The sequence below is a fragment of the Nelumbo nucifera genome, chromosome 1 (assembly GCF_055504915.1).
Source record: "Nelumbo nucifera cultivar China Antique chromosome 1, China Antique-T2T, whole genome shotgun sequence".
Lineage (NCBI taxonomy): Eukaryota > Viridiplantae > Streptophyta > Magnoliopsida > Proteales > Nelumbonaceae > Nelumbo > Nelumbo nucifera.
This window is the reverse complement of record NC_142649.1, coordinates 25,195,010-25,267,098: the sequence shown is the minus strand read 5'-3', so window position 1 is coordinate 25,267,098 and position 72,089 is coordinate 25,195,010. Positions and strand designations below refer to the sequence as shown.

At 42.0% G+C, this 72,089-nt stretch overlaps 3 protein-coding genes and 2 non-coding genes across 7 annotated transcripts; 3 read left to right on the top strand and 2 right to left on the bottom strand.

Moving 5' to 3' along the window:
* Window positions 1-25,601: 25,601 nt before the first annotated feature.
* On the top strand, window positions 25,602-44,715 carry LOC104587819 (filament-like plant protein). Of its 3 annotated transcripts, XM_010245555.3 has the most exons (6): window positions 25,602-25,962; window positions 26,113-26,144; window positions 26,956-27,074; window positions 42,351-42,546; window positions 42,656-43,989; window positions 44,196-44,715. In XM_010245555.3, the coding sequence occupies exons 3-6, from the start codon at window positions 26,964-26,966 to the stop codon at window positions 44,580-44,582; spliced, it is 2,028 nt and encodes a 675-aa protein (XP_010243857.1). In that variant the 5' UTR covers window positions 25,602-25,962; window positions 26,113-26,144; window positions 26,956-26,963; the 3' UTR covers window positions 44,583-44,715. The 3 variants fall into 3 exon arrangements, with proteins under 3 accessions (XP_010243857.1, XP_010243856.1, XP_088752384.1); XM_010245554.3 differs by lacking the exon at window positions 26,113-26,144 and having other exon boundaries at window positions 25,604-25,962; XM_088896258.1 differs by lacking the exons at window positions 25,602-25,962; window positions 26,113-26,144 and adding an exon at window positions 26,247-26,313.
* Window positions 44,716-45,242: 527 nt separating this feature from the next.
* On the bottom strand, window positions 45,243-45,331 carry TRNAM-CAU (transfer RNA methionine (anticodon CAU)). Its single transcript is given in 2 exon segments — window positions 45,243-45,278; window positions 45,293-45,331. It is a non-coding gene; the product is annotated as a tRNA-Met (tRNA).
* Window positions 45,332-45,729: 398 nt separating this feature from the next.
* Window positions 45,730-45,801, top strand: TRNAQ-UUG (transfer RNA glutamine (anticodon UUG)). Its single transcript has one exon. It is a non-coding gene; the product is annotated as a tRNA-Gln (tRNA).
* A 2,122-nt stretch (window positions 45,802-47,923) lies between these two features.
* LOC104587833 (self-incompatibility protein S1-like) lies at window positions 47,924-48,337 on the bottom strand. The gene has a single exon (XM_010245573.1). It carries the CDS (start codon window positions 48,335-48,337, stop codon window positions 47,924-47,926), a length of 414 nt encoding a protein of 137 aa, XP_010243875.1.
* A 4,967-nt stretch (window positions 48,338-53,304) lies between these two features.
* Window positions 53,305-54,042, top strand: LOC148803015 (uncharacterized). Its single transcript, XM_088888735.1, has one exon. It carries the CDS (start codon window positions 53,305-53,307, stop codon window positions 54,040-54,042), a length of 738 nt encoding a protein of 245 aa, XP_088744861.1.
* The last annotated feature ends 18,047 nt before the right edge of the window (window positions 54,043-72,089 follow it).

Here is a 72,089-nt window from a genome sequence, read left to right as displayed (position 1 = left end):
GAGCATTTGGTTAAAAAATTCTTGCCATGGGTCTCATTCGTTTTAAAATAAAAAATGAATTCATGTCATAAAAGTTGAACTGATTTGCAACATGAAAAATAATGGTGTCTCATATTGCTTATTTTCATTCTTCAAAGAATCTATATGTTAGCAATCTTAAGGCTCAATTGGTATTTTAGCTGGTTCACTCCAACATAAACATGGGCTCGATTCTCTCAACCACCTACTTTGGGGAGGGGGTTATTAGTGGTGCATATCACCAAATACCAAAAAAATAAAAAAAAAATAAAAGAAAAAACACTAACCTTGGTCTGAAAAACTGTCAGCATAATTTTTACTAGCGGATGGCCAACAATGTGTCGTGAAAACTTATGCCAACAGACTTTCACAATTGGTTATCCACCAGTGAAGATCTATGCTCACAGTATATAACCGCTAGCATAGAGCTTTTTTGAAGAATGAAAATAAGCAATACGAGGTACGATGTTAGGATGTTTTTTCTATATTTTATGACTTTCTTAATATATTATCTTTGTTGAATATATTATTATCAATTTGATGAAATTGTAAGATATTTTGTACTATACATTTATTAATTTTATTTTCAATTTTACAAGTTTTAAATTCCATTTCTATTATGAAGTTCCAAGCTCTTCATTTGCACAACTTCCTAATCTATTCGACAAATTAATTTCCTTTTAATTAGTTTCAAACAGGTATATTCCTTTAGATTCTTTTTGTATTTTCCATGGTTTTCAAATTCAGACCGGACCGGAAAAATTGGGAACCGGTCACCTGACCGGTATCATTTTTCCCCAAACCCGCTTTTTTTCCCCAAAACCATTGATTTTGGTCAGCAAACTGCTGAACTGGCCGATTAACTGTTCGAACGATATTGACCGTTTTTCAAAATTTTTAATTTTTTTGTCAGAACAGGCCGACCATTCGGGTCGAATGATCGGACCATTCGAACCGGTAACCAGACCTCTGACTGGTTGGGTTTTAAAAACCATGGTATTTTCTCTATGCAACCAAAGTAAAAGCATTTCTAGTTTCTTATATATATCCTTTCTTTCTTTTTTATGTTATCAATGTGGAGCCCACATGGTTAATTTGTGTTTTGTTGATGTGAATCTTGCATGTTTCCATTATATACCGCTAATGAGTATTATATGTAATGTAACTATGTATACCTATTTTGTTATTTTGGTTGATGAGAAAAATTAATAAAAATGAAATTTGTACCCAAATAGATTCAAAATTTATTCTCATTTTTGCCACAAAAATAATTCTTTTTCTTTTTGAGAAAAGTGTTTTGTTTGTAGCAACATTTTGTCATTTTCTCATTCTGTTCATTTACACCGATTTTTGTCCATTCTAGAATTTTATTACCGGAAAAAATGAACAAAAATGAGAGTTGAACCAAAAATGGCATATCACTCCATTTGGGAAGAGTGCAAATGCAAATATGTTCAGTGTAAAACTTTGTAAACGGTATTTCTAAACCTTGTATTTGCATTGTACACATTTTCACTCTTCTCAACTAAACTTAATAAAAGTATCAGCATTCTCCAATGCCATCATAACATCTAATTTAAGCTTCATTTTCTGAGCTTTCATGTTGTCTAAATAGGATTTCTGACCATATATCTAACTATTTACTTCGAAAGGGCATTTTAACGGCAAAAAGGAGATAAGTCCTTAAAATAAAGAATGTCAAATACAACCTTAGGTAAGATATCTTAAGTTGAAGTTTAACCCATTTGGTTTCAAGGCCAGGAACATTTAAAGGTGGAGCTTGGAAAAAGGGTCGAGGAGGTGAAGGACTTAGCAATACAAATTAAGGAATTGTTGAGGCACACACTAGGGCCATCTCCTTAGCCCTAGATTATAGGAGTGTAAAGTTGGATACCCGGTTTGAAGATTTTATATTGCATTAGACTCAAGGTGGGGCCATTGAAATATAAACAAAATCCCAACCTAAGCCGGCCCAAGTTGCACCACTACCCTAGATTTATAAAAAGGTGTACGCCAAAGCTCAAGCTTTTGTAATTTTGTCTATAAAATACAAAATTTTGTAGGTTGCTTTTTAAGGATTCACCAACTGATGGTCTCTCAGTTGATATGTTCTCTGACTGATTGTAGCAGAGATTTGGGATTGTTGCCACTTGGGTTGCGGGGTTTATGGGGATGGGAATGAGCTACCCCGACCAATTGTGTAGCCCCATGAAGCAGAGAGAGTGATTCATTTGATTTACTCTTACTATTCAGCTTTGAAAAAATGAGGCAAGAAAAACACAGGGACAGCAAAATTTTAACCACAATCTGTTAGTTTAATGGAAAATGGTATGACTTTGGGGTCTAGTCATTCTCATTCACCATTAAAACATGGAATTCATGCTACTTTTCCACTTTATCCACAATTGAATTGCAATTTGCGAACTTAACTCTGTCAAGACGCAGGTGATTGAAGGAAAATGAGTGATTTCCATGCATGGTAATCCTTTTTTACAGTGTTTGGTTGTAGGAAAATGATATTGATTCTAATTTTCCTTGAGCTATCAGTCCTTTTGAATTAATCTTGAGATATCCAATATGTTTATCGAACTTTCAGATTTATTTTTCAAGTTAAGACAAATACTAGGAGTAATAGATTTCCTGGAGAACAAAATGAGTTAAAAATAATTTCTATTAGAATTGAATTTAAAACTATTTAGGGGTATTTTTTTAGGGGTTTTTATCATTCAGTCCACCCATAGGTGGAGCTAGGATTTATAGGGGTGGACTGTGTAGGTATATACCACTCACTCAAACCCTCAAAGAACACTCAAACATCAGGATTAACACCATAGAAGCATATGCAAGCATCTTGCAATTGCCCCCCATGCTGCAATGAAATTGCAACACATGTCACCTCTGCGAAAAATTCGCAATACAAGAAGCAAAACCGTGATAAACCTGCGGTCCACCGAACCCAGTTAGTACCTGAACCTAAAGAAACCCTACAGGGACCCGTCCAAAGGACCCAAGCCCACCTGAGTGTGCGATGAAGCTATGCCCGCCACAACATAAGATGAACTCATAGCCCACGAGCCCACTCTTGACGATGGGTTAGAAGGGACGGCAGTTCGAGCCCAGGGCGAGGCCTACGTGTGCCCGGATGCACACAGACCCACGACAGCAAAGAACCTTGCGAGCCACCATGTGGAATCGGCGAAGTACCAAACACCAAATAGTGATGTCACCATTGCCACATAAGATTAGTTATAATGCGCGGAAAGGTAGTAACACACGTGAGTAATGAGGGATCTCGATGATAAGAAAAGTCAATCCCTGAGAAAATCCTCATTAAACACGTGGCGATATCCCAGTAGCACATCTAATAATTGATAGTGAATCAAATATTCCCTTCCCCGATACAGAACGAATATCTTCATCACCTACCTTTTAGGATCTTGGGATCCCATCCATAAATAGGGATCCTCCTTGTATCAGAGAGGAGGTCGATCCCAAGCAATCGGTCACCTAGTATCCCCGAGTTTTCCCCATTTCCTACATCCTCAACCCAAAGACCCCCCACTTTCCTGTCCATGAGACCCTTCTTTGTCCTTCAAAGAGACCGCTCCTCACCTCAGCCTTACCCCGCCTATATTAGAATCTTAGGTTCCGTCTTTGATCATAGAGAATGGCCTCAAGAAGAATCAATCCTACCACCACCCCTGAGGAGTAGAGCAACACTTAGGAGAACACCAACCTTGGAGCTGAAAACTAGCCCGATATGCAAATACCCATCCAAGCTGATATTGAGATATTGTTAAACAAGATTTATGGGTTTGAGGCACTCTTTGAAGAACGGTTCAGGAAACTCGAACAGAGCCAGGAGGAGACAAGGAGTGCTCTCCAGATTCTGCTCAACCGTTTGGCCCAAGTTGAACAGACTCTTGCCGCCACTATCCCCGGCATCCCAAATTCCAACCCTAACCCCAGCCACCATGCCTCTAACCCTACACCCACCATCCCAAAACAGACCAACAGGGCCAACCCGACCCCAACTCAAACAGGTCACCAGACCGCCCACCAATTTCACACCTTCCCTTGCACCGACCCGATAACAGAGACCCTTCTCAGTTGGGATGAGCTGAGGGAATATGTCCAGGGACTAGTAGTTGAAAGCCTCAATAGGGCCCAGAATTCAGCCGTCTTGCAAAAGCCCTATTCTAACCGTATTTTGTACAAATCTTACCCCTTCAGGTATACCCCTCATCAACAGTGGCCGCAATATGATAGACAGAGAGGTAACCCACAGGAGCATATAACAAGTTTGAGGACATCCTCAGCTCCTTCACCCTCGACGGAGACCTCAAAGTACAAGAGCTTTTGAAGTTGTTGACTAGCTCAGCATATACATGGTGTGTAAGCCTCACCCTTGGGAGCATTGGTTCATGGGGCGAACTAGCAAAGAAATTCCTATCAAAATGGTTCACCTTAGAAAGAAAGCTGATGATAGTCGATCTACGGAACGTAGAGCAAGGACCAGGAGAGGATCTTCTGGCATACGTCATGAGATTCCAGAAACTTACACACTCTGTCTTTGATGAACATGCCACTGAGAAAAGTTTTGTCGAGTAGTGCGTTCAAGGCATGCGCCCTACCTACAGAATCAATATCGAAAATATTAAAGTCGAAACCTTCAACCAACTTTGGAGGTGCGTGAAGAGAACGACATGAAGAGTCAAAGACATCTCCGCATATAATAGAAATGAGGCGTATGTAGTTGACAGGAGACCCAGGAACAACGGAGGAGCCAGATAAGGACCATATTAGCGAGGATTCAACCAAGGGAAGAGAACCACACCGCCACTTCCCCCTTTCTCCTGCACAAAGGTGGAGGTGATCATGATCATGAACAAGCTTGTAGAAGACAAGGTCACCAGCTTGACACCACCACCGCCATCAAACACCACACCATGACTTGATGGACTACTTCACCTTGAGAAGGTTATTCATGCAAAAGGTGAAATTAGACGAGTTCGTGAAGAAAGACCCAGCTTGCGTGGAAACCAACCCCCTCCTAGCCCATACCCAAGGAGGTAACATCAGCATAGTCGGGGCATCCAACCAATACCAGGTTGACGCTCTGATAGAGAAACTAGAATAGAGCGAAGAACTACGACAATTCTTCACCAAACACGGGGCCAATAGAACCACATAGAAGTTGGCCATCAGAGCATTGGCAGAGGTATTCCAGCACCCTTTACAATCTTATAGTTGTAACTGCAGTAGCATAGAGTTCACAGCGGGCGACATGTTGGCTGCTGATCTTCATCACAATAGACCCCTATACATCATGGCAAAAATAGGGGGCTTTGACATGAGAAGATCGATGGTCGATCCAAGAAGTTCTGTTAATGTTATCTCCGCCTGCACGCTAGAGTTTATGAGCATCCGAAAGGAGGACATCAATGGACTACCTTTAGAGGTAACAGACTTCAATGGAAACTTGTCCGTCACCAAAGGGTCCATCGAGATGTAGGTGGCAATCGGGCCATTCAGCATAATGCAAGAGTTCTAGGTAATCCCGGGAAAGGACATGCTACCATGTTCTCTTGGGGTGTCCACTGATTCATGACCTAGCCCTCGTCCCCTTGACATACCACCAATGCATCAAAGCCAGATATCGAGCGATATCGATAAGGATCCCAACCACCAAAGCCCCGTTCGACAAATCCAAGACACATTTACAAAACGCCATTTACTTCATGGAATTGGCAGAGGACGGCAAATGAGGATAGCCAAGGTCGAGGGAACAAAGCTGCCCCACCCACCCAAGATCAAATCTACAGGAACCTCAAAATGGTGGAAGAGAAGCATATGCATCCAAGTAACAGGGGGCAATGGGAAAGACTACTATACCATCGTCGAGGACGATGAGCCACCTATAGCTAAGAAGGTCATTTCTAAGGTATGATTTTATTACAATATATCGTGTTTAGCGTAGTCTTATCATAGCATGTACTAGTAGTAAAATTCTTTTTTTTTCAAAAAAAAGAGAGTTTACCTTAATCTATTATCAATATTTTCCAAATCAAATACATATTTATCTACCACTAAGTCACTACAATTCTCTAACAGGAGACTCTAAGTAATGTCTCAACCAGTACCATTTCACCGTATCGCAAATCGATGTCGCTACGGTAACACCAACGAGCAATTATGCAACCGTTGAACATGGAATAGAGGTATCACTTTCAACCACAGACCTGTATAGACATAAAACCCTCAAAATCTGAGACAAATAATAACATGAACAACTTCAGGAGTCGAAAGAAGACGCATTGGAATACTGCGATGAGGTCAGAATACCTCCGAGGTGCATGATGGATTCCATCAACACGGTTGAGGAACCATTAGAGGAGATCAACCTAGTAACTGATGAAACAGACAAAAGACCTTTATACATATCCTCTAAGCTAGCAGCCGAGGTCCAAGGAAAACTCATCGCACTTTTACAAGGTAAGGAAGTGCCCTTATTGAAGAAACTTCGGAACCCGAAACCGATCAAACCCGTGTTTCTCTTGCAGAATTTCAGAATGTATTTGCCAGGTCAAACGACTAGATGCCAGGGTTAGACTTAGAACTTGCCGCCACTCCTTGTGCATAGATCCAAAATTTTGGCCAGTGAAGCAGCCACAAAGGATTTTTAAGCTGAAAATAACTCTAAAGATCAAAGAGTAAATAGAGCGACTTTTGAAAGTAGGTTTCATCAAACCTATAGCACACCCTCAGTGGCTCGCCAATGTAGTTCCAATAAAGAAGAAGAATAGGCAGCTGAGGTTAGTACCTTCCCATCTAGTTCTTTAACAATAGAACAACACCCAACGCAGCTGAGGTTAGTACCAACGCAGGTGTTGCGTTGATTTTAGGGACCTAAACAAGGCTTCCCCAAAAGACGAGTTCCCTCTTCCCAACATGGAAGTGTTGATAGACTCAACCGCGGGACATGAGCTATTCTCATCCCTAGATGCCTATAGTGGATACAATCAGATCTTCTTGAACCCCGCAGATGCGCCTCACACAACCTTCAGGATGTCCATAGGGAACTTCAATTACAAGATGATGCCCTTCAGCTTGAAGAATGCCGGGGCCACATACCAAGGGCGATGACTAGTGTATTCCACGACATGATCCACAAGGAGATCGAGTGTTGTGTAGATGACATAGTAGTCAAAGCAAGAAAAAGAGAAGACCACTTAGAATTTTTGAGGAAAGTATTCACCAGATGTAGAGAGTTCAAGCTGAGATTGAACCCACTAAAATGCGCATTCGAGGTACAGTCGGGAAAGTTCCTGGGCTACTGGGTAGATCAAAGCGGTATACACCCTAACGAAAGCAAGGTCAAAGCCATCCTAGACCTCCCGCTGCCAACGAACGAGTCCCAGTTAAAAACGTTCCTAGGAAAAGTCTCATATTTAAGAAGGTTCATCCTCAGCTTCGCACACGCAGCTCTGCCATTGATGAAGTTAGTCAAGAGATCCGTCAAATTCAGATGGACTCAGGAGCATCAAAATTGGTGATCAGATTGCTCGATGGAAACTAGCGCAAAGAAGATAAAGGTGATCGGTGACGTCAAATTGGTGATCGGACAGCTCGATGGAAACACGACAGTGAAAGAAATAACCATTCTGCCATATAGGACCCTGATCTGCAACCTAGACATAGACTTCAAACACTAGAATAAAGCCAAAAATAGGTGTGTTGACGCATTAGCTACCTTAGGATCCAAGATGCAAGCCAGTCCAGAGCCAAAAGAAATTACTATCCAATCAATCGACAAACAATCAACTTTCACCCAGTGGGACCGGGTGGAGGAGGAGTATAAAATAGCAACAAATGATTGGAGATATGAAGTAATACAAAAGCTAAAGAGTCAGGTCATAGGGACACAAGACATCAAGTTAATCACAAAGTTCCAACTGGTGAACGGGGTGGTATACCATGGAGAATCAGGCGGTGTAAGGACAAGGTGCCTAGGCAAATCAGAGGCCAAATCGATGCTGAACAAAGTGAATAAGGTCAGTTGCGGCGATGTCACAAGCACCCTATTCCGTAAATTGCAGAGGCTAGGATATTACTAACCTACAATGAAGTGGGATTTTACCAAGGTTTTGAGAGAGTGCACAAATGCTTCCCACAGATGGATGACAGAGAATGGTAGAGAATGTCTAGGAGTCTGTGAAGAGGATTGGAAAACCCCCGTGATGCTTAACTGGTGAAAAGATCAATGATGTATTAGAGGCAGCCCATAGCTCTGAACCTACAGCCCACCAAGGCCAACTCGCTCTACACAACCACATCCGACACTTGGGCTTCTACTGGCTAACTATGATGGAAGACAAGCAACGACACGTGCATCGATGTCACAAATGCCAAATCCATGGCAAAAGGATCCACAAACCTGCCACCCTTCACCTAATTATCACACCCTGGCCCTTCCACACTTAGGGGGTATACCTCATAGGCAAGATACACCCACCCTCAAGGGGTTACTGTTTCATCATCGTAGCCATAGATTACTTCACTAAATGGGCTGAACATAGTCTGTGATGGATCTGTGCAGCTAACATAGCAAATTTTCTTAGACAAAACATAGTCCACAGATTCAGAGTACCAATGCGGATATTGATCGACAACGGCCTGTCCATCAAAAATCAAGAAGTTTGTGACCTCCTAAGGTAGTATGGGGCAAGATTAGGAACATCTACAGCATATTACCCCAAAGGAAATGATCAAGCAAAGGCCACAAACAAGATTTTGCTAAGGATGCTAAGAAAAACAGTGACTGACAATCAAAAGGATGGGGCAGATAAGCTATCAGAAACACTTTGGGCTTATCGCACATCTATCAGAAAAAGTACACAGGCAACACCCTATTCCTTAGTCTACAGTTAAGAGGTAGTGCTCCCAACAGAGATAAAGGTTGTATCTGCCAGGGTGGCTTTCGCAATGGGTAAGAAGATTCGACTAGAAGATTTAGATGCACTACTCGCAGACAGACACGAGATGGTTGATGAGGTTAGAGACACATCCTCACAAAAGCAGGAGAAATACAAACAAGCCCTGGATAACAACTTCAATAGACACTTAAGGCCCAAAAACATCAAAGAGGGAGATAAAGTTTTGAAGATAGCTCTCAACGTTCGACAGCAAGCCTGCGAGAAAATTCGCACCAACATGGGAAGGGCCATACTTAATAAAAGAAGCCCATAGTACAGGCTACTAAGTATTAAAAACTGTAGACACAGGCGAGGATGATGAGATTATAAATGGTTACTTGTTGAAACCTTACCTTGATTAGCCATGTGTTTCTGTAGTCACACAAATAGCTGTACATGTTTTATGAATACGTTTATGATGTTTTATATGACTTTTTTCTTCAATCACTCTTTGTCTTGGGGTGAAGTCTAGCATTATAATTGTGATAAAGTTGTTCTACCCTTCTATTAAAGAGCACATGCATCAAAGACAAAATGAACAATACACCACAATCTGTTTTTTATATGCGCCACATACTTACTCACATACATATCTTGTCTATAACCATACAATTTGTTTTGTTATACTTTCAAAGCCCCGACAACCCCGGGTACTCTATGCCACATGCTCCATGCGAAGGCCCTGGCAAACCCAGGCGTGATACTAAGCCCGGGCACCCCGGGCACACAACTAAGCCCCGAACACCCCAGGCACACTACTAAGCCTCGGACACGCCAGACACACTACTAAGCCCTGGCACCCAGAGCACACTACTAAGCCCTGGCACCCCGGGCACACTACTAAGCCCTGGACACCCCAGGCACACTACTAAGCCCCGGACACCCCAGGCACACGACTAAGCCTTGGCACCCCAGCACACTACTAAGCCTCAGACACCCCAGGCACACTATTAAGCCCTGGCACCCCGGGTACACTACTAAGCCCTAGACACCCCAGACACATTACTAAGCCCTGGCACCTTGGCCACACCACTAAGCCCCAGACACCCCAGGCACACTACTAAGCCCTAGCACCCCGGACACACTACTAAGCCCAGGACACCCCAGGCATACCACTAATCGCCAAGCACCCCTGGCATAGAGAAGCCTTGGCAACCCCAGGCACAGGCAATCCCTAGCAACCCCAGGCACAAACAAGCCCTGACAACCCCAAGAACAAATAAAGCCCCATCAACCAAGGCACATACAAACCTTGACAACCCCAAGCACCGCCAAAGCCCTAGCAACCCCAGGTACATTCACACCTCCATGTAACCATTGGGGGAATACATTGATAACAGGTACGATTCCCATGGAATTCATAAATTCAAATACTCTGCCTTACCATGATGAACCAAGAGAGAACAAACTTCAACCGCCAAATATCAACAATAACACTTTGCCTATGAACAACACCCCGCCTTCCAAAAACATGGTTGTGATGAACTAAGTATCAACTGTACATCTCGCGAAGGGCCTCATCTCTCTAAGGTATGGCAACACAAGGTCCTAGAAGGGATAACAAAGCTACATTTCCCCACAAAAGCATAAGATCATTCCTGCAAATATAGACATCAATGCGCGTCTCACATCTCGGCTCTTCTACTTAGTACTCTTTCACACTTGGTAGTGTTTCAATACATGCATAACCCCTTAATTAGCTACTTATTTGCATAGAGGTTATTTGGGTCAACTCCTAATAGTGTCTTAGAAGATAAATTCACACTGTTCATCTCCTTTAACGATTTGCAATAAAGTAGCATTATGCTTGCACTCGATCATGCTAAAATCCAATGAGGAACTCATTGACCAACACTTACCAATGCAACCCTTTCATGCGATGATCACATGCACAAAAGTAGCATGCCGTGGATAAGCATTCTTTACAATCACAGTATGACCAAACTCCAACTATACCGCTCGTAGAGGTCCGTCGGAGACCTCAGTCACAACAAACGTCACACTAAATGACTCCTATATGCACATTAGACATTATATTAGCATGGTAACCTACTCTTATTTGACAATATCTCAACGCAGCATAGTAACATTACTCAACTACCCTAATGCACTATGATAAAGCCTACTACACCCGTACCACGATGAGGACAAATGCACATTGCGATTAATAATCAGGAGACCCCAGAATCTAAAAAAATTGTCACACATTATATGTTAAAACTAGAATTGCAAATACATTATCAAACCCATCACTATATATCAAAGCTAAAATTATAAAATTGTTACACATTCACATTGCAAAAGGACCCTGGAATGGTCCATTACAATTTAGTTTTTTTTTCCCAACTTGGTACATGCAACGGTCACTTGGCCCACTCTTCCCGAATTGCAGATATGGTCTCTAACACCTGGCTAGTCTCTTCAAATTTCTTCAGACTATCCAACTCTGCCTCATAGTCCGCTAGGATCTACTTTTGCCGTGCACACTCCTCCACAAGACTCTTGAGTTTATTTGCGACCCTAGTAACGCTTTCCTCGACTACCTTCCAATGCTGACGGACATCCTTCATCGAACGAAACAAATCATATTACAGTATGTCCCAGCCAGCCTTCCAGAAGGTATGGGCTAACATCATGACACATTCCTCAATCTGTGTCATGAAGAAACCCATCGATGAAAAACCTCGGCAAGCTTCTAGCCAGCAAGTGAAGTCAGACCATGATAACTCCTCCGTTGGGCGTGTCATCACATAGCTCATCAGCGTAGCGATGGTGTTCAATGCAGGACCCATGACCTCGGGATGCAGCTTCCCCTCTAGTAGCCACCCATTCAAATAGATTTATACTGAAACCAAACACAGTTTGGAAGGAGTGCAAATACAAAACTTACAGTGTAAAGCTTTGTAGTTTGTATTTCTAAACATGTATTTGCAGTGTACAAATTTATATTTATACTCTTCTCAAATTGAACCTTATATAATCAGTAGGGCTGCAAAATTTCAACTGTATCATGCTTAGGTTACTTACCGACACACTATCTATGGGACCCCACTTTGGGCGAGGGGGAGCCTTCCTCTTCATTCGCCTGCTTGAGAACTAGACGATGGCACCCAAAGGAGAGGGCACCGCGATGGGCAGACCGTGACGGCGCAGTCTTCTCCACAAGAGCTGGTGCCGCAGAATGCTAGCCACTTTCACGCACATGCGATGAGGTCACAACGGAAGGCTCAACGGATTGAATAGAGCGGGGCACTCTCGCAGACCTCGCCCTCTTCACAGGAGGGAGATGGTTACTTCCCCCCTCATCAACAGTTGGTCATTTCCCGTCAAATTTCGACGGTGCTTTCCTCGGAGATCTGGAACGATGAAGAGTTATGTTTCCCCCCAATTGGCAGAGTGACCCTTGGGAGGAGCCGATGCATGACGGAGATGGGGACTTGTCCACAACTCCTGAAATCCCCCAAACAATGCATGAAGATATGAAAGGTACAGGGATTTACAACCTTGCACCTTCCCATAACTAGCTACTGGGAATCATGCACACCAAGAGCACGTCCTCGCCATCAGACCTCAGAAATTGGGTGCCTAAGTCGTCATACCCAAACTATCGCAACACTTGGTATGGGTGGTATACAAAGTGTTGCGCTTCACTTGAGCGATCAAGATAGGCAATAACGCTAGGCTAGGTAACTAGTCGAGCCATGCCTGCAGTGGCACTCTTCACATCAACAGCGCACTGATTGTCACCACCCTCTAGAACGGGCACACCAATGCAGAACGGAATGGCATGGTGCACAACCCGGCGTACAACCTCCACACAAATCCATCGAGGGAAGACAACTTCACACTGATCTCGTCCATCTTCAAATGCTTGTCTCTTAGCCTAGAGACAATGCTTCCCCTACACACCTCGAAGACTCTCTCCTCTGACCTGTCACCATCAAGAGTTGCAACTCGGACACGAAACGGCTGCAGATAGCAAGGCGTTACACTAAGCTCAAACCGCTCACACAGAAACATCCAAAGGAATGGGGCAAAGACATAGCTCACGCGCCTCCTGCAACTGGGATCATTAAGTTGTTGAACTGTGTTGTCTAGTTGCTCGTACAAATAGCCAAGAAACATTGACGCCAACGGGAGCTGATGTCCACTGGTAGCAAGGACAGCCAGAGGAATCAATACGGTGCAGACACCATAATCGGGAATTCCTAGGAATAAGAAACATGATGCATAGAGAATATAGGCCAAGGTGACACGTCGACACCTCACACCATGACATCCCTCCCGCCACGAGACTCAAACCAGTATTCTAACCACTGGTCCAACAACATTTTCCCCTGAGAGGTGGTCTGATCCACTAGTGCCTTATAGGGAGGAACCTCCCTAAGAAGTTGCTCGCATAACTCCCTCAAATCTGCAGGGATGGATTCAAGATGTTGTAAATGCTGCGCAGACACGAACCCTCCAACCGGTAGTGACAATAAGGCCGCCACATCCTCGACCGTGATGGTAAATTCCCCAAATGCTCCCACGAAGGTGTGGGTGCGGCAACACCACTGACCCAGAAGATGACCAATGTTCTTTACCCCCTCCCGGCCCGCGAGGTTTGTGAAACAATCTACAAACCTGAGAAGCCCGGAATCCTGCAACATACGACAGTAGATAGGGTTCTCAAGAATGTATTGCGTCTAGGCAGTATAACTGCTAGGGGAATTCGAACTATTAGTTCGGGGTTCCTGACACTTTTATGAAATAGACACTTCGGCACGGTCACAGAGACACATTAACTCTGTGCCAGTGATAACATCAAAGGAACCACCCTCGCCCCTAGACACAGGCATAGGAGGCCAAAAACCCCGCCCCCCATCAGCTACTAGGGCCGCCTCTTTCTCCACTAGCAACTCCGCAGTATCGACTTCTCTCATGAAGTCAACAAAAAGGGAGATTGGTTTTCCCTGAGGAGCAACAATGAGGATGAAAAAATAGACATAATAGAGAAATGAGAGGCAAGAGAAAAGAATAGACAAATGCTTCGCAAAGCAACTTAGGGCTTAGTGGCCTCTACGGAGACAATAGTAGTAGGTAAAGCAAAACCCTATGCAGTTCCCCTCCCCTGTCTTATAGTAACTCTCTTTCCCCCACGCGTGCGGAATGCCAAACGACACCGAAGAAGATGAGGGGACGCTTGTACAATGCCCGAAATAATGCTTAGCAAGAAAGCAACCGTAGTAAATTACTCGCATACCCCCAGATAGGCAGGGTTGCAAAGACGCATTAATTCAAAAATGATGCCACGTTAGTAACTGTCATCGCATGTGCATCAAATATCGAATCACGAGTTATAGGACCTCTAGCAGACTTTCTCATCCATCACTAGTTATAGGACCACATAAGACCCAAAGTCACCCGAATCGACAAGAAATAGACATTGGGAACATGATCCAATGATCACAGAGAAAGGGACTCTACCCCTTCCATCCCCAGTAGGACAGCAGTTCGAGAGGGTCACATAGAGATACTAATGCCCGAAACAAGTAGAGCAACTGGCACTCGGCATAAACCCCCAACACCCACTTCTAGAGAAGGACAACCACATCAACACGTCTACCCGCTGGAGAAAATGTTGCTCAACACACAATAAGGGGGGGGGGGGGGGTAACGCACAAACAGATATCACACAGATATAACTGAATTCAAAAGCTTAATGTTGCTTGCATTCACGTTTAAAATATATGTACCAAATAACATAAGAACACTAAGATCAACACAAAACATTAGTAAAGGTATAACATTTCATTCGAATCAGCTACAATAATTACAACAAATACATGCTCGCGCCTCATGGAGCGGCCCACTCATCCCTCATTGCATCTATATTTTCAAGCAGAGGTCTCTGAGCCTCGAACACCATCAGCTTGCCCACCTTTGCTTCGTACTCCACCACCAGTTGGCGCTAGTGACTGCATTCATCCTCAAGGTCCTCTAGTCTCTTAGCAGCTTCAACCAGCTTTGTTTCAGCTGCCTCAATACGACGGCGCACATCTCTCAAAGACCACTCATAAATGAACGATGACTCTCCAAGACCGGCCTTACAGAATACATGTGCCAGTAGAACGATGCATTCTTCAATATACTTGATGTGAAAGCCAATGGTAGAAAAACTTTCAAAAGTTTTCAACCACTACACGAGGCCCGACCAAGACATCTGGTCGAAAGGGAGATTCATAATCTCGCACATCACTGTCACAAGCGTATTCAACGTCGAACCGACGATGATGGAGGGGAGTTTGAAAGGAGGCAACCAATCACCTCGAATAATCGTCTCAGCAAATTTCACCACTAACTCTGTCACCATAAACCTGTCACTTGAACGAGTGCCTTGGACAGGAAGGTCATCCATGGCCTTGTACCCCAAAGGGGCTATGGAGTTCTCCACACAATGCTGTGTGAGCATCCGACAGACCAAGGCGAGTTCCAAAACATCACCTACCCTATTAGGTGCCGACCCTATTGGAGACAATGGAGTGGAGCCAACGGATTCGCTAATTTCCATTATGTGTAGGGCATCAAGATCCATCACTAAACGCAAAATGCAGGGGAAAGCAGGACAAGAAAAAAAGAAGGTTGGATCAAATGGAGATGATGACAAACAATAAGACACGTTGCACCCTTTTATACATAACCCATGGCTTGGTAACAGGGGAGCCGAAGAGGCACACCCAGATGAATCACCGCGAGGAGCAGTTTCATGACTTACAGATTTATACGATGATGCATGCATTCGAGCATATCGATGCATATAACATTCATTACATCAGGACACAAAGAGAAATAATGATTATGCCGTCATATTTGAATGCCCATTAATAACAAACAAAGACAACTGCCGAGTCATCAGTCATCAACCAATACCATGTGGAGAAAACAAACACTTATTCAAACAATTATATTCAGGGTTGTCTTTTGTTGATTTCCTTCCTATCAACGGTTAGGGGGGTTGGAATACAATTAGTGTGCAACACTAATTGCATCTAGCAAGCAAATCACTAAAGGATAGGGGGCTAAGTCATAGATTGTAATTAACCATCAAACGCGAACACAAGGTACATGTGATCTACACAAAACTACAAAGCAGACAAAAACTCCAGACCCAATGCACATAGGCGAACCTATCGCAAAACCCGAAGGCGAAAAAGCAATATGCTTATCGATAAGCTCCCACTTACTGATAAGTAGGGGGCTAATGTAGGTATATACCACTCACTTAGACCCTTAAAGAACACTCAGACATCAGGATTAACACTACAAAAGCATATGCGAGCAGCTTGCAATCGCCCCTATGCTGCAATGAACTTGCGACACAATGTCACCTCTACAATAAACTCACAATACATGAAGAAAAACCATGATAAACCCATGGTCCATCGAGCCCAATCAGCGCCCGAACCTAAAGAAACGCATAGGGACCCAAGACCACCTGAGCGTGTGATGAACTCACAGCCCGCGAGCCCACTCTTGACAATGGGTTAGAAGGGACAGAAGGCCGAGCCCATGGCGAGGCCCACGTGTGCCCGAACGCACACGGACCCATGACAGCAAAGAACCCTGCGAGCTGCCATGTGGAATCGGTTAAGTACCAACCTCCGATGGTGACATCACCATTGCCACATAAGATTACTTATAACATGCGGAAAGGTAGTAGCACATGTGAGTAATGAGGGATCTTGAAGATAAGGAAAGCCAATCCCTGAGATGATCCTCATGAAACACGTGGCGATACCCCAGTAGCGCATCCAATAATTGACAGCAAATCAAATATTCCCTTCCCTGATACAAAACGAATAACTTCATCTCCTACCTTTTATGATCTTGGGATCCCATCCATAAATAGGGATCCTCCTCGTATCAGAGACGAGGTCAATCCCAAGCAATCTATCACCTAGTATCCTCGAGTTCTCCCCATTTCCTGCATCCTCAATGTAAAGATCCCCCACTTTCCTGTCCACGAGACCCTTCTCTATCTTTCAAAGAGATCGTTTCTCACCCCATCCTTACCCCACCTACAGATTGAATCCTACCCGTGGATTGATGCCAAATTCACGGGCATGATGTGGTTTATAGGGGGGCTACTAATAGACTAGGAAGGGGCTGCAAAAAGGATTTCTGAGGGGGATTGCAATCCAAAAATCCCATTTTTTTAATATGTATGGTTTTGCTTTTCAAAACAAAAATAATTACCACATCAGCAAAAATATATTGATTTCACTAATGCAGCAGTGTTTTTTTTTTTTTTTGAGAAAAAAACAATCATGTTGCAGATCACCCCGTATTTAACATGAAGAATTCAAACAACTGATACAAAATGTAAATATGATTAAATAAAAAACAGGGATCATAATTTGATTCAATTTATATATGAATCCAAATGCAGATCATCCTTAATCCAATTGGTTTCAAATTAAAGTTCAGACAAATAGATACCATTTACATTCCTACATTAAGGCTACATATGGCATTCCTTATTTTAAAGACTTATCTCCTTTTTGTAGTTAAAATGCTCAGATGAACATTGAGTTTTTAACATAAAAAAGGAGATAAGTCCTTAAAATAAGAAATGTCAAATGCAGCCTAAAACCCGTGAAAAAAGCTCTAAAATCAATTCATAAAATGAAAAGGTTGAAGCGTTGAAGATAATGAAAGGTGATCAGGCTATGCTGATTTTAGGTTCAAGCCTCAACAGAGAGGTTGATCCTTTTCTTGACTTCATGACTAAACTAATCCTTCTATATTATTCATGTTTAACATATTCAGTTCTTTTGGAGGGAGATGGATTAGACAGATTGTGCTCTTGCTGGTTGATGGGCCCATGGAGGGAGTCCTCAATTGAAAAGATAATATTTTTTTCTTTCATCAATAATTTGGTGTAGTAAGTGTCTTGACTCTTAGAAGACAGGACTCGTAGATAACCATAGGTCCCTCCAACTTTCCAGTTGTCATTCATTTCAGAAGGACTCTAATCTAATCTGCTAGACAAGATGTGGAAACCAAACTACACACTCGTTGTTTGTTTCTATTTGGTGTTTGTAACTTGCTTTTCACGCTCCATTTCTAGCAAATCTGGATTCTATATAGGATTGACATCCACCATTGAATTGGTCACATCTGAAAGATTGGCTATACAGCAAGACTAGCAGTCTAGCACCACTTTATTTCTACTGCAATCAAAGAAAAATAAGGCTCAGTTTGGAAAGAGTATAAATACAAAAATGTACATTGAAAATACATGCAAAATAATATAGAAAACAAGGTTTTGCATTCTACATATTTGTATATATACTCCTTCAAACAGAGCCTAAGGCTGTGTTTGTTTACAGTGCAATTTTATTTGCTTTAGTATAAATGCATTGGAGTGCAAATGAAAAGAATGCAAATTTTGTCTTAATTTTATTTTGGGTTTTACTTTATTCTGTTTCAGGTCTTATTTTACTTCATTTTTACTGTAATAAAAAAAAGGTAAGTTTTGAAATAAAAATAAATCATAATTTGCACCAAAACCATTTGCACTATCATAATTTTGCATCAGTGCAAATAAATTTGCATTGCAACCAAACACAGCCAAAAGTACATTTTGAAACAAAAATAAATCAGAATTTACATCCACATCATTTGCACTACCATAATTTTGCATCAGTACAAATTTATTTGCACTGCAACCAAATACAACCATAATATTGTAGTTACTGTGACAATTACCTATTAGCATATAAAGCAAATGTCTCACTTAGGGAGAGTATTCACAGAAAATATATAAAATTTCTTTTTAGGTATTTCCTATTATCAAAGTTCAAAGTATGAATTACACAACCTATCATTTTTCAAGGTCATTATTGATATGTTAAAAAGGGTTAATATGCAAGGTGGGGTTTGAGGAAACTATAGTTTTAGATATTATTTACAACCTTTCAAACATAAAACATAAAACATAAAGAACAAAAGTATCCCTAACTGTTCATTAAATTTTCAAAACATACCTGATGATGCGCAATCCAGCCGGTCTTAGCTGTCAACGACCTTGCCTCTGAGCTGAGTAGCAGGGAACCAGAAATGGAGGAGATGAGGAAGCTCCGGGGAGAATCCGGTGTAAAGGCTCCGAAGCTTAAGTTAGAATCCTTCAAAGGCAAGATAAAACCGGATAGCGCAAAGTTTGCATACCACCTCGCGCACTCACTCCTAGACTTCTGTCAGGTTGGGAATGATTACTTCCGTGCTTCTGCCAGTTCGAGCGTCAATGCCTCTGCTGGGGCAGAACCGTCACTGCTCTTTTTGTCGGAGCCGTCTCTGTAACTGGAGATGGCGGTGGCAGGTGACGGTGGCAGGTGGCCGTTAAAGTGCGGCCATCAAGCGTCAGATCCCAAGTCAGTCAGGTGCGCCGCCCCTAGATACGGACTCCTTCGGTATCAGGTACGGTGTGGTTGGTCCAGTTCAATGCTCTGGAGGCGAAGTGCCTGGAGCGGTGCGTGAGGCGAAGTCTTGAGTTTGGATAGAGGGGGGTGTCCCGAACTGTCATGAGACGGGCCAGTTCGGGCCTCTGCTTTGTGGGACTCGGGGCCAAAGGGAGAGTTCGGGCTCCTCGTAGGGAGTTCGAGCTCTAAGTAGGGAGTTCGGGCCCTTTGTAGGGAGTTCGGGCTCCTCGTAGGGAGTTCGGGCCCCTCGTAGGGAGTTCGAGCTTCTAAGTAGGGAGTTCGGGCCCCTTGTAGGGAGTTTGGGCTCCTCGTGGGGAGTTCGGACCGCTGGTTTCTCCCCTTTGGTGTTTTGTACCCTCGGGATGCTGTTTTAAGTGTCGAGCTGCTTGTTTTTTGCCACGTGGCGTGATTTGCGAGGTCAGGCCAAATCTTCCTTCATCAATTGCCCCCCACTCCTCGTGCTAAGGGTCTTGCCCTGGCACGGGGAGTTCGCAAGGTGTCAGGTAGATTTGCCCTGCACTTTGAATCTTGGTTCTGCCAGCGCGAGGTGCGTTGTCAGGGTTCCTTGGGCTTCTTCGGGCGTCCATTAGGCGGGAAGCGCGTCGGCCTGCCTAAACACTAATAGATGTGGCGGTGCGCGCTTTATTTTGAAATTTCAAAAAAGCGCGCCACTTGGGGGGCGCGATAGCGGGCGTCTTTTCAAATTTGAAAAAGACATGCTGTTGCCGTTTTTACTAAGGAGACGTGCGCTGGCGTTCCGTCAGTTTCGAAAAGATGTGCGCTGGTGCTCTGTCAGTTTCAGAAAGACGTGCGCCAATCACGTCTCGGTCTCGGGGGACGTGCGGTCAGTGCGGCTGTAGGACATCGGATTGGCTTTGATCTAAGCTGTTGCCTTTCGGTCACTATGAGTATAAATAGCGGGGGGGACCCCAGTTGTTGTCACTTCTGTATTTCTCTCGAGCTTGCGTCTGAGTTTCAGTTCGCATCCAGTTCGCGTCCAGGTTTTTTCAGTTCGCGCTCAAGGTCCCGCTCGTCCTAGCTCCTGTGGTCTACAGCCTTTGTCCGGGTGAGTACTTTCCTGGATCCCATCTCACTCCCCGATGTCTAGCTTGGATGGCACAGATAGTCCTTTCAGCGGGTCTAATGCAGGTTCTACGAACCGAGTTGCATCCCCCGATAGCCCTAGCGAGCCAGAGGTAGAGCTCGAGGAAGAGTTCGAGCTCGTAGGCCGAGGCGCTTCGGATAGTTTGGCGTCCACCTCTCGTCGGGGTCAGATGTTAAACAAGTTCGGTCCTTCAACCATGACGCCCGAGGGGCTCCAATCCCTCATTACCTACTATAACTTGCCCGGGGAGTACGCTTATTTCATACTTTCGGGTAGCTTTCCTTGGGAACACGATCTTGATGAGATCGTGATATTCCGGGAGCAGCTCGCCGTGGGGCTGCGATTGCCTTTCCATCCCCTCTTTGTCAAAGTCTTGAGCCACTTCGGCGTGACGGTCGGCCAGCTTCACCCGAATTCCATTCGAAACTTGGTGGGGACAATCTCCTTATTTTGCGAAGAGAGCTTGCCGTTAGACTTGGAGATTTTTTCTTCAATCTTGATGCTTAAGAAGCAAGCGGGTCCCCTCCCCGGGCGTAGGCGGGCTTACTACCTGTCTCCTCGCCTGGGTTTTAAGCATTTACATGAGCTCCCCAACAAGGTCCCAGCATGGAAGCGGGACTATTTCGGGGTGCGAAGTGTGCTGGGGTGGCTGTTTCAGACCGGGTGGGGGATGGCCGCTCCTGACTCCGGGGTCACGCTTGACAAAGAGACGGCGAAGGGCCTCCGGCAATGGGCGCGGCTTGGGCTGAAGTGTCAACAATATCTGACGGAGGCCAAGCTCATTGCGGCCGGCCTGAGTTCGGGTAGGTTCTTCACTTAAAGATTCTTATCTTGCTGTCTTTCTTGCTTTTTACTGATGGCGAACTTCTTTTCGTAGGTGTGATGGATTCTCGAGGGACCCGGGGTGGGCACTTGTTTCAAGGCATGAAGAGGAGAAAGCGGGTTGCCAAGCGAAGTCGCGTCAAGATGCCCCGGGATGCGGAGCCCGAGGTACTGGACTATCAGCCAGAAGATCTGCCCAGGGAGCCCGAGATGGTCCCTCCGATGCAAGAGCCGGCAGGAGGCCCTTATGCTGAGACTACCTACACAGGGGCTCCTACATACTCCGGTGCTCCAGCTTACTCAGGGTCTGCTCATACGCGAGCTGGGCCCTCGGGCTCGGGGGCCTCGGGGGATTTCAGGAGTGTGTTGTCGCTGACCCATGCTCTTCAAAAGAGTAAGGAGGCTATCTTCCCCGAGGAGGTCGCGGCATGGACTGATCTCCCTCTGCATCAAGTGGCCTGTCGTGCCGTTACCCATGCCATGGTGGTAAGTGTTCTCCCTTTTTTAGAGCTCTTTGGCTTTCGTTTTGTTGGTTCTTTTGATCACTCGGTCCCTTTTGGTAGGTGAATTCTTCTATTCGAACCATGAAAAGGAACAATACGATTGATTTCGAACCATTCCCCATGCCGGAAGCCTTAAGATACGGTACATATCTGTTGATATGGGCCAATACATGACAAAATTTTAAACCTTGGGTTGTCCCCCTCCCTATGGCCCATCCATAAGTTTTGGCCCCCTTTATAAAAAATTCCTGACTCCGCCCTTCAATATCACATAATCATTATAAATTCATAAACCAACTTCTTACACATTTGACAGTTTAGTCAAATGCAATCCCAATGCAAATACAATTTACAATCAACCCAAACAATACAATATAAACTCTAAAACCCTACAACTAGCACAAGCGGCGGTCAATTCTTAAAATTTGGAGCCAACGCCTACCGAAAAACTGGTTGGAACCGGCCTTACCAAGGATAGTTTGATGCCGATTTTCAATCAACTCTAAGTAGAACTGATCCATTTGCTCATTCCTAATCTTTAATTTACTCTGCTTTAAAACCTCTTATTTCTAAGATAATTAAAGATAAACTTAATTTTACATTTAATCATTTACTAATTTTATCAAAATTTATAAAACAAAAATATAAAAGACCTTCTAAAAATATGAAAACTTATTGATATTATCAAATTTTGAGTTTGAAACTCAGACCATATTCCATATATGCATTTTGTTGAGATTGAGGTGTGAAAGTTGAATCCAAATTGCAACTGATGGACGGTGTATCTGAGAACTTTTGAGCACCCTTGATTTGGTCTCATGGTGGGTCCTACAATGGGTTGGTAGTCCATACACATCGTCATCAATTGAAAGGTAAAAATAACAAAAGTAGGGACCCGGACAACAACCACCAATTATGCTTAAAAAACAATCAAACCACGTTTAACGAAAACGAGAGCGAACCTTTTTGTTGCTTCCTACAAATATGCCCCTCGGAGTCTTTAGAATTAACAAAAAGGACAACCCTTTTAATAGCTGGATGACCCAGAATTCCATATAAAAGGACGACCGACCCATCCTTCCGAGGATCAAAATGAGGATCAAGGACTCAAAGTGGGAGACTGGGAGAGAATAGATTAACCCAAAATTTTCTCTCTCCACTCTCAACTCTCAGCTCTCAAGTGGGATTTTTTTAGGATTGGAAACAAGGAGGGATATGGACGTTCGTGTAGCCAATCACGGGTTGATAGCTACTTGGGCAAGACGAATGTCGTTTAATGTAATTATGAATTGTGATCCTTCCTAGTTGCGTAGGAGGTTGATAAGTGATAACGTGGGTTGGACCCGATTTGATTGATGAGCTTACAATTCAATGATGGTCACGTTTAACCATTGATTGGTACCGAATGTGATTAATCCTGAGATGGAGTCGGATATGGGTACGGTACGGTGGTAGTGGATACCCATTTACCCGGATGCCCGACTAGTATGATATTGGTTCCATAAAATTTACATCCAGTATACTTGGTTCCAACTTGGACTACACATTGTCGTGTATTTGGAATGATAGGATTTGGAGAACCCAAATTTCTTATTAACTTTCTCTACCCGTATCCTATCCATACTACACTACAGTTCTATATCTCATAATACAAGATGGAGAATCCAAGACATCTGTGCTCTATAGTACATCCAAACCGTGCATTGGGAATATCTCCCAATGACAAATACGGGAGATGATCCCAATGCTCGCTGAGATGTGCATATCGGACACTTTGGGGCGCATATGTGAATTTATAGTTTGTTTTGAAACAGAGAATTTAAAATATAAATATTTTTTTGTCAAAATATACTAAAATCAATATTTATTGAACATCTCAAAGTGTAATGTGTTTTAAAACATCAGATATTAATGTGTTGCAAAACTTGTGATATTAAGAACCCATAACCTAATTAATGAATAGGGAAAATCTATGATGTAAAAAAGATATAGTAAGAAAAGAGTTTTGACCAATCAAAACCCACCCATGAATTTTGATAAATAACACCTGATTGGCTATCATGCTAATGATTCCAGTAGATTGGTAAGAAGTTTTTTAGATATCATATATTTTCCATATCATAGTCAAACCCGAATGAACATGGGGCACTTCTTTTATTTTGTATGTATGCAATGGAATTTAGTTTTATTATCATTCAATATTAAGTCAAAGCCAATAATAAACCTAAGGCTGTGTTTGATTACAATGTAAATAAATCTGTACTGATGTAAAATTATGACAGTGCAAATGATTTGAATATAAATTCTAACATATTTTTATTTCAAATTTTAGCTCATTTCGTTTATTGCAGCACAAATGAAAAAAAATTAAGACAAAATAAAACCTAAAACAAAATTAAACAAAAATTTACATTTTTTGTTTTCATTTACACTTCCATGGAAGTATTTGTATAATGCAAATAAAATTGCAGCCTAAGGATAGAGACGTAGAGTTGCAAATGCGTCAGTTTCAGTTAGGAAATATCAAGATCGAAATTTGATTTGTAGAGATTTGGATTTAAATTAAATCTTATCCATTGGATTCAAAATGGACTGCGATGGGATTGGCAGATTTAGATATTATACTCCATTGTTAAAATTAAATTAAAATGAGTCAAAAACCTTATATCATTAATATAATAGACTATAAATAACTTTAATATTACATTTCTTTTTCAAAGACATATTGGATTCACTTTCGATGGATTGATATCAAATCTAATTATAAACGGATCAACTTTGGATTTGTTTCATTGGATCAAATCCGAATTCAAAATCAGACAATACATGACTGACGATTATAGTCATAGTCAAGGTCAGGGTACAAATGGATCTTCACGAACCCAACTTGTTGGCAACCCTTGATATGTTAATTTGACTTTTTGACATGGCTACCTTGATCAACGGTCTTGATGATATTTCAGATGGACCCACTTGTTGGGCCAATGCCATGGTCCAAAGTCTACACTAATTGCAATAGTTCAATTATGCTGAACATAAAAACGATCCAACAGTTCTTATTGCAGGCTGCAGAGAATCATGTAGGTCCCAGTCTTGTAGCAAGCATCAGCCATCGAAATATTAAATGTACCTACATTGATTGCATCGGTTACGCAGAGAATCAGCAAGTACAAATAAGTCTGAAATGGGCCTATCTGTAAACCGTGAACTGTGATGCATTTAAAACATTCCAGCGGCCGGGAGAACTGGGTACACGTCGGATATACCATAAGAAGAGTCTTCCATCGATCCATCAAGTCAATTGTACACGTGGAGGCATGCAATGGAGCATGGACCCACATCAAATGGATGGTTGAAAATGCTTTCTTGATCGTCCTCCTCACAGCTGTGATTGAGTTGGGGTCATCTTACCAGTTACAAACCCTGACAGTTAGCATGAATTTCTATAATAAGAAACAAAAGAAAAGGACAAAAGTGTAATAACAACTGAGATGGAGGGCAAACGAATTACTCCAAATAAATATTTGGGTAACCCAGATCAAAATTTTATAGCCCCAAAGTACAGGAAAAATGCATCTAACCGTAAATTAATGTCAAATTTATGGGCAGAATGTAGTTTATAGAAAGAAGGAAAGAGATAGTAATAAGAGGCTGGGATTCAGAATTCTGCATCGGATGTATCCGTACTTCTCCGTAAATATTTTCGTTCTTTTATTATCTCTCCGTTTTCTCCCTCTAACTGCATTAACTATCTACACAAACTAGCAACAGTAAAAAAGCTGAGGCATGGAGGGAGAGAGAGAGAGGGAGGACTTGAGTTGAGTGAGGAGCTTCCCGAAGAGAGAGGACGGAAAAGGGGGAGAGAGAGAGCTTCACTGAAATATATAGAAATTTATAAAATAAAAGTACTAAATTATTAAGGGCAGTAGAGCAGCCCCTCCTCCATGGGCGGGAATAAGCCAATAAGGGAAGCTGCGTTTGAAAAAGAGAAAAAAAAAGTCTGAAAAGTTTTGATTAAGAGCTTCTTGAGTCATCCTAAGTCACATGCTCTTCCCTCTTTGCATTTGAAAACAAAGGTAAAATTAATTGAAAATATGCCATTTTCGTTCCTCCTTCATCTTCGTCTTTACTGACATTCCACAGATTTTTGCAGAGTTTTAATGGTTTTTATATTCTGCAACAATCTTCTATTCTGAATTATTTTAGTTGGTTTCCTTCGATCGTAGGTTTGGGTTGGTCCCCAGTCAAAGCCTCCAAGGTATTTGATTTAAGTCTGGTTTCTTACTGATTTGTTACCTTTTTCTTATCCACTTTTTTTAGCCTCTTATTTTTTTTTTATTTATTATTATTTTTTTATGGGTAGTCCAGTTTTTGGAGTTTCTGAACTCGGTATTCATGATTTCTGAGAGTTTCTTCGAGCATCCGAGGTGTGTCTACTTGGTTGACAATCGATACTTTCTTAATTTCAATTTTATTTCTTTATCAATTTTTTGTTTTTGAGATTTGGTAGGTTGGTTTGGATGATAAATTCTCATTTTTCTTTTTCGACTAATGGGTTGTCAATGATTTACGATGTAAACGGTTTTGAGCCACCATTCCGGGTGTTTGGTTTCATATTTATCTCTCCCTTTTTTTATCTTCGTCTTGATATTTTTTTTGTTTTATTTTCTTTTTGGAAACTTTTTTGGGTTTAGAAAGATTATATTGCTGTTGGAGGTTGTTACTAGGGTGGATTTGAAGCAAAGCTGAGAGAATGATGAGCAGCAGCTCCTTTTTGATTGAATAGTTGAGGTTGTGGATGAGGGAACGGATTTCTTAGTTTTAGGGTTTGATTGACGTTGCTTGGAGTTCTATTAAGTGGATATTTTTGCTTTTCTTCAACTGGGTTTTTGTTGATGATTACATTTTCCGGTTCTAGTATTCTTCAGTTTTGATTCCTTTGAAGAATATATATTGGCATTTCGTTGCTTTCGATTTGATGGTGTTTGCTAGTTATCTTTCGAAGAATGGTAGGAATGTATGCTCAAATGATGTCTTTGTGAAGTTCTAAAGTGGCTCTGCATCATTAGATTGGGGGATGGATCGCCGGAGCTGGTTATGGAGGAGGAAGTCTTCTGAGAAGAGTCCAGGTGAAACGGAAAGTTCGGGATCAATATCTTCTCATTCTGAAAGATATTCTGATGACCAGGTAGGTCTTATTTTTGATTCCTGGAGTTCTAATTCTCTCTTGTTTTCTATTTCCTTCTTTTTTCTCTCCTGTTTTTTTCTTCCCCTCCCCCCCTCCCCTCATTTTTAGCTGTACAATTGTACATTATAAGATCTTGGGTTGTCTGGAATGTGAATTATCTGTGAGGCGCTCCTCCCGACTCTCATCTGATAACCCAACAACAACATGAACTAGTAATCCTCTTCTTATCTCTCATTAAATCACCGTGACATGGTTTGCTTGTTATCTGATTCTAAAAAGAAATATCGACTGTGCTTAAGTTCAATTAAAACACAGTAAAAACTATACGTAGGTTTAGAAATTGTGGTCTTGCTGAAGTTTCTATTAATATAAAGGAGTTCCTGCCGATTCTTGGATGCAATTTATCATCAAAATGAAGAGAAAATCAATTAGAGACCACTCTCTGAGAAGGGCATTTGACTTTACATATTTACTAAAAATTACTGGGAAACTATTGATGTTGTTAAGATTCAATGTTAAGGCTACTTGAATTTTTATGATCTAATACAGAAACTATGAGAAAGAGGATAAACTGATATCAGTTTGCTGATTTCCTGGATTGTCTGTGTAATTGTTGACTTTTTGGATCATACAGAAACTATGAGAAAGAGGATAAATTTCTGATTGCATTGCCCAACTCTAGATGAACATAGGATACTTTTTGGATCAATAGCGAATATGGGATAGCACCCTTATGCAATGTTCGCCCCAGCTATCTGGAAGTTTGGGAGCAGAGGACTGGATATGGTGGACCTAATCTATGGTGTTTTCTCACAAAGTAGCTTCTCTCAGACTTGAACCCACATTCTCATGCTTGTCAGCCTGAGACTTTCCTATTGCACCATGTATTGATCCCTTTTTGGTAATCTTTTTTTTGGATTGGTAACAAAGCTTTATTGTTATTTAAGAAAAATAATGTGTTACCAGTAAAAATAATGTATCTACATGGTTTATAGTTTCCCACTGGTAGGTTGAATCATGATGCCTATCCCCTTAATAAATAATTACATCTAAGGATGAGACATAGCATCCCTTTTGTGATAATCTTAGATAAGGAGTAAAAGCATCTTCAAGGCTCAAGCAACAATTTAAAATGTATGTACTATGTAGTTGTCAATCCTCAATGATTCTATTATTGAACTATGTGATATTTTCTGTCTAAGAATAAGCTCACAAGCACTTTTATTTGATATTGTTTTCATAATGAAAGGAATGAATCAAGAATGGTGGGAACATGAATAGTTACTGATAATCTTCCCCAAATCAGTTTAAAATTCATATCAATACATAGAAAATCAACATATTCATGTAAAGAAAATAAAACTCAGAAAATATAGGGGCCGAGTCCTTCTATTATCCTTGAATAAGAAGAAAATAAGAGAACATAAGAAAAGAATAAAAAGATAACAATACTTTTTTCTTCAGGGATTCAACATGGTGTCTACTTTCTTTATTGTTGATAAAATAACAAATATGAAAATAATAAAAAGAAACTAGTATATTGTTGTTGGATTGAAGTGTTTTATTTTTTTGTTAGATTGCTGTCAGCCTAGAGTTTTCTCACAAGCATAGTGAGAGAGAAGAGAGGAGAAGAGAAGGGGAAGAAAGATGTGTGAGAGTCAAAAAGTTGGACTGGTGGCGCCTAACTTCTCTTTTATAATAATATGATGTAACAAATAAAAAAGGAAATTACAAGTAGGTCCCTGGTGGCCCACCCTAAAAATATAACTTAAATAAAAGAAAAGAACATGCTGACAACAATCTAACAGCAGAAATAAAACACTTCAATCCAACAACACTCCCCCTCAAGTTGGGTTGAATGTATCTAATTATCTATCATGCCCAACTTGTTACATAGTTTATTGTGCCGCAAGTATGGAAGCCCTTTTGTGAGAACATCAGCAAGTTGCTCATTGGATTTGACATAAGGAGTACAAATTTTTCCCTTTTCCAATTTTTCTCTTATGAAGTGTTTGTCCACTTCAATGTGCTTGGTCCTATCATGTAGGACAAGATTGCTAGCAATGTTGATACCTGTCTTATTGTCACAGTAGAGGGACATTGGATTGTGAACAGTAACCCCAAGTTCCCCTAAAAGGTTCTTCAACCAAAGAACTTTAGCCACCCCATGTGCCATAGCCCTATACTCCGCTTCAGCACTTGACCTTGCAACTACGTTACTACACTTTGTTTCGTACTTATCCAGGTCACTAGATTTCCTCCTACAAAAGTACAATACCCACTTGTGGACTTTCTATCATCCACAACACCTGCCCAGTCAACATCTGTATAGACTTCCACTCCTAGATGATTATGTTTGCTGAATAGCAACTCTGTTCTTGGATACTTCTTCAAATACCAAAGAATCCTCTTTGCTACCTCTATGTGTGGTCTCTTAGGGGAATGCATGAATTGGCTCAGGACCCCAAGTGAATAAGCAATGTCTGGACGTGTCATGGACAAATAAAACAACCTTTCCACTAACCTTTGGAACTGTTTCACATCTTCTAGTGGTTCACCATCACAATCTCCCTGTTTATGATCAACATCCATAGGGGTTGTTGGTTTTGCACCTAACTTGCTTGTGTCCCAGTGTTTTAAAAGCGCAAGGTCCAATTTGCGTCTGAGGCACAAGGCGCAAGGCGAGGCACACGCCTTTTTAAGCAAGGTGCAAAATTACAAAAAAAAGCTAAAAAATAAAAAAAGTCGGAAAATTCAAAAAAATGCCAACAAATTTAATTAATTGAAAAAATAAAAAATATTAAACATAATGTTAATAAAAAATATGAACTTAAATTTTAAAATAAATGTTTTAAAAAACCTATTATCTAAAATTAAAATACATAAACATAACATGTAAAGCGTATTCAAATGAAAATTTAAAAATAAAAGCAAACATATAAAGCATTTTCAAGCATGTAAAACCCACAATCTCTAATTGCATTGCTTCAAGTAGCTAATGTGATGTAAAACATATTTCATTCTTGATTCTATGAGTTGCCTTTGTACCATGCCTGGGCTGAGGTGCAAGGCACATGCCTAGGCACACCAGGCGTGCGCCTTTTGAAAGGGGTGCGCCTACGACCTGGGCGAGGCGCATACCCCAAAATGCGCCTCATTGTGCACCTAGGTGTGCTTTTTAACAGGTCTAGGATATACTTCTAAGAAATGAAGATGCCCCTTTTTGAGCGGGTAACTTCAATTCCTAGAAAGTACTTTAGGGGTCCCAGATCTTTCACTTCAAATTGAGAGGCAAGGAATTCTTTCAACTTTTGTATTTCTGTTCTCCAGTTTCCTGTAATGATGATATCATCTACGTACACTATCAACACAACCACTTGTTCCTGACATCTCTTCACAAAGAGAGTGTGATTAGACATCAGACTGACATTATTTGAACCCTACTTGCTGAATCGCCATATGAAATTTAGTGAACCATGCTCTAGGAGATTGTTTTAAGCCATAGAGGGACTTTCTTAGCTTGCACACCTTATTTTCACTTCCTTTGGCACAAAAACCTGGGGGTTGAACCATATACACCACCTCCTCCAGATCACCATTTTAAAAGGCATTCTTTATATCCGGTTGATGCAATTCCTAGTCAAGGTTTGCAACTAATGATAAAAGAACTCGAGTTGAGTTCATCTTAGCTATTAGAGCAAACGTCTTATCATAGTCAACACCATAGACTTGAGTGTAATCCTTTAGCTACCAGCCTTGCTTTGTACCTTTCAACTATCCCGTTTGCCTTGTGTTTCACTGTAAACACCCACTTACACTTCACTTGGTCTTTCCCTTTTGGAAGATCCACCAACTCCCATGTTTGATTCTTATGGAGGGCATTAATCTCCTCCTTCATAGCATTTGTCTATTCATGATATTTTAAAGCCTTTGCCACATTTCTAGGTATGGGGATGCTATCAACTGCAGATAGGAAGGCACAATGAGAGGGGGAAATATGGTCATAGGAAACATACCTATGTGTCTCATGAATATGCAGCCGAGCTAGTAGGCGGGCTCTCTGAGGAGGGGGAGAGGGGAAGGAAGGATTGTGGGAAGGTGCGGGAAGAAAGGTATAGAAGTGGACAAGTGTGGGAAATCATTGAAAGAGTGTTTAAGGATGTGGAAGGGCAGCTGATATGGAGGAGGGAAGGGGAGGAAGGAAGAGAGGAGGGGTTAATGGAGAGGAGGGACAGGAATGAGGGTAGAGATGGAGAGGTTTACCGGGAGAAAGCAAGGAAGGAGGGAGGTAACAGTAAGGGGAGGAAGGTTGGAGAGGAAAGAACTGAGGTGGGAATAGAGGAGAGGAAGGAAAGGCAGGTGGACAGAGATGAAGGGGATTCTGTAGGAAGGGTAGGGGTGGTGGAATCGGTGAGAGAAGACACGATAGCAGAATTTGTAGGGAAGTTGGGCTATAGGCTAGAGGATTTGAACGAGTTGAAAGAAAGTTTACAGAAGAGGAAGATGCAGATCATAACAAAGAAGAGGAGGTTGAATGAAGTAGAGAGACTAAAGAGAGATGTAGAAGGAGACAAGAAGCTCGAGGTAAAAGGAGATAGAAGGAAAGGGGGAAAGTAGCGGGTAGGTGGCAAGGGGTTTGTAAAAAGAAGCGGAATGAAGATTCTTAGTTGGAATGTGAGGGGAATTGGGAGTGCAAAGAAGAGAGCAACAATAAAAGAGGTAATAAGACGGTATGACCCAGACATTGTGCTGTTGCAAGAGTCTAAGAGAATGGAGTTTAGTGACAAATGGGCAAGGAGTGTATGGAAAGCCAGGGGGATTAGCTGGGTGGCGGCTCCATCGTGGGGTGCTTCCGGGGGGTTTGTAACAATGTGGAAGAGGGATGTGGTTGAAGGGATGGAGGAGTTGATCGGAAAGTACTCGGTTTCCATGAAGTTTAAGCAGCAAGAGGATGATTATATGTGGGTGCTCACAAATGTTTACGGACCGAATGATTACAGAGAGAGAAAGGAGCTGTGGGAGGAACTGGCTGATGTTAGAGGGTTGTGGGATGGGCCTTGGTGCATGGGTGGGGACTTCAATGTGATAAGGTTCTCGGAAGAGTCCAATAAGATTAACCAGAGGGTGACAAAAAGCATGAGGAAGTTTAACAGTTTTGTGGATGCCTTTGAGCCTAAAGAGATTCCCCTAGCGCATAAGGCATTTACATGGTCAAATCTCCAATCTAGACCCATTTGCTCTAAGCTGGATAGATTCCTGTTCTCTTTGGATTGGGAAGAACATTGGGGAACCTTGGATGCTAGAGCTCTCCCAAGGGTGACCTCGGATCACTGGCCCATAGTGTTATGCAAGGAGGAAAGAAGGTGTGGAGGTCCTACCCCCTTTAGATTTGAAAATATGTGGTTACTGCATCCAGGGTTTACTAACAAAGTGAGGGAGTGGTGGTATGAGTGTAACCCATCGGTAGAGTGGGAGGGGATAAAATTCCATAAGAAACTACAATTCTTGAAAGCAAGAATTAAGGAGTGGAACTTGATGGAGTTCGGGAGGACAGAAGAAAGAAAGGGAGACTTGATGAAGAAGATTGAAAGCCTTGATTTTAAAGAGGAAAGGGGAGAATTTGGAGAGGAAAACAATGACCTCAGGAGAGAATTGAGAAGACAGTTAGAGGATTGCCTGCATAAGGAGGAAATTAGCTGGAGGCAAAAATCTCGGTGTAAATGGTTGCAAGAGGGAGATAGAAACACTAGGTATTTCCACTCTCTAGCAGATGGCAGGAGAAGGAAGAACTTTATCTCCAAATTGGTAGTAGATGGAGTTGAGTTAGTACAGCAAGAGGAGATTGCCAGGGCCTGTGTGGAGCATTTCAAATCTATTCTAAGAAGGCCTGTGAGTAGAAGGGTGTGGGTAGAAGGTTTGGATTGGCCAGATGTAGGGGTGGAGAACAGGAGAAGGATGGAAATAAGCTTTAATATAGAAGAGATCAAGGAGGCTGTGTTTTCTATGGATAGAACAAAAGCTCCAGGACTGGATGGGTTTACAATGGCTTTTTATCAGGATTGTTGGGATATTTTGAAAGATAATCTCTTGCGGGTGTTTGAGGAGTTTTTCAGGAGAGGAATTGTCAATCCGGGTGTGAACTCTACATTTATAGCCTTAATTCCCAAAAAGAAAGATGCATCCCACTCGAAGGATTTTAGGCCATTAAGTTTGGTGAATAGTTTGTACAAGATCATTGCAAAAGTGTTGTCTTTGAGGCTGAAGAAGGTAATTCCGGATATCATTGAACACTATCAAGGAGCTTTTGTGAGTGGAAGACAAATTACATACCAGATTTTAACTGCTAATGAGAGTGTGGAGAACTTTAAGAGGGATAAGAAGGGAGTGGTTTGTAAGCTGGACTTGGAAAAGGCTTATGACTTGGTGGACTGGGAGTTCTTGAGGAAAGTTTTAACCAAATTCGGGTTTGGGGCTAGATGGTGTAAGTGGATCATGGGCTGTGTCCGGAATTGTCATTATTCAGTGCTAGTGAATGGGACAGTGGTAGATTTCTTTCCAGCCAGTAGGGGTATAAGACAAGGAGGCCCCCTTTCTCCTTTTTTGTTCATTTTAATTGTGGAGGTTTTGGGGAAATTGATTCACAGAGCAGATTCTAGGGGGCTCATTAGAGGCTGGAGGGTTGGGAGGATGGAAACCCCCCTCACACATTTACAGTTTGCTGATGACACAATTCTGTTTTGTGAAGGTGGTAATGTGAGGTTTATCAGGAATTTAAAGTCGGTGATACAACTGTTTGAGCAACTGTCCAACTTGAAGGTTAACCTTGGGAAAAGCTGTGTAGTGGGGGTGAATTTGGAGGAGGGAGAGATCAGGGAGAGTGCTGAAGTGCTGGGGTGTAAAGTCACGGGGTGGCCTCTGAACTATTTAGGATTACCATTAGGTGATAATCCCAAGAGAGAGAGCTTCTGGAACCCGGTGATGGAAAGGTTTGAAAAAAGATTGGTATCCTTGAAAAAGAATTACCTCTCTCTTGGCGGGAGAATTACATTAATTAAGGCCACGCTTGCTAACTTACCCATCTTCATGTCGGTGTTTAAAATCCTAGTGAAGATTGCTAACAGATTAGAGAAGTTAATGAGAGATTTCCTGTGGGAGTCGGGAGAAGAGAAGAGGGATCATAGAGTTAGCTGGGAAATAGTGTGCAGGAGTAAGTCGTGTGGTGGTTTGGGGCTTGGGAGTATTAGGAGAAGGAATGTGACTCTGCTGGGGAAGTGGCTGTGGAGGTTTCCTATGGAGAAGGAGAAGCTATGGGCTAGAATAGTGGCAAGTTTTCATGGGCTGGAGCACAACGGATGGGATGCTGGAATCAGAGCTAGGATCATAAGCAATTCTCCTTGGAAAGCCATTCATGACCTGCTACCAGTTTTCATTCCTAATATCATGTATGACTTGAATTCCGGTAATTCCATAAAATTTTGGGAACAAACATGGGTGGGGAGCGCCCCTCTAAAGGATCAGTTTCCGTCTTTGTACGCTCTTTCTGATTTGAAAAATGAGCCGATCTCGTCTTTCACCACCCCGTCCTCTTCCACTTCTGGGATTGGGTGGAACTTGGGTCTAAGAAGGGATTTGAGGGATTCAGACTTCGACTGTATTTCGAGCTTTCTTGCAATTCTTGATAACGTTGTCTTAGACCCCACTAGGGCGGATTCTAGAATTTGGACACCTAACCCCAATGGCATTTTCTCTTGTGCTTCTTTCTTCAAAGTCTTAAGTCAGTCCACCAGTCCTACCCTGTCCCCTTTTCCTGTTGGTGAGGTTTGGTGCAGAGCTATACCTCCTAGGGTTGGTAGTTTTTGTTGGGAAGCCTATTTGGAAAGAATCAACACTGGTGATCTACTCCAAAAGAAGAGACCCAATACTTGCTTGTCTCCTTAGTGGTGTGTTCTATGCAAAGCAGATGGGGAGACTGGTTTTCACCTAATGGTGTCGTGCCACTTCGCGAGGTCATTGTGGGATTGGGCTTTCTCCTTGTTTGGATGTTGCTGGAATCCCCCATCAGACATGCAGGGCCTTTTCGCCCCCTCCTTCTTCAGGTGGCGGTTAAAAAGGGGAAGGACAATGTGGAGAGGACTAAGGGCTGCAGTATGTTGGACACTGTGGGAAGAAAGGAACTCCAGGATATTCTCAGAAACTCAGAGAGGGACAGCAAATTTGAGGACTATCATACAGTTTAGGGCGGTACAGTGGCTGAAATCTCTGGAAATATTCACAGATTACACTGTGGATGACATGTTGAGGAAGTGGGGTGAAATTGCAAGTTGCATGCAGACCAAGTCAGTAATGAGTGTGGCTTGGACCCCCCCACCTAGTGGATTCTTGAAATTAAACTTTGATGGATGCAATAGGGGAAACCCGGGACAATCAGGGATCGGGGGTGTTTTTAGAGATGAAAATGGGGTCATCTCTGCTATGTTCTCAGGCCCAATTGGAGTGGGTGACTCCCTTAGAGCTGAGATATGTGCAGTTATGGAAGGAGCCCGGAAAGCTAAGGAATTGAACATCAAGAAACTTATAATTGAAGGGGATTCAGAGGTGGTGATAGGGTGGCTGACCAAAGAACAAAATGATCTTTGGAAGTATAACAATGAGAAGAGGAAATTCAAATGGCTGGTGCAGGAAATGGAAGTTAAGACATGTTGGATTAAGAGATCAGCTAATTCCCTAGCTGACGGTTTAGCAAAACAAGGGGCAGAAAGGGATTCCTTGTTTTGGGCTAAGTTGTAATGTTAGTGTCCTTGTATCTTTGTATTTTCTTCTTTCCTTTCTTGAAGTTCTTTGTGACTCTTGGAAGATAAGTGTGTTTGTCTTCCACTTGTAAATTTTCTACTGATGAATTAATGAAAGTGTTATTGATCAAAAAAAAAATGGGGTGTTTGGTAGTGCATGACCTGACTCCCTTTCTGTGAGCAATAGGAATGTCAAGGTCATCCACAACCGAAATGGGAGCCACGGTATCAACAGGTGAAATAAAAGGTGTTGGACTTACCTCCTGGGAATTTGACGGTGTTGGTTGCTGAGTGTTTGGTGGCTCCACATCTTTGTCACATTGCTGATCTCTAAGGTGTTTACGTTGGAAGGCACAAAAAGGAGTAGGATTTGAAATAGAAGGCATAGAGACTTGACGGACCTGGACACGGACCTGCTTGTCCTCTTCCACATTTCTCTCCCCCTGAGGAGAAGCTGGGAAGGTTCAGACTCAAAGAACGAGACAGCCATGGAGACAAAGAACTTATGACCCACAGGATCAAAGCATCAGTAACCCTTTTGTGAGGTACCCCAAAAAGATACAAGGAATAGACCGATGATCCAACTTACCACAGGACGGAGATAAATCATGGACAAAAGCACGACAACCAAACACCCTCATGGGAATGGAAAATAAAGGAGATTGAGGGAACAATAACTAATGAGGGGCCTTATAGTTTAATATATTGGATGGCATGCGGTTTATGACATAAACAACAACAAGTACAACCTCAACCCAAAAACATTTGGGAACATTCAAATGTAGCATCTTCCCTCAGGCTACCTCAAGGAGGTGTATGTTCTTTCTTTATGTAACATTGTTTTGTTGCGGTGTTCTGGCACACAAGCTCCTATGAATGGATCCATGAGAAGCAAAGAACTTGTTGAGCTCTCCATGGAAATATTCCTTCGCATTGTCTGATTGAAAGATTTGAATTTCAACATGAAACTGTATAAACACTATCCTTTGGAAATCTCTCACGATCTTTGGGACTTCGTCTTTGCTACGCATGGGAAATACCCATGTATAATGGGAGAAATCATCAATCAATGTGATACAATATTTATACCTACCCTCCGAAGTTATTGTGGTAGGCCCCCACACATTAGAATACACAATATGGAAAGGAAAACTGTATCTTTTATTACTTGAATGAAATATTGTTCTACATTGCTTACTCAACTAACACGTTTGACAATGGAAATTTGACACTAAATAGGACTTAAATAAAATAGGAAACATAGACTTCACTATTTCAAAAGACACATGACCTAATTGATTATGCCACAAAAAAATTAACTCTTATTTGACTGACTATGCGACTTTGAGGATGACACCAAGAAACCAACCTTCTTGTTGAGAGTATAGAGACCTTCCACTAAGCTTCCTCTACCAATCGTCCTCTCAGAAGTTAGATCCTAGAAAACACAAGAATTAGGAAAAAGGGTTACATTGCAGTTTAATGAGTTTGTGATGCTACTAATAGAAAGAAGATTGATGGGAAGTTGAGGAACACACAAAACATTATTTAAGTTAAGTCCATGAGGGAGGGATATTGATCCTTGGCCTACAATGGAGGAGAATGATCCATCTGCAAGTCTCACCTTATCCCTTCCTGACAAAAGGTTATAAGACTGGAATAAGTTTTGCTTACCGATCATGTGATTAGATGCCCCTGAGTCAATGATCCAGGGGGAGTCAATGGCAGTGGAGATATGAAAGGCAGAGGTTGCATTATCTGATGTAGACACAAATGAAGTAGAAGGGTTACTAGTAGCTAAACTGCCCATTTGGCGCAAGGCCCTACCATATGATTCCAAATGACTATGGATGGAGTTCATGATATCTTCCTTGGGGTTAGAACTAGTGAAGTGCTCCCGAGTAGTATCTGTTGACACCCTACCAGACTGAGTGGGTTGCCACATTTGCTGTATTGTGTGCTATATTAGGCTTCTTTTGACCCTGTGTCTTACCCTGTTCTTGGTTCTTTACAACCCACTTTGGCCTCCCATGGATCTCCCAACATGTGTCACGTGTATGTCTAGAACGCTGACAGTGGGTACACATTAACTTGTCCTTATCATCAACTTTCTTAGAGTCATTTTTCTTTCCCATATTATTACCACTCATTGCAGTTAATGCTACCTGTTTCTCCCCCTCACTTGTAACCATCACACTCTGCCTACTTACCTCGGATTGAACAAGGGCATACACCTCTTGGACTGAAGGCAACTCTTTACTTCCTAAGATCTGAACTCTAAGTGGTTCATATACGGGGTTTAGTCCCAACAAGAAGGCAAAAACCCGTTGTTGAGAAGCCAACTTTTTATAGGCTCTAGCATCATCATCATGTTTCCATTCTATAGCCTGATAGTGGTCCAATTCCTTCCATACTGAGGTAAGTGCTGAATAATAGGCTAACAATCCACGGTTCCCCTGTTTACAAGTTGAGGATTCAGCTTGTAATTGGTAGATCTTGGCATAGTGCCTTTGCTCAAAATAGGTGGTTTTGGCCTGTTCCCATATTTCACTCGTAATGTCTGCCCACATAAAATTCTTCATATTATATTCCATGGCTGCAAGAAGCCAGGCATCACCATACTGTTTTCTTGGTCCCAAGGATCATGTTCAGCAGTCCCATTCTTGGTTTCTTTCACTCTTCCATTTATGTAACTAGCTTTTCCCCTTGCTGTTACATAAAGTTTTACACCTTTAGCCCACTCCAGGTGGTTCAGGCCATTTAAAGGAGTAATTGGCATAGGAAACATCATACTTTCAGCCCCCATACCAGCTGTACTACGGGTTGATGGAACCCCAAATGAGGCAGAATCATCATTTGCCATTGGCAAAAGCAGGTCTACAAGTCAACCAAAGGCTGCAGGTGTACAGGACCAGTCATTACACAAATACTACCTCTCACAGTCACACTTAGGGCACAAAACCCCACAAATTACTTCTGAAATAAAGTGCACACTGCTGAGGTCTACTGGCAGCAAGTAAACAGTCCAGAACCAGTTCATATATAAGGAGAACACTGCTGCAATCTACTAACAGTCCAGAAAAATTGAAAAATAGTCATCATTGGACTACACACTTCACACACCAATTAATCACAGCACGTACCTGTGATAAAGGGGATCACACACCCCTGCACAGCACCTGTATGAAGATGCAAAACCATGACTAAGCCTTCGCAGCATCAACCAAAAAAGGAGAAAAGAAGCTTCACAGCATCGTCCTTCTCCTACTAGGGTTACCTTGGTGCTATGACCAAGGAAGAACCCAGAAAAAAATGACAAGTAGTTCTGATAAGACGATTAGGGTTTCTTGTCCTTTCTGTTCAGGAAATCAGAAATCTGGGTTGAATGGATATGATTTAGAAGAAAAAACGACTCCTATTGCCCAGATTTGTGCTCTGAGAGAAGAGAGAGAAGAGATGGGGAAGAAAGATGTGTGAGAGTCAAAAAGTTGGGCTGGTGGCGCCCAGCTTCTCTTTTATAATAATATGATGTAACAAATAAAAAAAGAAATTACAAGGTCCCTGGCTGCCCACCCTAAAAATAAAACTTAAATAAAAGAAAAAAACATGCTGACAGCAATTTAGGCTGACAGTATTCTAACAGCAGAAATAAAATACTTCAATCCAACAACATATATGAACTATGAAAATATATTAACCCACAAAACGAATATAGTGTAATAATGCCCATTTAATATTTAAATCTCAGAGAATAAAAATATAGTAAATTTATATGATGCTTTGTACAAAAACAACTAGTCTCTTGGCAAGGTAACCTTCCATGGGCACCTTGTTGCCTTGATAACTGTGAAAAAGAGCATGTGAGAAATGCAAGAATACTAGAATAAACAACATGAGTATGTTCTGCTTGAAAATAAACTTCAGTTATTTTTGTTTAGGTCTTCCAATTCTTTCCTAAGCTTTCTGAAAGGACTCTCAAATTTTTGGAGCAAGGATTTGAAGATGCCAAAATTATTATTTGTAATGTTTCCTGATCCATCAAAGCTGTCGCTTTGATCCCCTTATTATCTCATTTCCCATGTCAGTAGCTAATGTCAATGGGCAAGATTGTTATCCAAGGGTAAAATGGAAACATGTTTTCCGACTTAGAATGGGGGGCCAAACATAACTTGTTTTTGGAGTAGGTGGGCTAAAATGCAAATGGATATCTCATATATGATGAGGTTAAAGAAATCTTGGTAATAAATTAGTGCCTTTGAAACTTTATCATCAAAAGTTGATCCCAAATCCACCACATGCCTGTGGTGGGCTGAAGATAGTGAATCCTATATTTTCTACCTTCGTCAAAATTTAATGTCAATTTCAATTTCCCTTCCAATCACTAGACAGACACACCTGTTTTGAAGCCCAACTGCCCAAGTTCATGCTAGCTGATGAGTGAGCTTAATTTCTTTTGTTGTTTCCACAATGACAATCCCTTTCCTTTTGATCATTAATAAAATTGTGATATTGATTAAAAGAAAAAATTGGTAGCTTCTGTTCTCATCATTGAGCTCTGTGTTGCATCCTTTGTCTATTTGTAGTTCTCTTTCATTCTCTCTCCTAGGGTTCTATATATTTTTTCCAATGAAGTCCCTTCAAGGCTATTTTTTAGGCAATTGATAGAGAACTTCCCAGAGAAAGGAAATGTCTTATCATATTATTTATACGAGGCATAAACTAGGGTTCCTAGAGGAATTTGTGTCAACAAAGGATTCTTGAGCTTAGTCGATGCCATGGTCAAGGACATGTGTTGATATAGTAGTTAATAATGCATATTAACAATGGAGTAAGACAATAAAGTAGTTATATGCATATTATTTTTGTTTGATGAATGCAAGGAGAGTGATTTTAGCTGATGACTTTGGTTGGGTCGGGACTGGGTCTACCCTGCCCAACTGGATTTGGCCATTTGACAGTTGTATATCCATCCTCTTTGTCTAATTCCATGGTGGGTGCAATCCAACTTGAACCCGTATGCAAGTACTCTAGTTCCTAGCCCTGCCTGTTTAACTTTTCCCCCTTTAGGGTATTGCCCTTGTTCTTGGTCTTGGATCAACTAATGCCATGTGTTCCATTTTCCATTGTTATGTCTTACCACATGTCTGGTGTGCCAGACCAGTAATGCTTAGACTATGGTGTGAAACCAATCTATTGATTTCTGTTTCTGAAGTGGTGCACCAAGGTCAAACTAATGATCTAATCCATTCAAGTACTATACCAAGATCAATCTGGTAATGGCTGAAATTTATGGCAAGATTAAACCGATGTTTGGTCCATTTGAGCTATATGCTAAGATCAGTCCAATGGTTTGACCTGTCTTAAGTTGTGTTTCAGGAGCAGACTAATGATCTAACCATGCAAGTGGTTTTCCATGATTAATCCAATATTTAGCTACCAAATTGCCTGGCAATATCAAAACAATGATTAATCCAATATTAATCCAGTGGTTTGGATAATCCAAGTTGTGTGTCAAGATTGAGCCACTGGTCTTGTTGTTGATCAGTTACCGAAGGAAAAAAATAAAAGATCTGGTTATTGATCAAGAAACTAATGATCTGGTACATCCAAGAGCTGGGCCATAGAAATTCCAGTGGTCTAGATTGTCCAACTGTAGCCTGTCCTCTTTGTTGGGCCTGGTTCCTCTCTTGGCTTGTTGTTCGTTCCCCTTATTTAATACATCTACCTTACCTTCTTCTTCATCACAAAAAAAAAGGGTTAGTGTGCTGGGCAATCAAGAAACATGTTCAAAAATTGAGTGTAGCGAATATGGATGACTGACTGAACTATGAAGGACAGAACTGGAAATGAGAGTTTTTAAGAGCAACTCCAAATGGTTTGTAGGCTTATCCTAGAAAAAAAGGGTGGAAAAAGGTTTGTATATATGGTAAATATATGGTTGGTTGTCTGGGTTGAAGTTTGAATCAAGTGGCTTAATTTCCAATATTTCATATCTATCTAGAAAATTTGAAGAGTAGAGTAAAAAATGAAAAACAAAAGAAAGAAAGTTAAACCTTGGGTAGACAAAAGGAATATGCAATGCAAACATCACTGATTGGGGAAACACATGATAGGTAAAGTTTGGTCATGGCTCATGGGCCACTAGTGTGGTAGGAAATATGGTTGCATATGTTAATGACATTAATTTTTGGTTCTCTATGTTTGTCTTCATTGGATATTTCTATCATGTATTAAAGAAGGCCATTTCCTAATGTTGTCACAGTTAAACCTTTAACATTTTTTTTTTGGCAGAAAGTGGCCAACTCACTCAAGCCTCTTTTCTCATGCTTATCAGCACGAGATTTTACCATTATACCAAGCAATAGTAATGTGTATTACATCAAATATTTCTATTTATGTTTAATATGTTTGTATGACATTGGATTAATCTTTTGCATGATTATGTGGATAGAGCATGTTTGATGATTTATTGTCATTAATAATGTAGCTGGAGGCATCAAGAACATCTCCAAATCATAGTGTCCAATCTCCTGAAGTCACCTCCAAAGTCACAAATCGCAGTGAGGAGGTCAGTGACAGCGTGAAAAGTTTGACTGAGAAACTAGCAGCAGCTCTTTCAAACATCAGTGCAAAAGAAGACTTAGTGAAACAGCATGCAAAGGTTGCAGAAGAAGCTGTCTCAGGTAAGAAATCATATCTTGTTTTTCTCCTTTTGCCTGTGTAAGAAGGGATTTTTCTTGTTTGGGTATTACTTTATACTTTGTATGAAAATTATATGGATTCACATGCCAGGTTGGGAAAAGGCAGAAAAAGAAGTAGTGTCTTTGAAGCAACAATTGGAAGCTGCAGTGCAGAAGAATTCATCCCTTGAAGATCGGGTTGGTCATCTTGATGGAGCACTTAAGGAGTGTGTCAGGCAACTTCGCCAAGCAAGAGAGGAGCAAGAACAAAAGATCCATGAAGCTGTGGCGAAAAAAGCCAGTGAATGGGAATCTGCAAAATTTGAGCTTGAGAACCAAGTTGTTGAGCTCCAGACCCAAGTTGAAGCTGCAAAACTTGAGGCTGCTTCTGATTCTGGTATCCAGTTGAAGCTTGAGGCTGCGGAGAAAGAAAATGCTGCCTTAAAACTTCAGCTTCTTGCTCGAATTGAGGAGCTTGAAATTAGGACTCTGGAAAGGGACCTAAGTACACAAACAGCTGAATCAGCTAGCAAGCAGCATTTGGAAAGCATAAAGAAGGTGGCTAGGCTTGAGGCTGAGTGTCGTAGACTACGAGCAATATCTCGTAAGGCCGCTTTAGCTAATGATCACAAGTCTGTTGCTGCCTCTTCAATTTATGTTGAATCACTCACTGACAGCCAATCAGATAGTGGGGAGCGATTACTTGGAGTTGAGACTGATACCCGTAAGATAAGTAGTTTGGAGCTTAATGATTGTGAACCAAGCTGCTCAGACTCATGGGCATCTGCTCTAATTGCCGAGCTTGATCAATTCAAGCAAGATAAGGCCATTGGTAGGAACCTAACCACATCTTCTGTAGAGATTGATCTCATGGATGATTTCCTTGAAATGGAGCGGCTTGCAGCACTCCCTGAAACAGAGAGTGGAAGACCTGAGCCAGTAGCTGCTTCAGACCAAATTGATAGTGGGCAAAACTCAATTAAGGCTGAGCTTGAAGCTATGATTCATCGGACTGCTGAATTGGAAGAGAAATTAGAGAAAATGGAAGAGGAGAAAGCAGCATTAGATATGGCTCTAGCAGAGAGTCAAGGCCGACTTGAGATGTCACAGAATCAACTGTGGGAAGCTGAGGAGAAGTTGGTGGAGCTGCAGAGGCAGCTAGATCTGGCCAACAACTTGAAACAAGCTGCCGAAGTAAAAATAGAAGCTTCCAATACACAGAGAGAATTGGTAGAGTCACACCTTGTAAGTGCAGATGCAGAGGTTTGGGCCTTGCGCACAAAGGTGTGTTCATTGGAAGCAGAAATCGAAAAGGAACGTGCTTTGTCAGCTGAAGTTGCAGCAAAGTGTAAGAAATTAGAGGATGAGCTCTTGGGAAAGAGAAATGAAGCTGAGCTTCGGAGAGCTTCAATATCAAAATCAAACGATGAGTTGAAGACAAAGCAGGTCAGTCTTCTAGATCACATTTTATTGTTCTCTTGATGGACATACTTTGGAAAGCAGTCTGCACATAGTTCCATGTTTTCAAGTCCAGATTAGTTGGTGCCTCTACAGTGGTCATTTTAGTATCTTAAGATGAACTTATTCAGGAGAAGCTTATTTATTTCCATGGTTGTTTGTTTGTTTACTAGTCTCTATTATGTCTATGACAGGAAAAGGAGCTTGCAGTGGCAGCTGGAAAACTATCAGAATGTCAGAAGACCATTGCATCTCTTGGAAGGCAGTTGAAAGCACTAGCAACTCTGGAGGACTTCCTGATTGATTCTGAGAAACCACTGGACCTCAGTGGATCACCTATTCCTAAAATTGGAGAGTCATGGAAATTGCATTCAAATGAAGCCTATATACCCAAACCAGAAGGTCATTCTTCAAAAATAGATGGGAATGTCTCTGGTCCTTCTATGAATGGCAAAAGCGGAGAGTCGCAACCATCATCCACCCCGACACTAAATCATGCAGTTGCCTCTGAAAAGAGCCGAAGCGGGTTGGGAAAATTGTTCTCTCGGAGTAAGAACGGCATTCATGTAGAAAGTCAGTGAGGAAAAACACAAAAAAGAAATAGTTTTTGCTTGCTGTTGTAAAATCACACGGTATTGGTTTCTCAATGGTGAAGTTGCTTATTAATTTTTCCATTAATCAGCAGCTATTAATACCACCGCATCTTGTGTTTAATATTGTGCCTTATATAACTTTCTCTATTTCATGAAGTGGGGGCCTTTTTTACAATGTATATATAAAAAAAAAAAAAGAGTTGGATTTCCATGCCTGAAGTTGTACAAGAAGGGGAGGCATAAGATTGTCTAGACTAACATTGTTTCAGGAAAAATAAATAAATAAATAATCAAATAAAAGAGGCATGATAATAACTTGTTTTATGCCAAGGCTTTCCTCAAACAATGCATAGAAATTCTTATCTAACGTCTACACAAATAAGGCAAGGTAGCTTAATGTTTTAATGAAGCAAACTGAGAACTCTTGGCCAGAATAACCCAGAATTTTCAGGTCCCAGAGATCTCATTATTACATAAATGTGCTGTGCTACAAAATCTAGAGGATTTCTTTGAACATTTTGGTAATCAATCCTTTAAAAACAAGGGTTTGGGGCAATGTCACAGGAGAAGAAGCGAAAGGGGATTGTTTTTGGGCGAGCCATTAAACCTTGGTTTTAGGTAGGCAAAAGAACAATAAAAGGAATCGCATTGGGTGAGAGAGGCTCGAACTCTCGACCTCAGGATCACTGAATACAAGTTATGAGACCTACGCGCTAGCCAACTGCGCCATCACCCCAACTTGGCTATCAATCGAAAATATATATTAAAGTCGAACTAACTCTATTTTCTTCTTCCGAACATTTTTATTAAAACCCACGAAGACTAATAACAAGAAAAGGCTTTACATGCTATTTTTTTTATGGCTCCCACCTTGAGAGAGAAGCTGTAGTAGATTGTAGACAAGAAGTTTGTGAACTCTTTATGTTTCTTGGCAGTACGGGGCCTGGGGCTCGCTAGCTTCTTTCATGGGCCCATCATGTTCATAGGGCGAAGAATTGAAGAGTTGCATAAATTAGTTGTTTTCTTAATTGCATGGTAAATAATTCAAAACTTCTGACTTTTCCATTTTGTGATTCACCATAATGCAGGGTGTGTATTTGTATTATATTTGCGTTGAAACTGACACAAACAAATTGGTTCCATGGTGTAGTGGTTAGCACTCTGGACTTTGAATCCAGCGACCTGGGTTCGACTCCCGGTGGGACCTCTTTTACTTTTCTCGTCGTATTTTTTTTTTTTTAATTTCAAATTAATGTTTGAGGATATTTGAAAACTTTGGTTGTCCTGTCTACATCTATGGTACAAGGTTCAAGTAGACGTTCTGGTATTGGGGATCCCATTTTAACCTATGCCAGGGGCTAAGGTAGGTAATGGGCCCACTTAGTTTTCCACGTGTCAAATGTTTTGGAGGTTGGTCGGAAATCAAATCTGAATTTATGAAACATTATCAGTTTATCACACTGGCTGGTTATGTGATGAGTGGTGACTTCTAGAAGGCTTACTGGAGTTACTGCTCAGATCACACCGAAAGTGGCTCTGATCGTCAGCGAGAGGCTGCACCAAGCTGGTTCTTGAATCAGATTCTCAGTTAACAGTTTTTATACTTCAACAAGGTATCTCTAATGCATGGGCATGGCGTCTTCCTCCCCTTCCCCTTTACAATGAAATTAAAGGGTGTGGGCCCTGACTCTCAGTTCCGGTCTGAACAAAAAATTTAGGCCCAAGCCCAGAATTTTTGGATCAGATTAAAAATGACTTTCAAAATTTGACATTCAGCTTCCACCATATCCAATTATCCACTGCCGTCCATGCAAAAGATTTCAATAGTTTATTCTTGCTTCCTTTTAATTAGCATCTGTTTGGTATGGATGCAGTTGTTCTAGAAAATGATGATACATCAGTAATGTTTTCAAACTGTTGTTGACCTGGATGGTTAGACCATTCAGACCGAAAACCGTCCAGGTGATTGGTTCCGTTTTACCCAAACCTTGTCTTTGGTAAAAAACCATTGAATTAGTCAACGAACCATTGACTTGGACGGTTTGACCATTGAACCGTTTGACCCAGAGAATGGTTTGCGATTTATTAAATAAGAGCCAGATTCGAATGAAAAGAGAAATCTCTCAGATCTTAGAGCTGAGTTCTACTAGAGAGAGAGAGACCAGTTGAGGGAGATCTTAGATCTAAGATTTAGAAGAAAAGGCTAAGAGATCAATGAGAGAGATCTGAGAGATTTGGAAGAGAAGGCTAATAGTCTAGATGACAAATTGAAGAAAGAGAGATCTGAGACTGAGAGAAAATCTCAGATCTAACATCGCCGCTGCTATAGTTCGTCATCGCCATCATAGTCACCGTTGCCGTCATCGTCAGCGCTGCAGCCGACCTCCTCCTCCTCCTCTTCCTCCTTCTTCTTCTTCTTCTTCTTCTTCTTCTTCTTCTATTCTCTCTTCTTTTTCTTCTAAACTCTCTCAGCCATGGACAATCTATCATTCTCAAATAGTAAAACCCCTTTTCTCCTCTATTTATATGCATCTTATCCTAATATTTCAGTCTAATGGGTAAGATGATATATCACCATTTATCATATTTAAACCACTTGAACTGTTTGACCTAGACGGTCGAACCGCTGACCCAGAAACCGGTGGCTAGAACGGTTTCGTTTCTGGGTCAGTTTTTAAAACCTTGTACATCAGTGTCATGTTAGAAAAAACGGGGCTCTAGGAAATATCAATATGTTTGGAACCATTTTATCATAAAAAACGTTGCTCCAAGTCACACCTTGAAAATCGAGAAGGTATGGTTTGGAGTAAAGTCAAATTTGATGTTTTCTCATATTGAAGCTCATTGCTGCCAAGGAGGACATGATGTGGCAATGATGTGGACTTTCTATAATGGGTACCAATGCTGAAAACAGATATGGAGGCACTGGTACCAAACAGAAGGCGTTGTTGTTGCTCCAGGAAACGTCCTACTTGGCAACAACGTTTCCAAACACAATAAAAAGACATCACTTTCTCAGAAAACGGTACTTCCAACCCACACATCAGCAGCTCAGAAAATGGCGCTGTATCTGCAGCATTGATGCAAAAGATATACTTAATCAGTTTTTTTTTCATAATTATTTTGATGAATAGATAAGCTTTTTAATGGTTTATTCTATACTTGGAGTTTTTTGAAACAGAAAAGTGAAAACACACCCAGAACCAGAATCATTTGATCAGTAGAAGCGCCTCCCCACCTCATTTCTTCCCACAAAGCGCAGAAAAGGAAAATTTCAACTGAAACCTTTATTAATTTATTTGCTTTCTTCCAGTAGTGTTTTGGATTCCCTAGAGTAGTACTCCAGGGGCGGTTTTGTTCCATGGAAACCAGAAGTTATAGACATTATGTTGTTCATCCAACGCATACAAGCCATCCTGCCTTGCTACCCACCAGCACCTGTAATGGCATCTGGAGTTGTCTCTCCTGGCAACAAAGACGTCGTAATGGCCGGATCCCTGCTGCCACCCCATGTCGCAGTAGAAAACCGTAGAACCCCAGATGTTTGAATTGAATGCCCATTCGAAGTAGAAGCCATACGGCAGCTCTTTCAAGCCCAGATCGTCGTTGTGGGATCGACAGTGAATTGTCAGATTCAATCCCTGCCCTAAGTCATTCGCCACTCGTACATGTCTTTCTGCTTCACTCAGCCACAGAACCAGTACCAGAGCATACATGAAGACGTATGCGTTGGAAATCTTCATTTTGCTTCTAATTGATAATTGCCGTTGTTGGTGGTGATAAACGAACAAGATTATTCTTCTCTCTTAAATACCCAGAAATCCTTGTAGAAGTAGAACACTGCTTCGCACACGTTTCTAGATCATTAATTTTAATGGCTATGCACTACCCAAACTTAAAATGCTACAATTCAATATTTCAACATTCAAAACGTGATAATTCAGTACATGTAGTTAAGTAGCTGTTAATCAGTCATTAAGTGACATTTAAAAAAAAACACAAATGCCCTTCAAGTGTGATCTAATTTTTTTTATCAACTATTCAAACATTGGCAAAAAATTAATAGTCCCAAATCTTTGCCTTTTCTATTCAAGAAAGTTGGGGTCACTAGAATGCCCACTCAAATTTAACTCTAACTTTCTTGAATGGAAGAAGCAAGGATTTGGGACGATTAATTTTTTGTCAATATTTAAATGGTTGATAAAAAAAATTAAATGACACTCGAAGGGCATTTGAGTCATTTTCAAATGTCACTTAGCGGTAGGTTAATAGATGATTAATGGCAAGTACTGGATTGCCACGTTTTGAAAACAGGGTACTAATCGGGAATTTTCCCTATTTTCAAATTAAGGATTGTTTTTGTTTTCTAATAATGAGGCATATGGCATGTGAATTAGACCATTTTTCTCTTTTTTCTTTTTTAAAGGAGAAAACATTTTATCATTTAATATGGTAGTTTCAGCCCAACCTCCATATCTATATCTATTCTACTATTAAAAGTACATATAAGAGTGTGGAACTTTTGTTTGATTTGAACTACTACTTTTTTTTTTTTTTAATTTGTTTCTTTTGTAATTATGCAGAAAATATAATTTGAACCATGGTTTTTAAAACTGACCCGAAGAACGAACCGGTTAGGTGTCCAGTTCACGGGTTGAACAGTTGGCTCGTTCTGACAAAAAAGTAAAAAAATTAGAAAACAAAAAAATAAAAACGGTTAATCGCCCTGGTCAATGGTTTGCTGACCAAAATCAACGGTTTTTAGTGAAAATCCGGTTTTGGGGAAAAACGAAACCAGTCATGACCAGTTCTAGGTTTTCCAGTCCAACCATTTGGTCCAGTCTGGTTTTGAAAACCATGATTTGAACTACTACTTTTTTGGTTCATTCAATTACTTTCAACCAAGTCTTATATTTAAGTTATTGACTTTCATCATCTTTCATTTCCATCATCTTTCATTGAATGCTATTTTTGACTAAGTATCCTTATTTTTTAATTTGATCAGAAAATATAATTTGAACAACAACATTTAGATACATTCAATTCCCGCCTATTAAATGCAAACAAGTTTAATGCTGCAACAATTTTAAAAGAGTTTGAAAAAGGAAAAAAGAGATTCTTGGTGGCCAGGTTAAGTTTCTTGAAGGAAGATCAGTATGCCAAAATTTGAAGGTGGACTGGGGATTCAAAAAGATAAACCTATGAATAAGGCTTTATTGTTGAAGCAGTTATGGAGGTTACTAACTTACTAAATACTAAAAAAAGTTTGGGCAAATGCCATTAAAGCCAAGTATTTAAAAGGTAAAAGGCCAACCATAATCATTCCACCTGGTGGAAGTAGTTAATGAGGGTGAAGGAAGGAGTTAAAGAAAGATTTATTTCTGGAAAATTAAAAAACGGGGAAAGGTGTTTATGTTTTTCAAGACCAATGGGTTCGAGATGTTCAAAAATGGAATTTTGATAGGTAGGGCTGTTCGTAACAAGACCCAAACCGACCAAACTGACCAACTCGGTCTGGTCCAATCCGAGTTGGTCGGTTTTTCTTCAGTATCGATCGATTTCGGGTTACAAAAAATTATAAACCGATAGTTCGGTTCGATTTCGGTTTTTATGTATGAAAACCAAAACCGAACTGACTTAGATATATATTATATATAATATATTTCAGGTATATTATATATACATCTGATATATTTCAGTTTTACTATATATATTTCAGATATATAATTGTGGAAATATATATATTTCAGCTTTATTTCAGAAATATACATACTATATATAAAATTTCTGATATATAAAATATTAGTTTTAATCCATCAAATCATTTTTAATTTTCAGGCATCTAGCCTTTGCTTTGTTAGATTTGAATCCTTTACCGTTCACACCGAGAGAATCATTCACAAAACCGACCCAAACCGATTCAAACCGACCAGGTCGGTTTTACTTAGTGTTGGGTCGGTTTCGGTTTCATTTCTAGGTAAACCGACCAGGTCGGGTCGGTTGGAAAAATGCCAGTAAACCGATCCAACCCGACCCGTGAACAACCCTATTGATAGGTAAGTCATGCAATCATGAAACAAAGACGTGCGCTACAAAATGAAAGTTGATGTAGGCGCATTCGGCTAGCTTGTACAAGGTTGACGCGTGTCAAATAGAGGGTACATAGGTTCACCATGAGGACGCTCAGGTTTACCCAACGCGGACTAGGTGGACCCAGTCATAGGGCACCATGTGGCTCTAGCAGAACATCTTGCCAGGCCCTTGTACGGCTTGCATCTGGACCATTCGAGCCCAACTACCCCCTGTCAGCTCCGATTATAAATACAAGGCACCCCCACAAGGTAAGGGATTCAAAACCTTTGTGATCTCTAGTGCTCTCTCGTCTAAGGACTTAGCACTATTTGAGACCTTGTCTGGACCCCTTGGCTCCAGACCCACTGCTCACCTTGTGCACATACTAACTTGAATGTTGGAGTCTTCGCCTCGAGTTCCCACCCAAGGCCTCTGACACCTCCTCCCTTGCAGATTCACTACCACGAGAGCCGTATCTTGTCCCCCTTTGGACACCCTTCTTAATACTAGCCCTCGGCTTCTACATTATTCGAAGGAACAATCCGCCTCGGCCTCGTCTTGTCTCCTCCGAACCCTCAAAGCCTTCGACCTTCCTTCTAAGCTTGGGAGTGAATTTACTTTGTTTCCCTTGGCTAATCCGAGCATCAACAATTGGCGCCGTCTATGGGAATTGTTGCTAAGACGATCCCCAAAACACTACAAACCTAAGATCTCCTAAGCTTTAGACATCATGGTACGAAGAGCCAGGAACCTCCAGAACCTGGTCACAAATAAACAATTTTAGGCGGTCCTCGATTGTCTAGAATACCTCACGCAGCGTGTGGAACAAGCTTGCCCCCAGGAAAGAGGTCCCTCCCGAGGCGACCTTCCCGCTGGGGCGTCAGATCACCAAGGCCGACATGAGCATGTCGAGCCCCCAGCACTTGGCCTAGCCGACCCCTAATGGGCTGAGCCTGCCAAGTCCGGCAGTAGCCGACCCGCCAGTCCAACACAAAGAAACGAGAGACCTCCCAGCCGAAGGGGGGAAGAACCAGCGTGGTCTGAAGACAGCCGCCAACCTTCTGAACAACACTACCACCGCAAGAGGAAGAACCCCCAGGACAAAGGCGGGCACCTTGGCCGTCGTAGCGCCCACTTAAGGGCCGAGGGCCGATGCCGCGCCTCTTCTGCACTTGTCTCGAACTTCCATGACGTCTTGAACGACCTCCACGGCAGACAGGAGGTACGCGGTCCTGCCTCAGAGCATTCTGGAGTTCGTGCCGACCCTCATCATGCCTGTAAATATAGAGACGGGTGGCAAGCTCTAGCTGACCCTCAGATTGCGGAACTACAGGCTGAAATTAGGGCCGTCAAGGATGAGCTCCACCATGTCCGAGAGAGCCATGCTGATGCCTTGGCTGATCAAAGCAATCTGATAGGGAGAATGGATGCCTTCACCCCGGACATCAACTCCGAGTCCCTTCCCCAGCACTTTAAAGCTCCCACACTGGAGATGTACGACAGGAACTCAAACTCAAACGATCACCTGGAAAGTTTTAGAGAGCTCATGATACTTTATGGGTATTTTGACGCCTTGACATGCTGGACTTTCCAGGCCACCTTCAGGGGGGCTGCCCGCCGTTGGTTCTCTAGTCTCCCACCCCGATCAATCAGCTTGTGGGAGCAGTTTGCCAACCTATTCCTTGCTTGCTTCATTAGCAGCAGACGATACCAAAAAAGCGTAGTCTCGCTAATATCTATAAAGCAGAAGCAGGGAGAGAGTCTGCGGTCCTATATCGACCACTTCAAAAAGGAAGAGCTTGAGGTTCATGACCTCGACCCTATAGTCTCTATCCACGCTGCCATCAATGGGCTCCGCTTTGGTTCAGCCCTGAAGTGTTCGGTTTCCAAAACCCTATCAAAGACGAAGCTAGAGTTCCTAAAAAAAGCCCAAAAGTACATAACGACTGTGGAGGCTTCAGCCGGGGACCACAAAGAAAGGGAGGTCGAGCGCCACAATGAGCCCCCGGAGAAGAAGAAGAAGGGTGGAGACCACCACCACAACAACAACAGCAGCAAGGACAATAAGAAGCCATCGGCTTCGGCCCTGGCTTACAACCAATACATGCCATTTAACTCCACCTGGGCGTAGCTACTGATGCAGATTGGGGAGGAGAAGTTCATGAAGTGGCCTGAGAAGATGAAGAGGAACCCCAAAATGGGAAGTCCCAAGAAGTATTGCAAGTACCACCATGGCACTGGAAATGACACAGAGGACTGCTATGACTTGAAAAATGAGATAGAGTCCCTCATTCAACAAGGGCACCTTAAGTAGTTTGTCAATAGCGAGCCCGATGCCTTATCCTCCCAGCAGCAAGACCAGAAGATAGCTGGAGTCATCGACATCATCATTGGAGGCACGGCCTCGGCCTCAGCCCACAAGGCCTATGCCAGATAGGTCAACATCCAAGGGCCTGCCCCCAAGAAGCTAAAGCAACAGGAAACCCTCTCCTTCATGGACGAGGACTTGAAGGGGTTCATAGTCCCCCATGATGACGCTTTGGTGATCTCAGCCATCATCGCAAATTTCGTGATCAAGGGGATTCTCGTCGATAGTGGCTCCTCGGTCGACATCCTCTTCTACGAAGCCTTCTAGAAGATGAAGATAGAGCCTGAGCGCCTCCAGCCAACTGATGTATCACTAGTCGGCTTCTTCGGTAACGTGGTCAGACCAGAGGGAAAAACTACCATACTTATGACGGTAGGGACCGAGCCTTGGCAGGTGACGAGGATGTATGGGTTCTTGGTCGTGAAGATCAGCTTGCCCTATAATGCAATCATGGGGAGGCCAACCCTTCACGTGCTTAGGGCATCCATCTCCTCGTACCACCTCTCCCTCAAGTTCCCCACCGAGCATGGCATCGGAGTTGTTTGTGGGGACCAGCAAGCAGCCCGCCAGTGCTATGTGGCAGCACTAAAGGGCAAGAACAAGGAAGCCTTGCCACTGGAGGGCTTCGACCTCAAGGAGGAACCAGTGAGCCGAGGCCAACCAGCCAAGGACCTCATCTCGGTTCCCCTAGATGAGGCCGAGCCTGAGAAGACAGTTTGTGTTGGGTCCAACATTCCCCCAGAGAGCCTATCCGAACTGGTAAGTTTCCTCAAAACTAATGCCGACGTCTTTGCTTGCTCCTCCGCTAACATGCCTGGAATTAACCTTTCGGTCATCACTCATATATTGAGCATGGACCTGAGCTCTAGGCTAGTTGGGCAAAAGATGATGAACTTTGCACTAGAGCGTTGGAAGGCCATAGGAGAGGAAGTTGGCAAGCGCTACTCGACGCCGGCTTCATCCAAGAGGTATACTACCCTAACTGGTTGTCGAATGTGGTTTTGGTAAAGAAAGCTAATGGGAAATGGTGGATCTGTATTGATTTCATAGACCTTAACCAAGCCTGCCCTAAGGACAGTTTTCCTTTGTCAATGATAGACCACCTCGTTGACGCCACTATAGGGTATGAGCTACTTAGCTTCATGGATGCCTTCTCCGGATACAACCAAATAAAGATGCACCAGAGGACGAGGAGAAGTCCTCGTTCATTACCGAGCACAACAGTTACTGCTACAAAGTGATGCCCTTTAGCCTCAAGAATGCAGGGGCTACCTACTAGCGCCTCGTCAACAAGGTATTCAAAAATCAGATGAGGAGGAACGTCGAAGCCTATGTAGATGATATGGTAGTGAAGAGCCTGAAAGCCGAAGCACACACCTCGGACCTGACTGAGACCTTCGACACCTTGTGCAGGTTCAACATGAAACTCAACCCCAGCAAGTGTGCCTGATGAGAGTAGAATTTATCATATTTTTATCCCCAATTATTCTATCTTTTATACTGAATTAGCACCTAATTGGACTCATATTTCTATTCAGGGCATGAAAGAAGGCATCAAGAGCAAAGAAAGACAAATCGGATGATTTTTCACAGTTTCGATATCGTTCATTGATCTGGGCATAACTCGCGTCTCAGAACTCCAAATGGACTGATTCAAGACCCACTGAAAATATAAGAGAAAAATCCACAACTTTCATGTTTTAGGATTTTGCAGATTCAGCCTGCATCGAAGTCCAATCCGGGCCCGAAGTCGGGGAAAATTCGCAGGAAGGCCCAATCTGCAGCTGAATCCCAACTCGCAGAAAAGCCTGGCTGAAGCCCAATTCGCAGAGGAGGTCTATTACGAATCCAAGAACAAGAAACTAAGAAGAATCATTCTAGATCTAAATTCTTGATGTAATCTTAGAGTGATAAAGGGAATGAGTTCAAGAGATAAAGAGATAAGATTAGAATTATGATATGACTTTCTATTTCTTGTAAAGATCAACTTCAAGAGAAAGTAAGAGACCACCCCCTCCCCTTTAATTTATATAAAGGAGGGGGTGGACCAGCTTTAGGTATCACTCAATCACACAATCTTGGGGATTGAATCAAGAAACAAGGAGCAATCAGTCAAGAAGGGTTCAAGAATTCAAGAAACTTCAAGATGAAGGTGGCGACAAGAAGAAGAGATCTCAACACCATGGGCAAATTCAAGAGTTCTTTCTTTCCCTTTGTTTGCTTTAATTCTTCCATTATGAACTGATTTGTTTCTTGCTAGGGCTAGGGAAAGCCTAACCATGTTAATGAATATATTTTTATCTTCTTGATTTATCCAAGATTGTGATTCCCATATAGTCTATGAATTATTGTGCTTAATGCAATTAAGAGTTTGGCCACCTCTTAATTGATTTGGGTTATGTGAATGAATTGAGAGAGGAGTTCACATAATTGACAGAATAATTCATAGTGTGAATTGAATGGTATATAGAGATATATATACATGATTCATATGAATTTAATGGTTTTTTTGGACTTAATGCACTTCCATATTGAGAGCTCTACTCGAGAGATCGAAGTGTTACCTGATGGGCGTAGGTTTAGTATATCTCGAGAGAGAATATTAAATAAATTTGGGAAAATCTCTGTTTATGGGAATGACAATTAGTCTTGGATAATCAGACCCATCAATATTCATTACATTGGTTAGGTGGACCAAAAGTTCTAGCGATTTCATCATTTGCATATTCGATTAGTGATCACCCTTGTTTTTATTTTCTTTGTTCCATTTTTAATTTCAGTAGTTCTTCCTAAAATCTAAATTTCGATTGTCCAAATAATTAGGGAAAACTGTGATTCTAATATTTATTTTGTTAAATCCTCGTGGGAACGATATTATTATACTACTTGATAACTAATGCACTTGCTAGAGTTATATATTTATAGCTATCAGTGCCTTCGGCGTCACCTCACGCAAATTTTTGGGCTTTGTCGTCATACAAAGAGGCATTGATTTTAACCTATACAAGATATAGGCCATACTGGACATGGCACCCTCTCGGTTGGTGAAGGAGACTCAGAGACTCACTGGCTGAATAGCTACTCTCAATCACTTCATGTCGAAGTCAGCTGACCGCTGCCTTCCCTTCTTCTGCGCCATCAAAAAGTTAAATGATTTTTAGTGGATGGAGGAATGCTAGCACACCTTTGATGAGCTAAAGGTCTACCTCGCCTCACCTCCCCTCCTCGCTCGGCCAACTCCAGGAGAAACCCTATATCTATACCTGTCGGCCGGGGACGAGGCAGTCAATTCAGTTATGATAAAAGAAGACGGAACACAGAAACCAATATATGACATCAGCAAGGTCCTCTACGATGTAGAAAGCAGGTATCTCAAGGTGGAGAAACTGGCCTTTGCCCTCGTGGTCTTGGCTAGAAAGCTCAGGCCGTATTTTTAAGCTCACACCATAGCGGTCCTGACGAACCAGCCCCTTAGGGCTATCGTCACCAAACACAAGACCTCAGGAAGCTTGACCAAGTGGGCCATCGAGCTATTTGAATTTGACATACAGTACTAGTCGATGCTCGCCATCAAAGCAAAAGCCCTAGCAGACTTCGTAGAAGAATTCACCTTCTATGGCCTTAGCGGCAGAGAACATTTACATCAAAAAGAAAAATAGACTAACAAAAAGCAAAAAGCAACAAAAAACAAGAAGAACCCCACTAAGCTTCGCCGCTAGCTGGGGGGAGGGCAGAGTCCTTGACAACATTAGCAACCACTATAGACCCTTTGGGAGAGTTTGGAATCACCTTCAACCCCTCGACGTCGAAGTCGGGAATCACTTGTAGGACGGCCTTCTTTGTGTCCTCGATGCTGTCCATGTATGATGAAGACGCATACTCCGCCAGGGCCTTCTGGTAATCGAAGACTATTTGAAGGCCTCCACCACCTCGACAGCCTGCTTCTTGGCTTTAGTTGCCCGCTTCTCGGCCTTGGCTACACGCTCCTCGGCCTGCATTGCCCGCTGCCGAGCCTCTGCGACAATGCTATCAAGGCTAGCTCGGTCCTCCTCAGAATTTCTCAACGCCTCCTGTACCTGGTCGAGGTGGGCCTTCGCGGTCTTCAGGTCATTCTCCAGAGTCTTTCGGAGTTGTTGCTCGTCCTTGTGAGCAGCCCTGAACCAGTCCTGCATACTCTCGGCTGTGGCAACTGCCACCTGGAGCTTCTCGTTGATCTTCTCCATGAGGTCGAAATGCTCCAAGGTGAGGCCCATCCGGCCTCCCAGGCTGACGAAGTGGCGACAGACCTGCATCAAGCATCCTTGGTAAGAACCACAACAAAGAAAGAAAAAAGAGAAGTATAGAAGAAAAGACGAAGACTAAAAGCTTTCCTCGGCCAAGTGATAAAGACCCTTGTTGTGGACGGTTTCGGGGTCTCTCTACATCATTTCGAAGCGACCCCTTGGCAGGATTTCCCCGCTCACTAGGGCCTTGTTGACCCCCTCCTCAGTGATGGAGTCCCCCTCGTGGATCTGCCGTCGGGGGCGAAAGACTTTGGCGAGTTGATCGGCCCCCTCGACCAGCTCCTAGGTAGAAGTGGGGGCAGACAAAGGCCCCTCCGGAGGCCCCTTAGTGGGTGACTTCTTTATTACGGTGCCCCCATCAGGACACTCACCGTGGGCCACCTTCTTCGGTGACTACTCTCTTAAGGCCTCCTCAATAGGCCTCTTCTTACCTGCTTTGGCCACCTTGGCGGGCTTCTTATTCACCACAGTCGGCTTCTTGGCTCCCTTGGCCAGCCTTTTTCCCTTGTCCCCTTGACTGATAGAGACTTGTTGTTGATTTTCCCCCTTGGCGGGGACCGATGCCCGCTCATCCCTCGCATGCTCCCTCTTGGCAGGCCCCTTTGGCATTTGCCCTCTTGGCTTTTTATTGGCCTGGGCCTTCTGCTTCGCACGGGCACTCTCTAGTAGCAACTTTTGAGCGTCCATCAGCACCTCTGCAAACAAGAAAAGACAAGTCGGTTTCATAAGATGAGGACGAAGGGAACATGTTAAAGAACTCTGAAACCTTTCCTACCAATGGGGCAAGGCTGAGCTCCGCGAACACCGGGGGAAACTCCTCCTCCACCAAAGGCTTGGCCTTGACTATCCCCAGCACGAGTAGGTGAGCCACAACAACTGCCTCGTCTCATAGCGGAGGGAGACACTTCTCGACTATTGTGCATGCCTCTCCCCACCTCGACCTAAACGACCAACCTTCGGGGCAAGAGATGAAAAGTAATTTGTCTTTCCAGTTGTGGATGACGTGGGGTTATCGATGGGTCTCCCCCTTCATGGCTGAAGGTAGTACATGCTGTCCTCGAAAGAATGCTTCCAAGAAACAAACATGGCACAAAATAACTTTGGGGCAGGAGATGAAAAAGAATGCTTCCTCGGCACACACGTCCCACACCAACATGGCTACTATGGTTCTAATGGCGTTGGGGATGAGCTGACTGATCATGATGCCATACCACTCCAACAGCTCCAAGATTAGGGGGTGAAGAGGAAAACTAAGGCTGAACTTTAAAAAGTGTTGATGTATACAAATTTCCCCATCATCAGGGGTCCATGGCTGGTCACCAACATCAAAAACCCTAAGCTGGTAGGACCGAGGTATATGAAACCTCCTAGCTAGGGCTTTTACTTGGTCCACATCCAGAGTGCTATCAAACTCCAAACATGGAAGGTCGGCCATGGCCACCTTTGGGTAGCGCATTTGGCCACCACCCCCAGAAGGGGCTCCGGGGCCCACTGCCCCTCAGCTTGGGGGGACCCCTCTGGCTCCCTCAGCTCACTAATGTGGTACTTTCACAGGGAGGGTCATTGCCTCGGTGGCTGCCCTTGGCACCCTTAGAGGCTACCCTCTCCCTCAGCAACACCACCTCTTGTTGAAGGGGGACAACAGCCAGCGAACCTAGGGGAGAGGGGGGGGGGGGGAAGGAGTCTGAGGAGAGCTCCCTTCTGAACCAACTAGAAGTTCATAGCACTTAGGGTTAGAATCAGAGTAAGACATGGTTTAAGGAGTTATGTAAAGATGAAGGAAAAAAGGAAGACGAGGTGTGTTGAAGAGTTGAAGGTCTAGGAGCAGTGTTCACTCGACATTAAGGGGGCCTAGAGACAAATGACAAAGAAAAATCGCCACTAAGGCTCCTATTTACAGAAAAATGAATGGATCAGATCCACTGGATCCAACAGTACTGAGGCCTCCACCTCTAATGACAATCTACGGTGTGACACTCGACGCCCAACCTCGGGGAAACGAAATGATGCCTAGTGAACCGGTGCTCAGCCTCGGGAAGACGAAACGACACCGAGTGAACCAATGGGCCCATTCATCGTAACCCACCAGTTTGGGTGCACAGGCCCGGTGGATGCATAGGCTGGTTCACCTAGAGTGCCTGTTCCTCGTACAGAGTGCTCTTCTCACGCCAGACCCGTACCAAGCACAACCCCGGTGTGCTAGCTCACAAATCCTGTATCGTGCACAGCCCCAGACCATTGCTGCATGAGCACAAGGCACAGGCTCGGCTCTGCCGGGCCCCGTCCACCTCGGGCTCCCTAGCCGATGTCGAGGCATCCACAGTTTCTCCCCTCTTTCACGAACTAAAATCAGGCCGAAAAAGAAGCGAGACGAAGGAGACGCCACTGTAGGGTACACTTCACTGAACAAGCCCGACGGCACCTTCCAATATCGACACAACCTTTGGCCGAAGCCGAGGCTCTTTCGAACCCTCACCTCGGCCTCAGGAGTGGGGGGAAAATGATGTTGGCGCATTCTGTTAGCTTGTATGGGGCTGATGCATGTTGAATAGAGGGCGCCAACATAGGTTTACCATGAGGACGCTCAGGGTTACCCAACGTAGACCAAGCAGACCCAGTCATAGGGCACCACGTGGCTCTGGTTGAACATCTCACCAGACCCTAGTACGTGTTAGACAGTTATGCCCTTAGCTCTAATCATATTGATGTATCTTTTGACATTTATTGCAAATGAATAAAGTACAAAATTGATTCATGTCACTGTGGTGTGTTTCTATGTAATACCTTAAACTGGACACTTATGAGACTCGTGTTATTTTAGAATCTTCATAGTCATTGGATAGATCTGGGGAGATTTATCCTGCCAAGGCTAACACTGATGTGCAGCCAAGTTGGTTGGGATGGCTTGTCTTAGCTGCCAGGGTGAGACCTAAGGTACATGCAGTATGGGTTTTTCTCGAAACCCTGAACCAGACCAAATTCCAGTGTTGCCCTGAACCTTGGAGAAAGATGGGCAAAATTGGAATGTGACACGTGATCCCTAGACTCGATTATGGTACTGTACTAGGGGTTGGATTGGGCTGTCTTTGATGTGCTAATTAGTGAGATCCTTAGAGGGGGTCAAAACCTGGGTATGCTGGGATAGTCTGAGAATTCACCTAAGTGGGTGATCATAGTAACATGATCTGCCCCTTTGTCGGACAAAGTGAAAGATCAGGGAATGCACTCTCTTTGGTAGAAACCTAAATTGCCGCAGTTGATTTCAAACATTGAGATTTGTTTTGCAATATATATATATATGGTTTCAAAATGTTTGCAAAAGGTTTTAATTTCCGGGATCCATGTGAGTAGAGAGTGCAACACTATTCCTTGTAGCTGAGGGAGAGGTCCTCTCTTGTTGGGTAGTGTTTGATCATTATGGGCTGGGAGGTTAAGTGTAAGACCATTGAGGGTAATACCTAATGGGCTAATCTTGCATTTGCCCACAATCCTTAGGTTTTCATAAGGTGGCTGGACCCAAGGACCATTTTGTGTAAATGTTGGGCCCATTAAGAGCCCATGGTGATGGACTCAGAGGTTCACTGTCTCTTATAGTGAATTCGGCCAGGCCTTGTAACAAAGGCTTGGCTGAACCCATGTGGCTGATGTGTAGATCAATGTTTGGGTCCCATGCCATACAAAGAGAGCCAAATGGCTAGCAGGTTAAGGAGTAAGTGAGCACATTGGCTTAATGGGCCTAAAGCCCAATTCGAACTGGGCTTAAATTGGTTAATTAAAAGGAGGCAAAATCTAATTTATAATTTGATTTAGATTAGATGAAAGGATAAGATAATTCTTATCCATTTAAGAGTCCAGATCCAAATATCAGATTTGGATCAAGAAACTCTCTCCTAATTGGATTAGGAGGATGATCCAAAGAAGACTATAAATAGGGGGCAAATTCCTTAGTTTCATACGTAGAAATCTGTAGAATTCTCTCGTATTCTTGCCATCCTTACCCAGTTCGATCTCCTCTTGTGGAATAGATGAAGAAAGGTTCTTGATATTGTTTCTTGATTGAAGAAATGATCTGAAGTCGTGCTCACCAGCCCCTGTTCGACTTTTGCTGAAGAATCCTGGTTCTTGCTGAAGAGCCATCTTGTTGATCCTGTTTCATCACACACTGTGTCATCTTCAGTGGAAGCGGGTTTTGGTCTTCTCTATGGGCGTGAACACCTTCATTGGGAGTTACTGCTACTTCATATTAGGTATATCCCTCTCCTTCCTTTTGATTGTAGATCTGGTACGGTTTTGGTTCCTGATTGATCCTTGAAAATGCAATTTTCTAAAATAGGGAATGCGATTCCCAGATGGGGGAGAAAGACATTTTTGAAATTTCGCCCAACCTTCCTGTAGGGTTGGTGGGTGCCGAACCCAACCAAAGATAAATAGTCTTACTCTGGGTTAATAATTTGCAGATAGTGATGAGCAATGTCGTTCTCCACAGGGATTGGGTGGATTTATTTCCAAGTAGATGGATTAAGGGGGGTTTGTAAAGCTAAGAAAAATAAGAAAATAGCAGAAAACAAAGATTAAATCGATGGGAGATGGCTTCTGGTTGAAGGGACAAGTTCAGCTTTGATTTGTAGCAATGATCCTTGATGCAAAGATAGATTCATATGCTTATGAATAAATTGGTTATAGCTATTAACAAGCTCTAACAGCCAGCCTCTACTCTTATTATTCGACAACCAAAACAATCTCTTTGATTGCTTCCCTTATTAATAGGCAGTCCTAAACAAGCTCTTAGGATTTAACCTTTTAATAGCATTAAGAGGGGAGAGACCTAATTCTGGTCAGCGATCTCACAAGCTCGGATCGTTTAAACCAGATCATATATTTTCCTAACATAGATCGAAAACTTTTTTGCAATCAATTTATGTTAGTTGCCACCATGATCGAACCTACCAATCATATACGAAACTGGAGGTTCAATCGGCCATGGATTATTTCCATTGAATGAGCAAGGGGCCCTTCTTGCTTAATCAACAAAAATAATCCTCACAGTTAATTCACAGGAAACATATGAATACCCATAAACAATGAACTGAAATAAAAATCAATAAGATCTCACAATGCTTATAGAATCAAGGCTTCCCTAACCCTTCAACCAGAAATAAAAACTTACAGACACCTTATGATGAAATCGCAGCTTCTAGATGAGAAAGGGGGGCGAACTCCTGCTTCTTCCTCCTTGGTTGCTGATTTCTCTCTCTGAAGACTGAAGCTCTCTTGGAGAAATTCATGCCTTGGGTGCTGGTCTGCCCCCCCTTTATATAGATTTGGGGAGAGGGCTGCTCTCCAACTCCCTTAAGGAGATTATCCTCAAACTGGAAAGTCCTAGTCTAATTTGAACTTATCCACCTAACTCTTATCTCTTATCTTTTTAGGATTACAATTTGAGAATTTAAATCTGATAAAACTCTTTTATTGAGATTACATTCAACTTATATCCTAATGGGACTCTTGGATCTTGAATTCGAACTGGGCTTCTTTAACAATTCGGGCTTGCTTCAAAACTCTTCTGCGAAATGGGCTTCAGCTTGTGAAATGGGCCTTGCTGCGAAATTACTCTGACTTTGGGCCCGAATTCGTCTTCAATGCGGACCGATTCTGCCAAAACCCAAAACATCAAAGTTGTGGGATTTTTCCTTATCTTTCCAGTGCTTCTTGAATTGTCCAAATCGGAGTCTGGAATTGAGAGTTATGCCCAGATCACGGATCGGTGCCGAAATTGTGCAAAATCATCGGATTAGCCTTGTTTTTTTCCAATCGCTTTTTTGCTTGCCCTGAATCGAAATACAAGAGTAATGAGTCCAATTAGGTACCAATTAAGTGCAAAATACTAAATATTGAGGGATAAAGATATGACAAATTTTACTCTCATCAAGGGTTCGACCATCCATATGATGGATCTCTCATCCCTTCAGTGGTATCAGAACCAGGTTCAAGTCTCGAACTGAATTAAATTAGATATGGATCTGCGCAAATGGGCAGAAGGCATTCTACCAGATTTGCACAGTTAGCAATTTTTTCTAAGAAATCGGTTCCCAGTTTTGGAATGATCTGAAAATAAATCTTTATTATTCTGTTATATATTTAGAATTGTTCTATTTATATTTCTTGAATTTTGGGCTCTTCGTATGGAGGAGATCGAAATCTTTCCGTAGTGCAAGAAATCTGTGCATCTACGTTTTTTCTATTCATTCTTGGTCTGTAATTATTTTTTATTATTTTTTTTAAATTTTTGATGGAATGTATAAGAATTCGAATCTGATGTAATATTAACAGAAAAATTAGGTTTTCTATTTTATTTCATTAAAGACGAAGTTGGAAGCACGAAGGAGAAAATTTTGTAGATTTGGGTTCGGCAATCTGCGATTTGTAGTTTTGGAAACTACGAACTGTGAACTAATTTTTGTTTTGTAGGGTTGCAGCCTTATGAATAGCCCTCTTGTTATTATTTACTGATTCTTGATTGTCATGTATCAACTTCTTTATTTGCAGATCATGTTTCTTGAATTGGATCTTGAATTAAACATCAAACCCTAGTCCCATTCGTATCAGATTTGACCGAATTTGTGGTTCGATGGGGGCTGTTCTCAGCCCTATAATTTCCTTTCTTGGGTCGAGGGGTTGGTGGTTAATTGCAAGATGCAATTCGGCCCACATCTGTAAAACCCAATTTTGATTTATTAAAATTGCTTCAGTCGATATACCTAGATAATATTATTTGATAATATTATGGGCTTTAAATGGGATAAAAAGGTTTTCTAAATTTTAATTATGGTTTTTACAATTATTTAATTGATTGGATCAATTATAGATTTCATGCATGTGATGTGCTGTGTACATGGGCCATAAGTACTTGGCCCATGTTAATTCGATAGTGGCTCTTTCAAACACCATGGCTGAATGCACATCATTGCCATGGTGCCCTTAAGATCATTGGATGATCTCCCTTTCTCAGTGGGGCCCACTTCAGTTTCTTCCCAAGAGGAACACCCCAGAACCATAGCCGTTTTGGGCCCACTTTGAATCTGGCTTTGTGAAAGTCAGTGGGAGCCACTTTGGTTTGACCTAAATCAGATTTAGGGGGTTTTCGTTCCCTCCATTAAATATAAGTGCATGTGATAGGGAATTTCATATGATGAATTCTCTAAAGGCCTTCCATCATTAGTAAGAAGGTTGACTGTATTGGTGGGTAGAGATGAACCATAAAATTGGGCTATCCATCTACAATTGCAGTTGGCTGGATTGCTTCATGAGATGATAGGGGTGTCATAGACCGATGTGGGAGCGACCTATCCTAAAATGGAAGATTCTCTCACGGTATCTTGGCATTCACAAACATGATGGGTGAGCACTTACGAGACAGAAAGGTTTAACCTAAAATGACTATGAACCTTGTCTAATAGAGGCCAAAGGGAAAGCTCATAAGATGAGTGGATGAGATCCTTCATAAAAGGTGGTGGGGTTTTGCAACTGAAACAATTGGCTCCATGCATCCCATGTGGTTTCCCACATTTCTAGAGACACAACTGTCTCGGTCATTGAGATTGGAGGGAATCTCAGAGATGCCCAAAATGGAAATGAAACATAGATTAAAAGCCCTTTCTATGTGATGACATGAATCAATTAGGTTGTGGACTTATAAATCTGCTTTGCCTTTACCAGAAATGGCAAACGAAACTTCACCAAGTTGTTGGATGATAACAAACTCAAGGGCCCTAATTATGCTGACTAGTTCTGAAACCTTATGCTGGTTCTAACGTTCGAGAAATTGGACAAATTGCTGAGAACCCTGCTCCAGATTGTTTGGGTGATAGGGCTTCTGAGGCCCGAAGAAGAGAGTATCAAGAATGGGAAGAGAAAAATTCTCTTGCTCGGTGTTATATTATAGCCTCTTTAGACAATCCGATACAACGACAATTCGATAAGATCGAAGTGTCCAAAGATATATTGGATAGTTTGAAGACTTTGTATGAAGAGCAGAACCGTTGTACTCGACAAAAGGTCTTAAAATTGTTTATGACCGCACAAATGACCGAGAACCAACAAATTCATGACCATTGTCTAAAGATGATGAGTTATATCAATGAACTGGAGGTTCTCGGGTCAAGGCTAGATCATGACACCAAAATTGATGTTGTCCTCAATTACTTACCTCCGTCCTTCAATTAGTTTATCATGAATTACAATATGAATAAGCTAAACGTTAGCCTTTAGAAACTCAACAATATGTTGTAGAGGGCTGAAGAACTGATTAAGAAGGATAAGTCGATATCCATGCTTGCTGAAGGTGGCAAATCGGGCAAGAAAAGCGGAAGGCTAAAAGGAAGACTCAGAAGAAGGGTAGCAAAACTAAAAAGCAAAAGAAAGATAAGGCATCAGATGCCTATCATTTTTGCAAGCAGACCGGTCGCTGGAAGAGGAATTGTCCTCAACACCTGGAGACTAAGAAACAATGCCAATTTGTTGGTCACATATGCTCCCTGGTGTATTGACTCCGGGGCTTCGACTCATGTGTGTAACTCACTGTAGGGGTTCAAGATAAGAAGAAGACTGAGTGATGGAGAAGTGATACTTTACTTGGGGACTTATGCAACTGTTGCAGCTACAGCCATAGGCACTATAGAATTAGTTTTCAGAGAAGGAGTTATTGTACTAAAAGATTGTCTTTTCGTACCCGATTTAAGAAGAAATTTGATTTCTGTCTCAAACTTTTGAATGGATGGTTATTCTTTTTTGTTTAGTAATGTGATTACTATTAAACGGAATAACAAATTCCTAGCATATGAGAAACTTGAGAATGGTCTCTATGTTCTCCATCCTTCTCTAGAAACAAACATTACCGAAATCACATCGGAAATAATCCCCAAAAAAAGAAACCATGATACAGTTAGTCCCATGTGCCTGTGGGATAACCGACTTGGCCACATTAACATAGATCGTATCACAAGGTTGGTAAATGATGGTCCTTTGGATTTTCTAACCATAGAAGATCTTCTAACCTATGAATCTTGCCTTCAGGGTAAGTTAACGAAGAGGCCATTTAACGGTAAGCCTGAAAGATCTACAGGCACACTTGACCTTATACACACTATTGTATGTTGTCCCCTAAATGTTAGGACACGTAATCGACACGTTTATTTTATAACATTTACCGATGATTATTCTCGGTATTGTTACGTGTACCTAATGAGACATAAGTTTGAATCCTTCGTAAAGTTCAAGGAGTTCAGACAAAAGTCGAGAAACAGTTAGGGAGAGAAATCAAACCCCTTCAATTAAATCGAGCTGGTAAGTATCTCTCTAATGAGTTCAAGGACTACTAAAGGACAATGGGATTGTATCACAACTGGCTCCTCCTGCTACACCACAATTAAACAGTGTGTTAGAGAGGAGAAATTTAACTCTATTAGATATGGTCCGTTCACTTCTTGTCCACTCAGAATTACCCACATCCTTTTGGGGTTTCGCATTAGAGATTGCGATTTACGTGCTGAATCGGGTTCCGACCAAATCCATTCCTAAAACTCCATATGAATTATGAACCAGTAAGAATCCAAGTGTGAGACACTTGAAGATTTGGGGTTGTCCGACACATGTTAAAAGAACTAGAACTGACAAATTAGAATCTAAGACCAGTCGTTGCCTATTTGTAGGTTACCCCAATGGCTCTATAGGTTACCTATTCTATGATCTGAAAGAATAAAAGGTATTTTGCAGTCGAAATGCCTGTTTCTTAGAAGAAAATTACATCTTGGAGAATCTTCAACAAGAAGTTGTTTTTGATGAGGAGAGCCCAGGAGTAGTGGGAGATGTCCCACAAGCTCCAGATACTCAACCTAGAAGGTCTACTCGGGCATCCAGGTCTCTAGTTCATTACGACTATGACCAAGAAAGTTAGTTGGTGAAAGCCATGACAAGTGAAGAGGATCCCACGACTTATGCGGAAGCTATGTTGGACATAGATTCCCTGAAGTGGGTAGATGCCATGAAAGTCGAGATGGATTCAATGGAGACCAACAAGGTCTGGACTCTTGTAGGCCCACCCTTTGGTGTGAAAGCAATTGGTTGCAAGTTGATTTACAAGAAGAAGAAGGACCTAGATGGTAACATTGAGACCTATAAAGCTCGACTTATGGCAAAAGGGTATACTCAGAAAGAGGGAATTGACTATAAGGAGACCTTTTCGCTGGTAGCTATGCTAAAGTCTATTAGGATCTTGCTAGCTGTAGCAGCATACCATAACTACAAGATTTGACAAATGGATGTCAAAATTGCGTTCCTGAATGAAGATCTTACTGAAGATATCTATATGCAGCAACTGCAAGGATTCATTGCTTCAGGTTAGGAAGACATGGTATGCAAACTTAATCGATCCGGTTTGACTCTACTGTCAAACAATTTGACTTTGACCAAAATCTGGATGAACCCTATGTTTACAGGAAGACCAGTGGGGATAAGGTTACGTTCTTGGTTCTGTATGTAGATGACATTCTACTTATTGTGAATGATGTAGGAATGTTAACTACGGTGAAAGTGTGGTTTTCACAGCAATTCTCCATGAAAGATCTTGGAAAAGCATCCTATGTCTTGGGACTTCGACTCTATAGAGATAGATCGAAGAGGATAATAGGATTATCCCAGTCTACTTTGATTGACAAGATAGTCAAGAGATACAGTATGGAGAACTCCAAGAAAGGAAATGTTCCTTTCAGGCACGGAGTCACTCTCCCCAAGGGTATGTCTCCCAAGACTCCCGAGGATATTGAGGGCATGAAAGGGAATCCCTATGCCTCAGCCGTAGGGAGCTTTATGTGTGCCATGCTATGCACTCGTCCTGACATTGCTCAGGCAGTGAGTGTGGTAAATAGATACCAGTCTAACCCAAGACAAGAAGACTAGACAGTTATGAAAAATATACTAAAATTCCTTTGAAGGACAAAGAGTTTTGTTTGGTATTCGATGGTAGTTCACTACAGATCCAAAGGTATACTGATGCCAATTTATAGTCAGATACATATGATAGAAAGTCTACATCTGGGTACATCTTTACAATGGGGGCCTGTGTAGTTAGCTGAAAAAGTAGCAAACAAGGTTCCACTATAGATTCCACAACCGAAGCCGAATATATTGCTGCAAGTGAAGCTGCTAAAGAAGCCATCTAGATGAAGAAGTTCATTCGGGAATTTGGAGTAGTTCCGTCCAGCTCATCACCCATTCCACTGTTGTGTGACAACAGTGGAGCTATAGCTCAGGCTAAGGAGCCACGAGCCCATTCGAAGTTGAAGCACATTGAGAGGAAGTACCATGTACTGTGGGAGATAGTTGGTAGAGGGGACGTCCTAATTCAGAAAGTAGCGTCAACGAAGAATGTAGTAGACCCATTGATTAAGCAACTTACACAGAAAGTGTTTGAGAAACACGTCGAAAGTATGGGACTCTGATTTGTACCCGATTGGACCTAAGTGCAAGTGGGAGCTGTTAGATAGTTATGCCCTTAGATCCAATATGATTGATGTATCTTTTGGCATTTATTTCAAATTAATAAAGTACATAATTGATTATTGTCATTGTGATGTGTTTTTGTGTAATAACCTTAAACTGGACACTTATGAGACTTGTGTTAGTTTAGAATCTTCACATCCATTGGATAGATGTAGGGAGATTTATCTTGCCAAGGTTGACACTGATGTGTTGCCAAGTTGGTTGGGGTGGCTTGTCTCAACTGCCAAGGTGAGACTTGAGGTACATGTAGTGTGGTTTTTTCTTGAAACCCTAAACCAGACCAAATACTAGTATTGCCTTGGACCTTGAAAATAGATAGGCAAAACTGGAATGTTACACTTGACCTCTAGACTCGATTATTGTACTACACAAGGTGTCAGATTGGGCTGTCTTTGATATGCCAATCAGTGAGATCCTTAAAAGGGGTCAAAACTTGGGTATGTTGGGACAGTCCAAGAATTCACCTAAGTGGGTGATCATAGTGACATGATCACTATAGTTTTGCAAAATATATTTATATAGAAATATACATATATATATATATTATGGTTTCAAAATGTTTGTAAAAGGTTTTTATTCCTGGGATCCATGTGAGTAGAGAGTGCAACATTGTTCCTTGTAGCCGAGGGAGAGGTCTTTTCTTGTCGGGCAGTGTTTGATCGTTATGGGTTGAGAGGTTAAGTGTAAGACTATTGAGGGTAATACCCGATGGGCTAATCTTGCATCTGCCTATAGTCCTTTGGTTTTCATAAGGTGGGTGGACCCAAGGACCATTTAGTGTAAATGTTGGGCTCATTAAGAGCCCATGGTGATGGACTCAGGGGTTCACTGTCTCCTATAGTGAATTCGGCCAGGCCTTGTAACAAAGGCTTGGCTGAGTCCATGTGGCTGATGTGTAGATCAATGTTTGGGTCCCACGCCATACAAAGAGAGCCAACTGGGCAGCAGGTTAAGGAGTAAGTGAGCACATAGGCTTAATGGGCCTAAAGCTCAATCGAACTAGGCTTACACTGGTTAATTAAAAGGAGGCAAGATCTGATTTATAATCTGATTAGGATAAGTTGAAAGGATAAGATAAGTCTTTTCCATTTAAGAGTCTAGATCAAAATATCAGATTTAGATCAAGAAACTCTCTCTTAATTGGATTAGGAGGCTGATCCAAAGAAGACTATAAATAGGGGGCGAATTCCTCAGTTTCATACACAACAATCTACAAAATTCTCTCGTAATCTTGCCATCCTTACCTAGTTCGATCTCCTCTTGTGGAATAGATCAAGAAAGGTTCTTGATATTGTTTCTTGATTGAAGAATCAATTTGAAGTCGTGCTCACCAGCCCCTGTTCGATTCTTGCTGAAGAATCCTAGTTCTTATTGAAGAGCCATACTACTGATCCTGCTTCATCACACACTATGTCATTTTCAGTGGAAGCCGGTTTTGGTCTTCTCCTTGGGCGTGAACACCTTCATTGGGAGTTATTGCTACTTTGTATTAGGTATATCCCTCTCCTCTCTTTTGATTTTATATCTGATCCGGTTTTGGTTCAAGGTTTATCTTTGAAAATGCAGTTTTCTAAAATAGGGAATGTGATTCCCAGATGAGAGAGGGAGAAATTTTTGAAATTTCGCCCAACCTTCCTGTAGGGTTCGGCCATCCATATGATGGATCTCTCACCCCTTCAGTACGACTCGCATTTGAACCATCCATATGATGGATCTCTCATCCCTTTGTGACCTCTAGTGTTCTCTCCTCTAAGGACTTAGCTTTTTCTGAAACCTCGTTTGGATCCCTGGCTCCAGACCCACTACTTACCTTGTGCAGATACTAATTTGACTGTCGGAGTCTTCGCCTCGGGTTCCCACCTGGGGCCTCTGACACCTCATTCCTTGTAGATTCCCTAACGTTGGAGTCGTATGTTGTCCCCCTTTGGACGCCCTTCTCAGTACTAGCCCTCGACTTCTATAGTATTCGAAGGAACAATTTGCCTCAACCTCCAGCCCTTGGCCTCGACTTGTCTCCTCCAAACCCTCAAAGCCTTCAGCCTTCTTTTGAAGCTTGGGAGTGAATTTACTTTGTTGCCCTCGACTAATCCTCGCATCAACAAAAGTAAATGAGTTACTGCAAAATGGCCAATAGAACTTGCAGTTGTTAGATGATCTCTTTGATTTGGTAGAGAAAAAGATGCAATCTCTAAAGTGGTGTTAAGCAGAAGAGAAGGTCATGATAAACTCCTTTGGAAACCTTTCAATGATGGCAACTATTCAGTGAAATCAATGGTTTTAAAAAATGACCCAGAAATGGAACCGTTTTGGCCACCGGTTTTTGGGTCGATGGTTTGACCGTTTGGTTTGAATGGACGGTCCATTCTGATCACAAAAATTAAAAATAAAAACTTCCAAAAACTGTTGAATGGATTAACGGTTCGATTGTTCGGGTCAATGAAACCGTTTGAGGTAAAACGAAACTGATTGCCTAGATGGTTCCCGGGCCAAACGGTCTTACTGTTTGGTTCAACGGCGGTTCAAAAACCATGGTGAAATCAACGTACAGATCATTATTATAAGAGAGGAGGGTAGTTTGATAAGAATTTCCTTTCTAAAACGTATATGGAAGGATAAGATCCCACAAAGATTTAAGATATTAACATGGAAAATGATGCTTGGTGGTCTACCTACTTGAGTCAAGCTATTCTCAAGGAATATAGTCAATGAAAATTGAAAAACTTTGTATCTTATGTGTTGAGCAAGAAGAAACAAACCTTCTTTTGATGATTTCATGTCCATTTGCAATAGTAATTTGGATTCAGTCCAATTCAGGATTCAATATCTCTTTCGAATAACGGCTTCATAACCTTCATGTTGACAAGGAAATGCAGCAATATCTCTTTCGAAAATGGATAATACATACCGGGCTAATATAGGATACTAGAAATAACTTGTTATTTCGGGGAATAACTCCCAAACCTTAGTCTACTATACAAAGAATGAAGACATATGTGGAAGTAATTCCCCATCATTTCAATTCTATTAGGCCTGCAGAAGCAAAGAGATAGGTTGACATCATTTGATCTTTATGGATGGTCTTTCATATCTACCCAGCAAGCTGAATAGTTATATTGCTTTTAATCACAAATTTGTGACAGCAATAGGGAAGCAATGTACAGTTCAAGGTCCAGGACAGGAGTGGGCCATGTTAAGTGCACTAAAATGGGCTTTAAA

Bases quoted from the DNA above. Each gene is read 5' to 3' on its own strand.
- LOC104587819 (XM_010245555.3), top strand. From the start codon at position 26,964: ATGGATCGCCGGAGCTGGTTATGGAGGAGGAAGTCTTCTGAGAAGAGT. The intron at 27,075-42,350 runs GTAGGTCTTATT...TTAATAATGTAG, and splicing joins AAAGATATTCTGATGACCAG to CTGGAGGCATCAAGAACATC. The intron at 43,990-44,195 runs GTCAGTCTTCTA...TGTCTATGACAG, and splicing joins ATGAGTTGAAGACAAAGCAG to GAAAAGGAGCTTGCAGTGGC.
- LOC104587833 (XM_010245573.1), bottom strand. From the start codon at position 48,337: ATGAAGATTTCCAACGCATACGTCTTCATGTATGCTCTGGTACTGGTT.
- LOC148803015 (XM_088888735.1), top strand. From the start codon at position 53,305: ATGAAGATAGAGCCTGAGCGCCTCCAGCCAACTGATGTATCACTAGTC.